This window comes from Pteronotus mesoamericanus, unplaced genomic scaffold (genome assembly GCF_021234165.1).
Source record: "Pteronotus mesoamericanus isolate MK-2021 breed Mesoamerican mustached bat unplaced genomic scaffold, CSHL_Meso_final scaffold_54, whole genome shotgun sequence".
NCBI classification, from domain to species: Eukaryota; Metazoa; Chordata; class Mammalia; order Chiroptera; family Mormoopidae; genus Pteronotus; species Pteronotus mesoamericanus.
This window is the reverse complement of record NW_026555321.1, coordinates 27834688-27906776: the sequence shown is the minus strand read 5'-3', so window position 1 is coordinate 27906776 and position 72089 is coordinate 27834688. Positions and strand designations below refer to the sequence as shown.

The 72089-nt window shown below is 42.8% G+C and overlaps 2 protein-coding genes and 1 pseudogene across 5 annotated transcripts in view; all 3 read right to left on the bottom strand.

Moving 5' to 3' along the window:
* Positions 1-18010: 18010 nt before the first annotated feature.
* GRK7 (G protein-coupled receptor kinase 7) lies at positions 18011-51248 on the bottom strand. The gene is given in 8 exon segments (XM_054595269.1): positions 18011-18389; positions 28421-28553; positions 28556-28694; positions 48877-48980; positions 48983-49307; positions 50646-50774; positions 50776-51014; positions 51017-51248. Coding segments are annotated over 8 exon segments (1680 nt in total).
* Positions 38685-39062, bottom strand: LOC129088454 (secretoglobin family 1C member 2-like; annotated as a pseudogene).
* Positions 51249-67179: 15931 nt separating the features above from the next.
* The window catches only part of RNF7 (ring finger protein 7), a 7308-nt gene continuing 2398 nt past the window's right edge, over positions 67180-72089 (bottom strand). For 2 of the 4 annotated variants that reach the window (XM_054595095.1, XM_054595097.1), the window contains exons 2-3: positions 70409-70456; positions 67180-68744 (exon numbers count right to left, since the gene is read on the bottom strand). In XM_054595095.1, the coding sequence (XP_054451070.1) occupies positions 68626-68744; positions 70409-70456 (167 nt within the window). In that variant the 3' untranslated portion in view covers positions 67180-68625. Of the gene's footprint in view, positions 68745-68913; positions 69012-70408; positions 70457-72089 lie in introns of all 4 variants that reach the window. The other 2 variants (XM_054595094.1, XM_054595096.1) reach the window with 2 other exon arrangements.

The following is a 72089-nucleotide window of genomic DNA, read 5'->3' as shown; positions in this document are numbered from 1 at the left end:
CATAAAAGTCATGATAGGTAAGATATAACTATAGTGTTTAGGGATGCCTATTGGGAGGCACACTATAAAGAAAAGTAGAATACTGATTCCCATAAAATTTAGAGTAGTGGTTACCTCTGGTTGAAGACAAGGTGGAGGTCATGATCAGGAAGAAGCATGAGGGGGCTTCTGGGTGCTGGTGACAAACTATTTCTTGACCTGGGAGGTAGTTACATGGCTTTTTACTTTATAACAATTTCTTAAGCTTGCATTAAAAAAAAAAGATTTTATTTATTTATTTTTAAGAGGGGGGAAGGGAGGAAGGAAGAGAGGGAGAGAAACATTAGTGTGAGAGAGAAACATCCATCAGTTGCCTCTTGCATGTGCCCTATCCAGGGACCTGGCCTGAAACCTAGGCATGTACCCTCACCACCGGATCGAACCAGTGACTTTTTGTCTTGCAGTATGACACCCAACAAGTTGAGCCACACTGGTCAGGGCAAGCTCGCACTTTTATGTTCTATGCATTTTTTTTGGTATGTGTGTTGTTTTTCAGTTTAAAAATTGTCTCTGTGTGTGTTTTAGAAAGATTAAGAGTCAGTATTTTCTGGAGGAAAGTACTGTTGGCTAGTTCACACAAACATTTTATAACTGTGATGTGTCTCTCTGATCGAGGGCCATCTGAACCTGCATTTGTTAGGCCACTCTCGTGGAGGACAATTAAGACCAAATGACAGGGAAGAGAGAGAAGACCAACCCAACCACTGAGTCATAAAGGTGCTTACATACTTATCTATGCAGCCCTTTCAAATATTCAGGACAGCAGGAATCACAAAAGAGTCATCCCAGTTTAAGGGTGGGAGATAATCTATTAGAAATAAATTAGTTAGCGTCAGATAGCCTAGGGTCAAAACTTGTCTAAGCCCGAGAGATCTATATCACTGAGCAGAACAATCCCTCCTTCTGGGGCTGTGAGGAGTAATAAATGAGCTAATTTGTAAAGTGCTTGACACCTGTACATAATACATGGTAGAAATATTTTCTTCATTTTACTCAGGAAGACACTGAGCCTGGATCCCGTTGGGACTTGTCCCGAAGGTCTCCCGGCCAGCAGAGCAAGGGGAGGACGGGAGAGTCAAGCTGGGTGTTCCTCCGAGCCCATGCCACCCTGTCCCCACCTCCTGTTGTAATGGAAGTGTTGTTGAAGTTCAGGGGAGGGGGCGGGTGGGATTTGAGATGACCCTCCTCCAGGAAGATGAGAGGCACGCTAGGCAGAAGAGTGAGCACAGAGCAGCCTAGGAGGTGTGAAAATTCAAAGAATCACTAGAGTATGTTGGGTGAATGATTAAGCCGCTGGATTTCCCCAAGTGTCAGGCTCCACGTGCATGGAATGAAGGTGAAAATAGCCGCCCCGCTTATTTCAAGGCGTTATTCCAAGGATGGAAGGAGAATGTATTCGAAAGTTCTTTAGAAATTGTTTAGCGTTATACAAATGTAACACTGTGTGTGTACTCCTGGCTTACATCTGTGGGGAAAAGGGGAAATTATGACATTACCTTTTGTCTTGTAGAGACCACACCCAAGCTTGGGACACAGGAGAATAAAGGGAAATTCCTAGGAATGCTAACCTGGAAGATGCTTAGCACATCCAATCAAACCGAGAATAAGTATATATAAAATAGAATGTCAGGCTAAACTTTGGTAATTAGAGTTTATTATTAATAAGTACAGAACTATTAATACAAACTCTAGGGTGTCCAGGATCTGCTGGATGCAATTAAACTTTAAGGGGGCAAGGATGTGCCCATCTTCTGAAAAAACTCCATGAACAGAGGACTGACTTTCATTAGGAAAATCATTCACATCCTTCCGGCCTCTTGTGCTCCTCTGTAACTAATAGCTAACACTTTCTTTGTGCCAGATACTTTAATAAATTATGATTAAATTAATAATCATTGTAAAATTATTGTTGATCATCACGACAATCCTGTGAGATATGCTACTTCACTCACCACCATTTTATAGATGGGGAGGCCTTAGGTAGTCTGGCCAAGGTCACACAGCTACTAGAGGTGGGATTTGAACCCAGACAGATCTGATGCTACTATCTTTCAGCCTGGTTAATTTATCAACAACAGTGACTATTTACAAGAGACTCTGATTTTTTTTTTTTTTTATTCAGCCTAGAATCTCTATACTTCTTGAAGTCAAACTTTCATCACCTATTTTTGAATTCAATACAACAGAGAGAATGCAGATGAGGTTCAAATGATCTCTGAGGGGTGTTTCTGAATGTTATTTCGTTGTTTAAAGTTTTGAGAATTTCAGAAAGTACAGCAATGGCTGGCCCGGGGTTAAGAACTTGGAGAGAGGAAATGGCCAGGGGCTGAGACGGACCCCCGTGATGACAGCGAGGCGGAGAGAGGAGAGGGAAGGGGAGAGCCTTTCCTGACGGAAGAATCAAGGGGCTGACATCAACAGGCCCAATTCTCTCAAACGCGGGGTGCTGGCAACTGGCATTATACACATTGACCCAAAAAAGAAGGTTTAATTCATAACCATGAAGATCTACCAGAACAGCCCACCAGAACACACAGATAGGTAAAGACAATTTAGCAAGTTTGTCCAGGATAACTCTCTATTCTTCTTTCATAAGATTCCCCCTTTTTAAATAAGATTTTATTTATTTACTTTTAGAGAGAGGGGAAGGGAGGGAGAAAGAGAGGGAGAGAAACACCAATTGGTTGCCTCTCATATGCGCCCTAAACTTGCAACTCAAGGATATGCCCTGACGAGGAATTGAACCAGCGACGTCTCACTCTGTAGGACGACACCCAGTCAGGACAACATCTCTTCTTAAATTGCCTTCTGAGCTTCATCTAGAAGTGGGTGAATGGCAGCTACGCTGTGGCAAGTCAGCTGCGTGCTGGGCTCTGCCGTTGTCCTGGAGGGAGTCACGGTATCCAGGCTCTCTGCCTCCTAGCTCCCAGCCCCAGACACCACAGACCCCGTCAGCCACCGTTCCCTTCTACTAAGGACATTAAGACGCACGCTACCTCAACTCACACGGGTTGTGCTACTGGCAGGTTTTGGCACCAGAGATAGGGGATTAACTCAAAGTGAGGTTTTTCCTCCAGTGGGGAAAAAGATTGGCAAATGATGGCAAGAACTAAGAAAACGAGCTGAGCAAAAGCAAAGAACAGTGGTTGGATGATTCATGTGGTGGGGTGCTCCTTTCTGGGAAAAAAAATTATATTATTATAAGATTGTAATCAGCTGGTGGCTTCTTGTTCTTTAATGACCACGTTCTCTTTCAGGATTTTAAGTGTAGGTTAAGGCTGGCAAAGCGGGGAAAGTTGAAATGAAGGACTCTTATTATAAGTGAGTCCACTGCCTGTTTTACTATAAGTGCGTTCCCTTCCTCCGGACATGAAGCTATTGCCGGCCCTACAACTGAGTCACAGTTGCCTCTGCCCAGGCAATGTGACTTGTTATGTTTTATGACCTTGGAAGACACAAGGAGGAAAGAGCTTTTAAAATACTGCCTTGGTTTGTTCCAAAAAGACCTGGGCATGATTGGCAGGTTGCACGATTTCCAGGCCCACTAAATTTTTCCTCACTGCCATTGTGAGTGTTTTCATTGTTTTAAGCAAATAATAGCCTAGGTGCAGCCAGGACTTTTTTTCTTCAGACAGGAAGACCCCAGGAAGAGCTGTCGATTAGTTAGCGTTCACAATGTACAATTGGTGCATTTCTGTCATTTCCAGGGCTACTGAAGAGCCAAGTTTGGACATCCAACTGTAACTAGGTTAGGGAGAAATGTAGACCAGCAGGGACAAGATTCCAGTCACACATGTGCTCCTGAAAAATTGGGTGTGGACCAGACGGGCCTGGAAGGAACTACGGATTAAATATCCCTTCCACCATTAAAAATAAGAAATGTGCTGACAACCTATAGTTAAATCAGACATTGTTTTCCTGACTTAACCTGAGTGTGCTTTGTCTGGCTGCTTCCCTTCTTAGTGCTCCCTTAACTCAACATAAAATGGAGATATAATGGTACCAGCACCATGGGCTTGGGGAGGGATCTAATTCTTGAGAAGCATGGAGTGAGTGCTCAGCAGATATTAGCTAGTATTATTAGGACTGCATCATGATAGCCCTCTGATGTTCCAGAGAGTTTTTATTTTTTTATTTTCATGCATTGATTTTAGAGAGAGAGGAAGTGGGTGGAGGGGAGGGAGAGAGAGAAACACTGATTTGTTGTTTCTTTTATTTATGCATTCATTGGTTGCTTTTTGTACGTGTCCTGATAGGGGATCGAACCTACAACCTTGGCGTATTGGGATGACACTCTAACAGCTGAGCAGACCAGGGCCAGAAAGTTTTTAGTTAGCTGTGCAATCTTAGGGCTGAATTTTCTCAGTAAAATGAGGGAGTTGCCTCAGATAAGGTCTAAACTGACTTCAAAGTCTAGAATTACATTCTTTACATTTTCCTAATGGAGATACTGAGGTATACAAGCAGTACCTGTCTTTGATAAATAGCCACCCAGCAGCACCAATCTGAGAGGTAGCTGGCCACCAGTCCCTTGTGCTGCTGATTTTCCATTGTCCAATGAGCAGATTAAAACCCATGGCTCATGGGAGTGCAGCCTGGTCCAAACTTTCTGGAGGTCAGTCTGGCAATATTTATCAAAAACCTTAATAGTATGTGTACCCCCAAATTCCATTTCTGGTTTATCCTAGGGCAGTGATAAGTAATAATTAAGGATGCTGCAAAATAGCTATGTGGATATTCATTACAAGATTATTTATAATAAGAAAAAAACTGGAAGAATATTAATAATCAAACAGAGGGTCGGTTACATTATGGTGCATCTACAGAATAAAATGCAGTTATAAAAATGATCAGCAAGGAATTTTTTTGATATGGAAAGATGATTACAATATATTAAATAAAAAACAAATTATATATGTTTACATATTATAACCACAGAGTCGTTAAAACCAATATATATTTTCCATCAAAAAATACACTGAATCCACCAAATATATAACCAGCATACCAAATATTCCACCAAAATAGAAACAGTGTTTACCTCAAGATAGCGATTGGTATTTTCATTTTTGTATTTAGACTTTTACTAATTTTCACTAATGCACACGTTGCGGTTTTTTTCCCACACCCGAAGGTGTGTCGGGTGCCCCGCGCCACAGCAGGGAGCCCCCCGGCAGGGTGCCCCGCGCCCTAGCAGAGAGCTAGTCCTCCACTGTGGGGACTAACGCTGGGGACTCTCCAGTAGCTGTAGACCCAACAGCCCTCTTCTGTAAAGGGCCTGACATACCTCCTTCTGACTTTCTGTTTCTCCCTTTCCTTCCCCCTTTTATTCTTTAAATGTGTTTGACAGCAAATAACCAGAAACTCAACTATCAGTGAAAATTTAAACCTTAAAATGACCCATTATCTTCTTAAGAAGCCTGAGGGTAGGAGGGCCGCTCAGTAAGTCTGAGAGCTCAGTGATGTCATCAATAACCCAGGCCCTCCCATCTTGCCACTCTCCTCCTCATGTGTTAGCTCTTGTCTTCAAGCTCATATCCTCTGCTCTCAAGGACAAAGAAGGCATTCTTGTCCTCTTACAATATAACTTAAACATTAAAAACAGAAGGGGGCAAAAAGACTATTTCATGTGGTTCTCTCTTATTTAGGTAAAAAATAATTCATCTACAAAGCATTCCAATAGGCATCTGTTTACTTCTCATTGGCTAAGGTGATGTCACATGACCATACCTAGACCAATTATTGGCAAAGGGGATTCTGGGCATAGACCTGTCATGACTTATCCCCTTGGCAAGGGCACGTGGCTTCCATGAGCAATATTTGGCATCCGTGTGTAAGGAAGAAGGGGAGATGACTGTTGAGTAGGCTACCACATAACTTCTTTCTCCCTCTTTTCATGTCCTTCCTTCCCAAAAGGCCTGAAGAGTAGAAGGCCTGGGGCAGGGTCAAGGTCAGGGTCAAGGAATAGGAGTTGTGGTTTTCTCATTAGTGAAATTCATAATTATTCCTTCTCAGAATAACTGACCTCTGTGTTTCCTTAACTCTCCTAAGGCCAGGAAAAAATATGTGCTATCTTGTATTAGTTTCCTATAGTTGCTTACACAAATTACTTAATGACTTACTTGACACAAATTTATTCTCCTACAGCTATTAAAGAACAAAATTCAACTGAGTAACTTTGAAGATCTAACTGGCTTTATTAAATGATTCATGAATTGAAAAACATCTTATCTAGGAACTAGAAGAGCGCTCTGAGGAGTCGTGTGAAATGGAAGGTTTTTATAGGCAGGACGTGGGTTAGCAAGCGGATTTCAGGCAAAGACCCCTTTCCTTGGGGGAAGGCAATGGGTCTTGTCAGGCAGATCAATCGCCTCGCTAGTGCTGACCAAGAAATTTCAGACTGGCTTCAAATTCCATTCTTGGGAGATGTTGAGACTGCAGTTAGATTAGGTATTAAGTTTTAGCTGGGCTTAGGAAAAGTGACTCCATTTTGGGTCTGTTGTTTCTTTTTAACACAGCTCTGGAGGCCAGAAATCCAAAATCAGTTTCACTGTGCTAAAAGTCAACATGCTGGCTGGGCTGGTTTCTTCTCCAGGACCTGGGGAAAATCCATGTGCTTGCTTTATTCAGTTTCTAGTGACTTCCTCCTTTCCTTGGCTTGTGGCCTCTTCCTCTATCTTCAGTGGGTAACTCCACCAACGATATCTACTTTCCTGTATCTCACATCCTTCTCCTCTGACTGACTCCTCCTGAGTTCTTCTTAAAAGGAGGGTTGTGATTATTAGTACAGGATAACCTCCCTCTCAAGATCCTTAAATTAATCATCTGCAAAGTCCTTTTGCCATATGAGGTAACATGTATAGGAATCAGGGCGTGGCTATTTTGGGGGCCCATTAGTCAGCTCACTACACACCCGAATACCTGATCCCCCAATCTCAAAAGTTTTAGAAGGGGGGAATTACCGGCAGGAGGGAGTTCCAATGTCTTCTCAGTGACATCCAGCACTGCAGCAACTCATTATTGTGGCTTTGGGGGTCTATGGCCTAAGGCGGTGGCAGGTGCATGGGGTGGGGTTTGTGCCTGAAGGATGAAGCTCTCATCAGAAGGCAGTCTTTCTCGGGAGCCTGTGGGGGGCACTTTTAACTTACAGACGAATGACTCGCATTTGCTTTAAGTTATTGCGTATGAAAGAGGTGGCAGATCCATTAACATGATGTGGCTTTCGTCAAATCACATTTAAAAAAATTTAATTAATTGCGGTGACATTGGTTAATAAAATTATATCGGTTTCAGGGGTATGATTCTGTAATACATTGTCTGGATGTTGCATTGGGTCCACCACCCCACGTCAAGTCTCCTTCCATCACCATTTATCACCCCTTTACCCTTCCCTACCTACCCCACCCCCCTCCGATCACATTTTTAATGAACACCTGCTGTGGAGTGATGATTCAAGCTCTGGAACATTATGTAAAATTTCTGTTGACAGCTTACAGATCACTCGGCCCAGTTCCTCTTTCTGCATTCCTTTCCTTTTGTTCTGGTTCTGGAGCTTGCCCCTGGCTTTCAAGTTCTCTTCCCCTCATTTTTTAGATACTGACAGCCTCCCCTCTAGCTTTCCCCGCCCCTTCTCAGCCTTTCTGCCTGGTAAGTGTCTGCCAGGGGCAATGGCTTGTGACTCTCCTGTTGGTTTCTCCTCTACAGCCTCATTCCCCCCCTGCGAAAGGCACCAAAGCTTGGGGCAGACCCTGCCGGCCACAGTACATTTCAGGGATAAGTTAATGAAGTGCTGAGAAATGCTTAACCACCTACTCTCCAGAACAATAAACCCTGATTTGTAGGATTTGCCGATTTTTGTGATGTAGATACACCCACTGTGGCCTAATTCCAGCTGCCACCATGAAGTCATCCCCTGAACGTGGAGTAGGGAAGAGGTGAGCACACCGTGGGGCCAAGTACAGGCACGTCATTGTGACACAATTATTTCAACAGTCTCCCTCTTCCAAAACAGGGAAGAACTAATCAAACACATTCTCTCTGGAACTGTTTTCCACAGGAAACCTTCCACACACACATTCTCTCCGAGTTGGTCTTTGGCCCAGGGTATAATTGTAAGTAAGCTTTGACCTGGAACCGCATTTTCTCTTCATCTTCCCCACTGTTCCTTCTTCTGCCCGTGTGAGGTAGTGCTGGCTCGGGGTCACTCGTCCTGGCCAGAGGGTTGCTGTGCCGGCCTGGGAGGTGAAAGGGTTAAATATAGGCACCGGCTCCTTTCCTGTCTCAAGTGTTACAAGAAAATTCTCAATGCGGACTGACAGTTGTCGGGGGAGGGTTCAAAAGGCTGGGTAAAAATGCGAAGGGATTAAGAAGTACAAATTGAGAGTTGCAAAATAGCCACGAGATGTGAAGTACAGCACAGAGCATACAATAGTCAATAATATCAGAATAATGGGGTATGGGGCCAGATGAGTACTTGAAATATCGGGGGGGGGGGTGCTGCTCTGTAAAGTACATGATTTTCTAACCATTATGGTGTACATTGGAAACTAATACAGAATACCATCGAATGTAAACTGTAATTGAAAAAATATTTAAAAAGTCTCAGCTCAATGTAGCATCTGAGGCTCATTCGCTGAGTGATCTATGGCTATGAAAAAATGGGGGTGAGGGAAGGTGAGCGTAGAGAGAATGTCACTGAAATTCTCAGAGAATCCAGATTCCAGTGAATGGTTTTGGCTTTCCTCTTAAATTCCTGTCCCCAAATCAAATGGATGGGTTTGTTTCTCTTCCTTTCTGCATCCCTACACACAATGGGTATGACAAAATAACCCAAAACGGACTGTGGGAGGGAGCGGCAAGGTCACCAGACAGTCCACAAACTGCTCTCCAGACCTAAGTGACTTGGAATTGACCAAACACTGAGCTATGACAGGAAATGCGGCTGACAAAGTCATGCGAAGTAACAACAGACTTGAAAACGCCACGTGTCCGGGCAAAGCTCTGCACTGTAACATCAGCAGTGCTGTTTTATGGGCCTGAAGGCGACAGAGCAGAGGCAAGGGCTTGTGGGCACCCCCTCCTGGGAAGCAAGGGCAGACAAGGGCATCCGAATGCTTGTTTGATGGAGCTGCTATTTCACCATTGTCTGCCTCGTTACCAGTTATGACATGTGCCAGCACAGTCTTGGCCCCTTCACTACACTGGCATTTGTTAAAACAACACTCACCACGACCTAGTCTGGATGTGCCTTTGAGCCTGCCTGTAACTTTCCACTTTAAGGGAGATGTAATAAGGAGTTTACAAGTCCTATTTCACAGCTTTTCCAGAACAAGGATTTTAAAGCATAAACCTGGGAGAAATTCTTTTAAAGAGGACAGGAAGAGGGGAAACTGAATTTCGGTTCTTAAATACCCCCTGGGCATTGTGTTTATCGGTCCTTGGCATCAACTGAAAGGTGAGAAGAGAAGTAGGAAGAATTTTTGATCCATATTGGCTAATAGAGATACCTAGCCAAAGAGCTCGGCAAATATTCAGGATGGGCATGGTCTGCCAAGCTTGGGCTGTGGTCCCATCTCCTAAAAGGTCTAGCACACGGTAGCCCTGAATTAATATTTGTCGAATGAATGAATGAATGTAGATGATTGACTCGGAAGATGCAAAAAAATAAAGGAATATAGTTTCAAAAGAGTTTTCCTAAGTAGCTACACCAGAGCTGACTAGCCTGTGGGACTAGAATTAGCGTGAGTGGAATGAAGGCCTTAGGGTACAAAATGGAAGGAGGCACTCAGTTTGTTTTGTGCAAGTTTTGACCCTGAGGTTATGTCAACCTGAGACTGATTTCTGTTATAAGTATTGTGCCCTAGGTGCTTCACTCCAGTCCGGGCCTGCTAGTCCATTTAGGGCCTACAACATATATACATGGGTTAGTAAAAAAAAAAAAAAAAATATATATATATATATATATATATTTAGTTATGTTCTCCTTGGGCTTGGTCCACTCACTCTGTTCTGAGGTTCATAGAGACATTTCAGGTAATACGGAAGGACAGAGGCAGTTCCTACCCTGCAAAACCAGTAACTTCTTAGCCAAGGGTTGTCAAGTACACCCGGCAGGTGTGGCTCAGTTGGTCAGAGCGTTGTCCCATGACCTACTGGTTGCGGTTTGATTTCCAGTCAGGGCACATACCTAGGTTGCGGATCTGGTTCCGGGTCTGGGTGCGGACACGTGCAACCCGCAGTCCCGACAGGTGTGATCCCCGGTCTGGGCATATACCAGAGGCAACCAATCAATGCTTCTTTCTCGCATCGAAGTTTCTCTCACTTCCTCTCTCTCTCTAAAAGCAATGAAAGAAAAAAGTGCTCGGGTGAGGGTAAGAAAAAAGTGTTGTCAGGCAGGCCTGGGGTTACTCAGCACTTACTGTGTACTCGAGTAGGTCACTTAACCTCTGGAGCTTTCCTTTCATCATCAATATAACGCAGGTAATACTACCCACTTCGCAGGGTGATTGCGAGCATTGGGAGTAACATACAAAAAGTGCCAAGTACAGCACCCAGCACAAAGTAGCTCTCAATAACTGGAAGCTTTTATTGTGTTGTTATGATTATCAGTAGCAGTAGTGGTGATGCTGGCGATGCTGCCTGGCCAGCTCCTTGGGTGAGAGAGAGCACACGCGCGGACTTGCTAGAAGAGGATCGCAGCACCTGAACAGGAGGGCAGATCTGACAGGTTCAGGCAGCTCAGGTGAGCCTCTGACTACACATTCCGTAGGCATTGTGCTAGGAGTTTTTCTGCGTTTTCTTTAATCCTGACTACAGACTATTCTTAAGTTGATTACCTGCACTCATAGACAGCAGATGATTTTTTTTAAAGGATAAGTATGTCCTGTGCAACGTTTGGAACTTCCTTATACTAGAAAAAAATTAGTTTATTGTTTTCTGCAATTTAAATTTAAGTGGGCCCTGGCTGGGTAGCTCAACTGGTTAGAGCATCGTCCTGATACGCTGTGGCTGTAAGTTCCCTGGTCAGGGCACATACAAGAATCAACAAATGAATGCATCAATAAATGAAACAATAAATTGATGTTTCTCCCTCCCTCTCTCTCTCTCTCAAATCTATTATTTTTTTTAAAAAAACCCACAAATTTAGGTGGGCATGCTGCATTTGAGCCATGGCAAACCTTGGAGGAGAGTTGTTTGACCAGGTACTCTAAAAGGGTGCGCACCTGCCCTGCGCTGCTGGAATGCCAGCTCACACCAATGGCCTCGGGGGCTCCGTGCGCCCAGCACTGCTAGCAGGGGAACTTCTGAGGCTGTCCTGGGTTCTTCTGGCTCCCGCCTTTCTCCTCCCTGCCTCTCCTTCCCCGACAGTTTCTCCTGCTTCATGCAGAAATTGTGGGCGTGACAGGAATGTATGTGACAGATAGGGCAGTGAAGATGAGAGAGACAAGGTTTAATAATAAAACTTTATTTATAACTGAGAACAGTAAACTACTGCTTGTGGGCCACATGCAGGCCCACTGCCTATTTCTGTAAATAAAGCTTTATTGACACACAGCCATATTCAGTCCTTACACATTATCTATGGCTACGTTCCTGCTACAACAGCAGAATGAAGTAGTTGTCATCTAGAGAGTCTAAACTATTTACTATCTGGTCTTTTCCAGAAAAAGTTTGCAGATCTCCCTCTAGACAATGCATCATTTTCCCTACGGTTGGAATGCCATTCAAGGTCATCCAAGTCAGGGATTTTCAGATTCAATGACTTCATGAAAGATGACATTTTAACTAATTCATAAAAAATATTTTGAAGTGAATAGCACATGAAACACTTGCTGCATTGTTCTTTCTTTCAGTTCCCTGAGGTTTGGTAAAAACTTCATCACTTACCAGCCCCAGTTCACGGCCTGGTGTGGAACCACTAATCTAGCCCGGCCTTCCGCCCTAACTGCTGGCCCTCCCGGGCAGACTCTGCTGGCTCTCCGCAGGAGTCCTGGCCTTACTCCCGGACCTGGGATTTTGCCCTGCAGCCAGGAGGGGGTCCCTTGGAGGCGAGTTGTTCTAGAGGCAGCCTAGGCATGCCCCATGCACCCGGGTCCAATTACGATGGGTCCTGCCTTGCTTTAATTAATATACTTTCCCCCCGATTGTTAAAAGAAAGATGTGTTCTGTGCAGAAAACTTGTGGGAAAATGGAAAAAAACAAAATTCATTTCTACTCAGAGAGATATAAAGTTTAACTGAGATAAAGGGAGGACAAAGGGCCTTTCCAATCTAAAAGTCCTAAAGAGACAAAGCCCGGCATAGCTCCCCAAACCAAAAGGGAGCCTGGCACATGGCGGGCAGCAATATTTATTGAAAAAAATAACTAAATCTAAATAACTGCCATTATTTATCATAGATGACCCAGGAAAATTCAGTAAGTTTTAAAATTTTTTGATAATCAAAAAACTAGTATGGTAAGTCTTGCAGGCCAAAAAATTTTCTTCTATTGTTTTTTCCCTTGTAGCATTGTTTTTCGTCCTCTGGCTTATAGCTGCCAAGGCCAACCATTTAAGAAGCAAAGATTATGTATTTTAACTAGTTTTAATCATGTTTTACTGTTCAAACAATTTACATAAATTAATTCTTCATATTAAACTTCTCTAATGATACATATAATGATCTTTAGAAACTGATCTAGTAGACTCTCATGATTTCAAAACATGCAATTCCTAAGAAGCAAAGTTTAAATTATTGAATTAGTTCCCATTCATGCCTGGTCACCTAAAGGACAAACATCTTAAATTTGATATTCAAAAGAAACAATTGAGAATATTTTTTAACTCTTTGTGGTTTGCCACCTTAAAATCAATCATTCATCACTGTTTCCTCTGAAAACCACATCCTTTCTTCCTGCTTTGCAGGGCACTTATAAGTCCTTTTAAGCAATTTATCAAGTCCATCTCCTCCTTTAAGAAATAAATGTTTCAAATCATCCCTGACAAACTGGAAGGATAAAAATGACTTGTCCCTGATTTTTCTTTGTCTAAATATTTCACTCATAGAAGTCTTTGTTTCTTCTGATATTTTATTATGTTTATGAAACTTTTCTATAAAAACATATGAGGGGGGACCCAAAAAACCCAGAATTATCTTCTGGAGGATGGGCCCCTTGTAATTCAGCCTTCCCCAAATATGTGAGTGTTCTAGGAACCCATCTGTATCAGTGTACCAGCTGGCGGTATTGTGAGAGGCTGCATTCGACTTCAGTGAATTTTTTTTTGAAGACTCAGTACGTTTGCCCATTTCATGATGGGTGACTTATGAGTGCACCTGCTCACACCACACTGAGTATTCACAAGGTTTTGACCAAAACCAGAATGACCTCTGTGCCCCACCCGTCCTATTCACCCAGTCTTGCTCTGAGTGACTTTTTCTTGGTTTCCCCAGATGAAAAAAGTCCTCAAAGGGAAATGTTTTGCCAATGTGGAAAGGGTGAAATAAAAAATGGCGGAAGCGTTAAAAGGCATCAAAACCCATGAGTTCAAAAACTGTTTTGAGCAGTGGGAAAAAGAGGTCTCAATAGGCGTATTTGCATCAAATGGAGAGCATTTCAAAGGTGACTGAAGTTTCAACATGTAAGAATAAATACACTATTTTTTATAAATAAGTTCCTTTTCTTGGAGGTCCCTCCTCATAAGCTCATTTTAGCTTATTAATCCTTACCAGAAGATAGGTTTTTATTGGTTTGTGTGCGTATATATACGTGAGAGAGAGAGAAAGAGAAAGAGAAAGAGAAAGAGAGAAGCATCAATTGGTTGCTTCCCATAAATGCCTGACCTGAGATCTAACCTGCAACCTACATATGTGCCCTGAGTGGGAATCAAACCTGCAGCCTTTTGGGGCACAGGACAACACTCCAATCAACTGAGCCACCTGACCAGGGCCTCTTTATTACTTTTTTAAAATAAGCAAGCATCATCCCTTTTAAAAAACTCTTCCTTTGATGAGATACCTGGTTGCACCTTAGGTCTTTAGTTGAATCCCAACCCCAACCTGCGCGGACCCCTTTACATTTCCTTATTTCTCTCCACTTCCAGCATTTAATGCCCCGGGTCAGGCCTGTCCCTCACTGTGCCTGCCCTGGTCCAGATGAGCCTCATTCACCCAGACATGGCCCAGGTGGGCCCCCGCCTGGCATATGATGTGGATGGAGCCTGGGACGGGCCCCCGTGTCTCCACTTATTCTAATTCGATTTGTCTTTCATTGTGCATCAAAATTTTCCTTCTCAGCCATCTGCTTGGGACCCAGCTCTCTTTCTTTTCTCACTTTCTGGAACTTTTCATTACAGTGGAGGGTTCAGCTCTTAACAGTTTGTCCTCTGACCTAGAATTACTCAACTTGCTGCTACTTCCTGATCATAGTCTTCCATTTATTATGTCCCTGCTACATGCAAGGCAGGTACTGTGTGTTTCATATACATTACTCGTAGTCTTCACGTCAACCCTGCAAAGCTGTGGGAAATTAGACATACTACTAAACATCTAAGGGCCACAGTTTTCTCCTTTAAGATGCGAATAATAATGCCACTGGGAGGCTGCATTCTACCCTCCACCATGAAGCCTTTGTTTGTCTTCTTTCCCTTTGGTGTCCCCGACACTACCCAGTGTGGGGCTCAATGCATAATTAGAGCTCCACACAGCCTTACTGGGTAATAGTTGGAGTACAGTTATCATATTCGATTGTTTTCCTGAATTAGTTTTAAGAAATGAAACACAGATTTATTTTTAAAGTTTATCAAAAGCGATCGACAGTCACATTAAGGAAGCAGTGCGATAAGACTTCATTTTAATTTTATTAGTTTTTAAATAGTTCTGCATTTATTTTCATGTGTAATAGGAAAAAACATAACTAGCACATCAACATGTGACTGCATGGATCTATTGCTGAGCACAAGACCAAAGTTGGAAGTGAGTTTAAAAAAAAAAAAGAATGTTGATTTAAACAAAATGTTAAACAAATGAGAGGATAGGAGGCTCTTGGTCAGGACGAGATTGTGGGGGTGGTATGTGAGTGCCTGGCGTTCAGGGCTCATGGCCCTGAGCTCAGGCAAGGAGCCCCCCGGGGCCGTGCAGAGACACTCTCGCAGGACTGAGAGCCGAGCATCCCCACAGGAGCTGAGGCGAGTCCCGACGAGCACATCTGGTTGAACTTGTTTATATCCTACAAAATGCCTGAGAAGTTACAAAACAACAAAAGCAATTTTCCTTAAAAGGGAAGAAGAATCTTAAAGGTGCGGCCTAGAGGAGGCAGTGGTCACAGAGCAGCCTGGGCTGGAGGGCCCGCGTGGGACTTGGTGGGGGGATAACCAGAGGGGCTGAAGGGACACCCCTTGGCACCGTCCTGGAGGGCGTGTGCGTGTGTGGTGCGTGTGCCTGGTCGAGGGAGAACACAGAGCTCTTGCACCCTGTTTCCCAGCATACAACAAGCACTTAATCAGTGTCTGTTGACTCACTGGTACGCACCGAAGGAGCGCCAGAAGGCAGAGTGGAACAGTTGTGGACACCCTTGGGCGTCAGCACATTTCACCCTCTCCTTTGCCCCTGCTCTTCACATTCACAGCTGAACAAGACATTACTTTGAAACGTCTAATGTTTGTAAAGCTAGATCCTGAGAACTCTACTCTTGGAATGCTCTAGTTAATTGGATTTCTGGTAACTATTCATTAGCTTTTTGTTAAAAAAAAAAAACTTGTTAGAAACTTTATCAAATTTTATGAAATTTTAATCTATTTTCTGGCCTTTGGGAAAAGAATATGCTGGGCACATTTGGGTCGCGCTTTGGTGGCTCAGGACTCTGCAGTGTCTCCAGGGTGAGATTTGGAGAATCGACGAACTCGCTTAGGATGGAGGATGAGCAGGAGGGTGGGTGGCGTGTGACTAACCCAGGAGTGCACTGTAAAAGCATTTCTTCCTACTCATTTCAGATATGGTGAATGCTGGCTTGTAGTTGAGGATGACTGCGAGCTGGATTCCGGGTAACCTACATTATTTTGGCCAGTGGTCTTGCACCTCTGGGCTCCCTTACTCAAGGGGCAAACTTAAAATGACGTCAGCCAGGCCTCCCACCATCGGGATGAGTGAAATTTCCTTATGCATAGATATATCTTTCTTAAAAAAAAATCAACCTAGATTTATATTTGCACCCAAACTATTCCTTGCATCCTTAGATTCTGATTCTGGCTGTGCTCTTGAGAAGCACTAATTCTACAGTAAAGTGCTAGCTGGGTAGCCGGTTGAAATGAGGGCCACCATTTGTTCAAATTGGTTTCTAAGCCTATATTTCTCCTTCAGGTTTTGAAATACTCAAGAGACCTATCTCCCAAGATATGTATGAGGAATTGAAGTGTGTAAGGACAAGAAAATCTACAAGGTGAAATACAGATTATCTTCAGTTTCATTTATACTGCAATTGACGAAATTACATGGTTTTGGGGTATTGAAAAATTGCTGTCAAAATGTATGAATGAAGTTTTGAGCAACCAAAACAAAGACCCATGTGTAATGACATTTAAATCTACGTGGCCATGACTCCTAAGCTTTGTTGCACACTGGAATCACTTGGGGAAGTTTTGAAACACTAGATATTCAGGCTGTGCCCCAGATAAATTAAAATTTGGGGGTGGGAGCCAGACATTAGTACTTTTTTTTCAAGCATTAGTATTTTTAAAAGATCCCTGGGTGATTCATTACAAAGTTCAGCAAAGTTGAGGAACCAATAGCATATGGAATTATATGTGTAAGCAATTTGTAGGTATTACTTGAAGGACTCAATTTACAGCATAACTCACAGACATCATATATATTTTCATTTAAAATGCTTCACCATGAAAATGGTAAAATATTTCAAAAGTATTAAAAAAAGACTTTCAGTAAGTTAAAAATTATTTTGTAACCTGAAATATTTCCAAACTGTTATAATCCATTCCTTTTTTTTAATGAGGAGAATATCAGAAACATTTATTTTCAGCACCAAATTCCTTTTTATAAGTACAGAAGCAGAAGAAATACTGAAAGATAAAGGGAAGGAAGGATATAAACAAAGGAAAACTAAAATGATTATTTACTAAGAATTGCAAATGCTCATTTTCTGTGCACACCACAAAGTTCCTTTCTCTGTTGCTAGGACTTTGTGTAATTTACAGGGACATGATAGTAGAGAGCTCCTGCTTTTAGTTTATCAAAATAAACCTGAATGTTCTTTTTCCCAGCCCTCAGTGAAATCTGAGACTTTACTCATCTTTATGAAAAAAGAAAGGGAGGGAGGGAGGGAGGAAGGAAGAAAGGGAGGAAGGGAGGGAAAAGGAAGAAAAGAGAGAGAGAGAGAGAGCAAGAAAGTGTGAGCCTGCCTGTCCTTCGAACTGCTTTGTGGTTAGAACGCCCCTCCTGCTCCATCAGTCCTTTCTACAACCGATTTTTACGTGTTAGGAATGGAGACAGTAATGTACAGGGAGCCACTTTAAACTGGAGCGGGAGCCGCCATCTCAGAGAACAGCCTCGCGCGTCTTGTGTCTCAAATCTCGGAATGTGAAACTGGGCAAAATAATCTTTGGACTGGGCCTAGGGCAACATTATGTCCCAAAAAATTGTTTGTGAAGATAACAAGAAAGCAGTTATTATGACTACTGGACTGAAAATTAAAAACATTATTTAGAGTCCACATGACGATGTTATGTCATCGGCCCCTCTAGAAGTGCCTTTCTTCCACAGATGCAATTGCTTCTCTCTGTCTCACAAATACCCATTGCTTTTGTCTCCTTATTGGAACACTATTTGGTTTTCTGCCAGGATCAATGTGTCCCAAAAAGCTATTCTCTTATGGATCTCAATAAATTCTTGTTGCCTCTCACTTTGAAAGGCCTTTTTCTTTTTCTTTCTTTCTTTCTTTTCTTTTTTTTTAATTTTTAGGTTAACAGGAACACTCGAGGACTAGGTCAGCTGAGACTCCTGCTGCCTGTCTGGTAGAGAGAACAACTTATAATAACAAACATACCAGATTTGGATGAGTTACCCTCCCCACAACCTGCAGGCCTGTTGTTGGGGTCATTTAATCCTTCAAACAGTCCTGTTTCTATAATCTCTTCCTGCCACGCTATGCGCACAGCACCTGTTGCAAATCTTTGGAAGAACTTCTAATCTTCATCATCAAATTCAACTCCCCGAACCTCAGAGAAATCTTCAATGTCATCAATATCTTTGGCGTAAACCACCGGAGGGTCTGGCACATATGGTGGTTCACCTGGGCCTGCTTCCAGGCAAGGAAAGTGGATGGTTTTGAAGAGAGGGTGTTTCCTGAGATAATCAGACTTTTCTCTGTGAGAAAGGAGACGGTCAGCCACCCACACGGCAACAAACCAAAACCGGGGACATTCTAACAGTGCAGAGGGTGTAGCATTCTTTTCCCATACACATTTCATTTTAATTACAAAAACAATATAATGACATAAAGAATAATTGAGAAAAATAATAACTTTAAAAATAACTCACCGTTCCATCATATATAGACAGTAGCATTTTCATTATTTGCAGACAGTTTTCCCATGTAGATGTGATTTTTCAGGAGTCCAGCAGTTGGCATGACTGTTATTCTTCGTTATTCTACAAAGCACCAACAAAAATCAGTGTGGCCAGAACCTGCTTGCCTGTAGCTTCCAGTCCATGCCTCTTGCTCTGTCCTTCAGGGTCACGTAGAACAAGTTAATATATCTCTTTCCACATGATCAGCACTTACATTTAAAAAGACCATCCTCACATCTCCTTACTCTCCACATGATTTCTAGGAGCCCACCTACTTCCCCAGCTGCCAAAATAATCTTTAAAGACTTAAAAATATCCATTAGTAAGTTTTAGTAGCAAGAATGAGCATATGTTTGGTCCTGAAGACTATAGTTACTTGTGATCAAATCTCCCTTCCTTATGCTAGAAATGATTCCAGTATTTGCCTCAGAATAAGGAAAAAAAATGTACTTGCCCAAGTGTGAAACCTCTTGTATTGATTACCTATTGCTATGTATCAAATTGCCCCAACATTTAGTGGCTTAAAACAACAAACATTAACTCTCTCACAGTTTCTGGGGGTCAAGGTTGTAGACATGGCTTCACTGGGCGCCTGTGGCTTAAGGTCTCTTGTCGGGATGCAGTAAAGCTGTTGGTCAGAGCTATGGTTTCATCTGAAGGTTCACCTGGGGTTGAGGGGAGGAATCTCCTGAACTCACTCATGTAATTATTGGCAAGACTTCATCCCTCACCATGTGAACATCTCCATAGGGGGCTGTCTTATAACGTTATTGCTGTTTTTCCCTACTGCTAATGATCAGAGGAAGAGAGAGAGAGAGAGAGAGAAATAGAGAGAGTCCAAGACAGAAGGCAGTCTTTTTATTACCTAATCTTGGAAATAACATCTCAGCACTTCTGCTGTATTCTATTGTTAGAAACAAGTCAGAAAGTCCAGCCCACCCACCCTAAAGGGAAGGGAGGACCACATTAGTGGTGGTCTACCACACTCTTCTCTTGTTTCCTCTTCTGTTCATGTTTTAAAAAAATAAAAAGGGGGCTCTTTAGTGGCATCAGATTCAAATGATTTTTTTTCTTTTCCTTTTATATGAAAAAATATGTTGGTCTAAGTAATGTCTTCCTTTTGGAAGAAGTAAATTTATGCCATAAATCAACTTTTATAAAAATTAATCACATTCATGGTCTTCCCTGTCACATTTTCCATTCCAGCTATCAAAAAGCTTTTAGGAAAAGGGTTAAGGAATTCCCTCAAATATCCCCTTAGAGACTCCCCACCATGGCACGTGATCACTGAAGCAGACTCTGCCCAGTAAGATGACACAATAATGACATTAGTAATAATAGTGACAATAACTAACATTTACTCAGACCCTATTCTCAGCTAATACAACGTTAAGCCCTTTGCTCACATTGTCACATTTTACCACAACAACCCCTGTCTGTTTTCAAATTGTATTTTTAACCTCTTTGAACCTCTTCAGCTGCGCATCTGAGAAAGCAAGAAAATATAGGTGAATTCAAAGGAAAAATTATAATAAAATGTTATTATGAAAAAGAGAAACTCAGTTGGATACATCTGATACCCAGGCACTCCCTGGGTTGTTGTGTGATTCGGGCCAAGCCCCATCCAGAAAAGCCATCCAGGCCTCCTGGGACTTTTCCCATCGTAACCCAATGGAAAAGACAGGGATGGAGAGCTGCATCCCAGGATACTCCACGGTTTCTTTTTTTCCAAAGGCCACCAAATCTCCTCCATCAACTGAAAGAAAGGAAAGTGCAGGCTTGCTATCTATGAGAACCTAGTTCCCAATGTCAATCTGTGGAGTAAAAGCCTTGAGGGGGAGGGTTACTGAGATAAATTGAAACTTCAAAGATATATATTTTTTAAAGGTTTATTGAGGTATAATTTGCACAGCAATATTCACTATTTTAAGATATCATATAGGTTGAGGAGTGGGTTTCATATAGATTTTAAATGGCAGAACAAGGATAAAACCAGAATTCCATCCAAGTAGATCAGGAATGAACCCGAGACCTATGTATCTGAAAGAGGGCAAAAGAGTTGGAATGGGACAAGGAGCCATGAGGAAGGCACTTGTACCTCCTTGATGGCCCCTGGCAGGCATGATCGCACTGTCCCAGAGGTCGAGAGTGCACCTTAAACTCACTCTGAGCAGCTTTAACTTGGATAGACCCGGATGGCCTGGGCTTGTCCCTCAGGATGGTTGAATGCAGCCCTTTGGCAACTAGTCACACAAGACAAGGGAATGATGGACCACTTTGAGGATTTTTTTATGTTCCTCAGCACCCCAACCAGATGCCTCTGGCAGGCAGGGCCCATGCCTTACACTGTGGAGGAGAGACTATTCTGTCACCTGACCGCTGCCTGACCACTGCGGCCGGCTGCATCCTGGCCAGAACAGACACTGCTTCCTGAGAAATCCCCTCGGAGACAGTCCGATGGACAGCTCCCCCCACCCCGGCCCCCAGACACGCGGGTTCCTTCAACAGACCTTCGCCCAGCCTCAGGCAAGCATGTAAGGCATTTCCCCCTGATCTAGGATGGGTCTCCCTGGTACTGCATCCATCCTGCCTTGTACTACGTATTCCCTTATTGCCTGCCACACGGTGCAGAGGATGTCCGTGCCATCTTGCCACCGCCCAAGATATGCCTCGTATGCAAATTCCCTTAATAAACTCTTGATGTAATAATGAAATTGTTGGCCTCTTTCTTGGTCTCTCAACCTGGGAAATTTACATTAACAATACCTTTTTCCAATTTATATCTATGGCTGCTCATGCTAACAACATAAGATGAGGCTTTCTAAGCTCTGTTCCTTTAACTCCGTCCAGGCCACCACAAAGCTGATCACTTTGCTCTTTTGCACGAGTGACTCTCACCTCTATGTGCAGTTAGAAGTGGCATGAAGATGATTTTACTCCTGAATCCTGCCCTGGCTGCTTTGTGCAGGGGTCTTTTGGCCCACCTCTCTGAACAAAGAGGAGAGGCTATTGATGGAGGCAGCATCTTTTGGAATAGCCCAACTGGCAGCTGCAGGAAGACTTCTCTTGCTTGTAGGAATAGACTATATTTCTGAGCATTAACAGAGGCCCTTGTGTTACTGAACCCCACATGGAGATTACAATGCAATTCAATGAAGATGAGATACCCACTGCCCATACAAGAGGACCACACTGCGCAGTTTGGTCTGCCAAGAACGGTGGGTATTAGCCTGAAATTGTGTGTTGGAGAAGCACTTCAGTCACACACATGCATGGGTAGTTGCTCTTGTTTGGCTGCATTGACTGGTCAGAATAAAACCTGCAGAATACTTCAGTGGTTCTTCACCTTTGATTTTATTGGAAAATACCATAGTTGACCCTATCTGGAGCCCCTAGGAGATGCTCAGAAAAACTTTCGGCTTCTCTGCAAAATTAACTCCCAGACCCATAAAGGCAATGGAGGAGATCCTGTTGAGTGGTGTCTAAAGATGGAGAGGGGTTTTCAGTTTGTTTTATTTTATTTTTACTTTTTAATTGAATTTATTGGGGTGACATTGGTAATAAAATTATATAGGTTTCAGGTGTATAATTCTGTAACACATAATCTGTATATTGTATTGTGTGATCACCACCCCAAGCCAAGTGGCCTTCCACCTCCATTCCACGCCCTCCCGCCCCCAAGCCCTTTTTTGTTTCCGCCAACCTCCCTTTCCCTCTGGTAATCACCACACTGTTGTCTGTGCCTATGATTTTGTTTGTTTGGTTGTTTAATCCCTTCGCCTTTTTCTTGAGGCCCTGCAACCCCCTCCCCTCTGACAGCTGTCCGTTCTCTAGCCATGAGTCTGTTTCTATTTTGTTTGTTAATTTTGTTCATTAGATCCCACTTCAATTTATTTTATTTTTAAAATTTTATTTATTTATTTATTTATTTATTTTCCCACCCGTATTCACCCCTCCCACTTAGTTCATGTCCATGGGTCCTACATATAAGTTCTTTGGTTTCTCCATTTCCTATGCTATTTTTAGTCTCCCCCTGTCTATTTTTGTACCTACTATTTATGCTTCTTATTCCCTCTGCATTCTCCCCGATTCTTCCCCCTCCCCCTCCTCTCTGATCTCCACTTCTGTGATTCTGTTCCTGTTCTAGTTTTTTGCTTAGTTTGTTTTTATTTTTGTTTTTTAGGTTCAGATGTTGATAGTTTAGTTTGTTTTCATTTTACTGTTCACAGCTCCTAATCTTTTTCTTCTTCTTACATAAGTCCCTTTAACATTTTGTATAATAAGGGCTTGGTGATGATGAACTCCTTTAACTTGACCTTACCTGGGAAGCACTTTATCTGCCCTTCCATTCTAAATGATAGCTTTGCTGGATAGTGCAATCTTGGACGTAGGTCCTTGTCTTTCATAACTTTGAATACTTCTTTCCAGCCCCTTCTTGCCTGCAAGGTTTCTTCTGAGAAATCAGCAGACAGTCTTATGGGAACTCCTTTGTAGGTAACTGTCCCCTTTGCTCTTGCTGCTTCTGAGAGTCTCTCCTTACTTTTAATCTTGGGTAAGTTAATTATGATGTGCCTTGGTGTGTGCTTCCTTGAGTCCAACTTCTTTGGGACTCTCTGAGCTTCCCGGATCTCCTGGAAATCGATTTCCTTAGCCAGATTGGGGAAGTTCTCCTTCATTATTTTTTCAAATAAGATTTCAAGGTCTTGCTCTTCCTCTTCTCCTTCTGGCACCCTTATGATTCGGAGGTTGAAACGTTTAAAGTTGTCCCACAGGTTCCTAAGCCTCTCCTCATTGTTTTTTGAATTCTTGTTTTTTCATTCTGTTCTGGTTGAATGCTTATCTCTTCCTTCTGCTCCCACTCATTGATTTGAGTCCCGGTTTCCTTCCCTTTACTGTTGGTACCCTGTATATTTTCCTTTATTTCACTTTGCCTAGCCTTCAGTTTATCCTCCATTTTGGGACCATACTCAACCAATTCAGTGAGCATCCAGATTACCAGTGTTTTTGAACTGTGCATCTGATAGGTGGGCTATCTGTTCATCGCTTAGTTGTATTTTTGGAGCTTTGATCTGTTCTTTCATTTGAGCCATATTTCTTTGTCTCAGTGCACCTATTATATTGGGAGGGGCGGAGCCTTAGGAATTGGACAGAGCGGGGCAACCCAGGTTGCTGTGTTGTGACGCTGTGTGTGGGGGAGCGGCCTGAGAGGGAGCAATGCCACTTGCTTGCATCCTGGCCGGCTTTCAGTCACTCCTCCAGCCACCCACAAGCAAACTGGGCCTTTCTGGTGCTGATTCCCAGGTGGGTGGGTTTGTGTATGTTCTAGAACCCTGTGGGTCTGTCCAATGAGCTCTCCTGTGAGGCTGGGAGTTTCTCCTGCTGTGGTATCCCCCACAGTTTTTTTTATAGCCAGAGGTTTTGAGACTTTTTCTTCCCGCACTGGAACCCTGGATTGCACAGTCCATCTCCCTTCCCAGCTATTCCTCAGTTTATCATCCTGCAAACGTGGGACCACCCCGTCTGCCAGCTGCAGCATTGCAGCACACCCTCTCCATGCCAGCTGCCCCTCCCTGCCTCTCCTACCAGTCGGGATGAATGTTTCTCCTTTAGCTTCTTGTTTGTCAGACTCCCATACAGTTCAATTTTCTGGCAGTCTGGTTATTTTTTGTTTTTAAATTTGTTGTTGTCCTTCTTTTGGTTGTGTGAGGAGGCAGAGTGTATCTACCTACATCTCCATCTTGGCCGGAAGTTCATGTCAATTTATTTTAAATGCTCATGGGTGCACCGAGGAGGGGTACTTGACCTCTCTCTTGTATAACTTGTTGTCTAGACATTGTCTCTACTTTGAAGGACACTTACAAAATTAAGCAGGTGTTATTTGAATGAATTTTTAAAAGCTATGAAGATTTAAAATGAAAACATTGGAAGGTTTTCTCTTTCACTGAACAGCTGGTTTTTATATGCCTCTTTTCTAATGTTGTAAGCAGTCATGTTCAAAACAGTCACAACAACATATGCTTTACGAAAAGTGTTTTCTTGAGGGAACAGCTTCAGGCAATCATCCAGTGCTGTAAGGGAACATTTTCTTGAAGGAATTTGTCAACATTTCATTTTATAGATCCAAAGTGTGCTTATAAAGTATTGAGACAGATATTCAATCAAACCCACCAAGTGGGTGGTGCTCCCCCCAGGGGGTCACCTGGGGATGGATTGTCTCTGCATGGTATCAGGTGGGTACCTGCCTTAGCAGGGGGATCACTTTGTAAGTTATATAAATGTCTAATCACTATGTTGTACACCCACAACTAATGTAATACTATACATCACCCATAATTGAAAAATAAATTTTAAAAAATGAAAATAAAATAAAAGGGACTGTTCACTTCCCCCACTGCCTGGGCCACAGTTGGTAGCTTCTGTTGCTTCCCACACTCAAGGTCCAGGATGGTAGAGAGGGTCAGGGGTTACTACATCCAGTTCTCTCCTTCCCGGCCACTCGGAAGACCAGGGCCCTTGCCCTTAGGTAAGGCCCAAGGAATGTTCTGGCCGTCAGAAGTGATGTGCGAAGCAGGCCACCTCCCAGCTGAGGCAGGACAAAGCTCCTTGGGTTCTCCTCTCTTGCCACAGCAACTGGAGGCCACCAGTTCCCATGATGCTATAAGAGAGAAGCAGCCCGGATCTCTGGATCACTGCTCAGAAGGGAGATACCCTGGGGAGCTCCTGGACCCACAATGGACTTTGAATGAGAAATAATCCTTTAGGTTTCAGGCGTGGAGACTTTAGGATTTGCTCATTACAATGTGGTCTACTCTGACTGTGCTAACACAACAATGTTGGGATCTGTATGGGGAAATCAATTTCACATTTTACGTCACGTAAATGTAGAGTTCTATCTAATCTCAAAGTACTCACTTATTAGTTGGGTTATCTGTCATGCTTCAAAAGTAATTAAACATGAATTTGTTTTGCTTTCTAAAAACAGGTCAAAAACAAAAAGGTTTCCTCCATACTAAACATTTTGAGCTAAGGTTGCATTGTTCTAGGGTCTCCACTGGCAACTACTTGAAAGATTTAGAGTAATTTGGCTGCCTAAGTTCTGGTGTAATATTAAAAATCAGTCACATAACTTTACAGTTTTAACATTCACATTTGTATATATTTTTAGATTTTGAAGATTCAGTCCCAGAAATTTAAGACATTCAAGATCATAGTTTGGTCAAAATATTCATCCGATATCTCCCTTAGAACAAATCAATAATATAGGTATCCCTTGCTTTTTGAAAGTTTGAGTTATACCACTTCATTTTTATGAAAGGTCCACAATTCGCTAGTGCCTGCTTTCCGCGAACCAAAAGAAATCTGAAGAGGAATTTTGCTTGTATGAAAATTGCAAAAAGACAAAATAAGGTTCAGTGTTTGTTTTGCAGCAGCCATTATAAAGGCAGGTGCACCCTGAGCAGAGAGAGTGGCCCCACCAAGCTCCTTCCCCAGGAACTGCACTCAGCATCTCAGCCGCAAGCTGCCAGAGCTTTGAGCTGTATCTGTGAGCATCTCTGCTTGGTCTTCGTTTATTCTGCGCATCTGTTGGCAAGATGTGTCCTATCAGAAAAGCCTGAGAGCTCATAAGGGTGTTATGCTAGCATAACACTGGACATAAGCATATTTGGTACAATTTGATTGGTTATTTTGGGGGGTTTGGGAATGCTAAAACATTCTTCCATATAAATTAATGGTATTTCCTTCTTTGCTTTATTCCATTTGGCTCTACTTTCAGACAGTGGGGGAAACATATAATTGCTATGATATATTGAATGATTCCTAACATACCTTATATCTAACTTTCTGTACATTATATCTAAACCTCAAAATATCCCACTGTATTAACCAGGGTTCTCCAGAGAAACAGAGCCAATGGGATGTTGAAGGGGCCCAGAATACACCACAGTGGCATTAAAATTATTTTGAGCAGAGGGCATTTGAGAGTCAACAGACACATATCTGCAGAAAAGCAGAGCCTCCCCCAAAGAACTCAACTCCTAAACCCTCTCCCCAGGAATTTCAGGAGCTTTGGAACCAGGGGAGATCAATTCTTACCACCAGCAACAGAAGTCATCACCATACCTAAATAGACATTGTCACAAAGCTATGGCTTCTCCCGTCTCTTCTCCTGAGGGCCCACATAGTGTCCCTAAAAGGCATTTGTTCTCCTGTAGTGCCCTTCCGCCCTCCGCCAGTGCTAACAAGTCATTGGCCTGTCAGGGCCCTGCCCCCACCCCCCTTTCCTCTGTTAAGCCTCCAATTCTAACCACCTCCTAGGCACAGTTTTCTGTGAACTCTTGTAAATGTACACGGATTAAAATATGTCTTTTGCCAGTTTAATTTACAGGCCTCCATTCTTGAATCTGAGAGAGCAGAGAAAATCCTTTTTTTTTTTTTTTAACGCCCTAACAGTAGTGTGTATATATGAGAGAGAGGTTTATTTTAAGGAATTGGCTGATGCAATTGTGGAGGATTGTCAAGTCCAAATTCCTTAAGGTAGGCTCACAGGCTGGAGACCCAGGGAAGGGTTACAGTTCAAGTGAAAAGGTGGTTTCCTGGGAGAATTCTCTCTTCTCCAAGGGAAGTCAGTCTTTTCTTTCTTTTTTTTTTAAATTTAGGACATCACCTGATTAGATGAGGCCCACCCACATTATGAAGAATAATCTGCTTTATTGAAAGCCTACTGATTTATATGTTAATCTCATCATTAAAAAATACCTGCACAGAAACATCTAGAATAATGATTGATCAAATATCAGACTATTGTGGCCTAGTCAAGTTGATACTGAGATTAACCATTATTACCACCCCCACTCCCACTTTATATATGAGGATATTGATACTCAAAGAAAGCAATTTGATTGCCTGAGGTAAAATGACCAGCACATAACAGAACTGTAGCACAGCTAGGATGGAATTCTCCCTTGGTTTTCTCCTTACGTAAGGCAGTCGCCCTCTGCCAAGGGACTTTTCATAGGTCAGCTTTTATTTATTTATTTATTTATTTATTTATTTATTCCAAAATATCTTGGCCTTATTATTCCATTTGTAAGCAATAAAACCTGATGTTCCTCGAAGTTAATTTAGACTATATTAAGTTAGCTGGAAACTAAATTACTTGTTAATTGGGTGATGATATTTTAGAGAGATGTTTAATAGGGGAAGAATTTTCCAGAGCTTTGGCTATCAGTACTGGTGTTTTTTATTTTATTTTGAGCTTTTTTTGGGAGGGGGGAATTTTATTTATTTATTTGTAGAGAGAGGGGGAAGGGGAGAGACAGACAGGAAGAGAAACATTGATGTTAGAGAGAAACATCAATCAGTTGCCTCTCATACACACCCCGATCCGCTGAGCTTCAATTTCTTAACAGATAATTTATTCATGAAGTTCAAAATTTAAAAGATAATAGGATTCGATAGTGAAAATCCTCATTTGCATTCCTGTCACCAGCCCCCTTTATTAGAGACAATCGATTCTGTACTTTTCTTGTATACACTGCTCAAGTTAGTCTATGCAACTATTTAAATTATATACTTTTTCTTCTTTTTTATGTTTGCTGCTTTGTACCTCACCTTTTCACTTTCAAATATATCTTGGAGAGTGTTTCATATCAAGTGTTCATAGTACTTGAAATTATCAGAAATACTTAACCATATAATATGCAAATAATGATAGTACAATAATAATACTAATTGATCCCAAGGCTTTGTCATTAATCTAAAATATTCTTCAAATCCCTGTGAGCAATGCTGGCATTATTAATCATCTCAACTTTATGGGAGTTTACCTGCTTCCTAAGCTTTGTTCTGGTTTCTTAGCCAAGAAGAGTCTGCAAATATCTTTTGCTCCCTCTGTGAAGTTATCATGTTGGAATTTGACCTCTTCTTTCAGAGTTCTATGCTTTAAATCCTCTTTACTGATTTTTCCTTATAATCTTTGAATGATATTCTTCCAGGAACCATTTCATAAATAATGCATCCCATTGGAAATCAGTCTGCAGGATAGGAGTGGCTCACTTTTTCCATTAGGATTTCGGGAGCCATATAACCATTGGTTCCATCCTGTAACACCCCCTGCACCCTCAAAAAAAATCAAAACAAAAAAAAAAACCCCACTAATGTGAGTGTAACAGACGTTGCTGATTGTCTACCCAAAACCCATTCTCTTTCTCCATCCTTGTTAAGCGAACCCTAGTTTACTTGGGGTGGCAATGTATCTAACCCGTTCTATTCCCTGCTTCCCCAGCCATCAGGGCAGGCCATGAAGTCCATCGGCCAATAAGATATAAGGACGACTTGGCTGGAGTGCATGGTAACAGGGATAGATGTGGCTGCTCCTGAAGTGAGAAAACCACCTGGCCTCTCTTAGTCTCATCACCTCATCTTTAAGGTGAAAAGTTCAAGTGGATTCTCTAAAATTCCCTAAGTTCTGCCTCTGTTTTAAATCACAGACAATAGGAAATTAGATGCATCATTTTTTTAGGGTTGACCACTATATTGTTAATTTTGAATGTTCACAAAATATTATCGGGTCTGTGATGTTTCTTATTCTGTTTGCTATGTGGTACTATTAATATCACACATCTTGATCTGTCTTTGCATTAATAGATTAAGTCATTTTAATCTAGAAAATCCCACACATGAAACTTTATTTAACATGCATGACCATATATTGTAGGCACACTTCTGACAATATATACCAAATGGCCACTGGGTTCAATAATATATTTATATATACAGTAGTCATATTTATTTATTTTGGTAAAATACACACAATACAAAATTTACCATCTTAGTCATTTTTAAAGGTACAGTTCAAGAGAATTAAGTACATTCACTCTATTTTACAATGAATCACCAGAAGTCTTCATCTTGCACAGCTGAAACTCTAGTACCTGCTACACAATAATTCCCTAGCCCCTGGCAACCTCCATGCTTCTGTCTCTATGAATCTGACTACTCCGGGGACCTTATATCCTTATATAACTAGAATCATGCAGTATTTGTCTTTTTTTGTGACTGTGTGTGATGTTAATACAATCACTCATTCAACAAAATTTTAATGAACACCTACAACATACCTTGTAATGATTAAGTATATATTTACATAATAATATGTTTTTCCCCAAACTAAGTTGCTTTTGGTTAAAGTATAATGTATAACTTCTAAAGTAATTAAAAATGCAAATAAAGAGCCCGGGCCAGGTAGCTAACTTGGTTAGAGCATCGTTCTGATACATCAAGGTTGCAAGTTGGATCTCTGGTTGGGGCACATAAGTGCAAAAACAAGTTGATGTTTCTTTCTCTCTCTCTCAAATCAATAAATACAATTTTAAAAAATGCAAACAAAGAACATGTTAAAATGACAATAAGTTTATACTAGTGCATGAAAATGATAATATAAATTGTTGACAGAGTTGTGACAAAAAAGTTGTACTCTGTAAATTGACCCAGACTTTTAGGAGAGCAGTAGAGTTAGAGCAATAGAAAGTCAGATGTATCAACAGTTCCTATCCTTCAACCAGGTTACTTAACTTTGGAGTACGTACCCCAAAGAAATGACTCAGAAGAAAAAAAAAGTGATCTATTTCAAGATAGTCTTAGCTCCATTATTCATAATGATCACAAGTTGAAAACACCCACAATGCCCATCGATAAAGACAATAAGCCAAAGTCTAGTGTTGATATCAAAAAATTTATATATGTAATGGATTTCACATACTGATTATTAATATGCTTTTTAGTACATGAAAAATGTTGTAAAGTGTTTTAGCTATTCTTTTTGTGATGTTTTTCTTATTACTTAAGTATATTTTATAGGCCTTGGGAATATTAAATTTCTAATAATTTTTACCTGGATAACAAGGAAAAGGTTAAATGACCTGAGCACTAATGAGGAGTAATTGGCTTGTGCAAGAAAATGCTGGAAGTGACCGGAGTCCGACAGGCTCTGAGCCAGCATGGCACTGCTGTTTTCACAGAAGCAGTCTATGTCATATGTAATTTGGGTGACCATACATTCCAGTCCGCCTGGGACAGTCCCAGTTTACATCTGTTGTCCTGGCGTCTTGTCTAGTTTTGCATTTGCCCAGACAAAAGGGTATTATTGTCGGCTACTCTGGGGCCCAGACTATACTTAACTCTTCTTTGTATCCCAACCAGGTATTTACTGCCTCACTGGGTGCATGCCCAACAAAATGTTTGTCAAATAAACAACAGCAAAGGTGGTAACTAGATGTCTTCCGTTCACTGTTGAGCCATGCCCTGCAGTGAGTTCTAGGGATACCAAGAAATATAAGGCTTGGCTCCTTCCCTTGAGAGCTTACAGTCTGGGCAAAAAGTTAATTCCATCAAGTAGAGTAAATGCCATAGTGGGAAAGAATGTAAAGCAAACAGTGAGGACATGTGTGTGTGTGTGTGAGCGTGAGTAGATACTTCACTGAAGAGCAACACTTGAGCTGAATCATGAGGGAAGAATATGTCACCAATGGGCATATGCAAGAGATGAAGTCAGGAAAAATATGAGCATATGAGCTGTTCAGGGAACTTTAAGAAAGTTGGCATTTCTGGAATGTAAGATCTGTGGGATGCAATGGTAGGAGGAGGTGCTGGAGGGGAGATGTTGACAAGTCTGAGAAACCTTGTAAACCAAGGTAGCAAAAGGCCATTCCCCGTCTCCCTTTTTCCTTATATCCTTCTATTATAGGGGCCAGAAGGCTAAGTACTCCACCTCCCAGATTCCTTTGCATCTAGGGTGGTCGTGTGATACGAGCAGGGTGAAGGTGCTGAGGGTTGGGAAAAGGGAAGGGAGCTTATGTGGAAATACATAAAAGATAAGACGGGTTAATGGATCAACAGAAATATGGATAACAGATGTAAACTGGGACTGTCCCAGGCAAACTGGAATATATGGTCACCCAAATTACATATTACATACGTTGCTTCTATACGCCTGCTCACTCCCACTGCCCCAGAATATCCTAGACCTTGTATCATTTTAAGTATTTCACTATGAACCTCTAAGAGATAACATCACTTTAAAAAAACCAAAGACCAAGCACTACAATACCATTATCTTACTTAAAAATAACAATAATTCATTAATATTATCAAATATCTGGACATGTTAACACTTTCCCAATTGTCTTATAAATTTGTCCTATAAACTCTTTAAATTTGGATTCAAATATGTTCCATATGACGTGATTGATTGACAGGTCTCTTAGATCTCTATGAATATATAAGTCCTTCCCTTGTCTGTTACTACTCCCTGCCAGTTTTTAATGGAAAAAAACTGTCTAAACTGTAGAGTTTGCCACAGTCAGGTTTTGCTGACTGCATCTCTGTGGTATCATTTAACTTGCTCCTTTGTTCTTTGTGTTTCCTGTACATTAATATCTAGATCTAGAGGCTGAATTTTTCTATGGAGCTATTTATTTCTGCAGATGCATGTTTTTATTAACATGTACTTAACATAAATTAATGTGCACAGATCTTATTCAGTTAAATAAATTTTGATAATTGAATATGCCCACATAAATGCCACCAAAACAAGATACAGCACATATTCTTTCTTTTTTTTTAAAGATTTATTTATTTTTAGAGAGAGGAGAAGAGCAGTAGAAAGAGAGAGAGAGAACCATAGAGGTGAGAGAAACATCAATTGGCTGTCCCTGATAGGCCCCCAACTGGGGACCTGGCCCGCAGCCCTGACTGCGAATTGAACCTGCAACCTTTTGGTCCGCAAGTCGGCATTCAGCCCACCGAGCCACACCAACCAGGGCAAGATACAACACATTTTCATCCAAGAAAGTCCACTGTGCCCCTTTCTAGTCCGTTCTCCTCCGTACTTCCCATGCAAACATTTTCGGATTTCTGTCACCGTAGATTAGCTTTGTCTGTTCTTGGATTTCATATAAATGGAATTGAATGTTATATATGTTTTTGTGTCTGACTTCTTCTTTTAGATAATGTTTTTGAGATTTATGCATGTTGTTCTGCAAACATATTAGTGTTTTTTTTTTTAATTTTCAAATATCCTTGTTGTTTTTCTCTGAATGTTCCTTATTTAGAGCATATATTCTTGTTTCATGGACTCAATATCTCCTCTCAAGTCTTAAAGGATTTTAAGTAAGTATTAAAAAATGATCTCTCCTACTTTCTACATTGTTTCTGTTTTCTACAAGTTTCTTTCTTCCGGGTTGTTGTGTTTGTTTGTTTGTTTGTTTGTTTTTTGTATTCTCTTTCATTTTAGAGAGTTGCTGAAATGACAAATGATCTGTGACTATTTGTTCACCTATAAGAGTACAACACTAAAAAGCTAACAAGAAGCCAGCTGCTTGATGGACGGGCTTCGCTATAGGGTGATCCTGCCAGGCTGCTTCAATGGGGACCTCACCTGGGAGTCTCCGCTGACCTTTTTTGTTAGACTGTTAAGTTTCCTTATGGAGATTCTCTAATACCCTACCTGAGAGGTGCAGCCTGCTTACCCTCATTCTGGGAGCCGAGGTGGGGAAGGGTCTAAGGGTCTCCTGTATGTAGTATTTCACTGTTCTCAACACTCAGTTGGGCTATATGTTTCTATCCAGCCTTTCGCTGGTTCAATCTCTTCTGCTTTGGGAATGACACAAAGAAAGACCACAAACAATATCCAACTGCAGTTCAGAGAGTGGTGATTGGTAAGTTTTACTATAAACAACATTTATTATGAACTTGCTCTGTGTGTGGCATGCGTCCAATGAGCAAATTTCAGAGGTGAGTGACTTTCAGGATTAAAATCACTAATCAGGACAACATATAAACATCAGTTGCTCAGTAGAAGCTGTAAGTTGAAAGTGGAGAACATGCCTTGTCCTGAAAAAAGGATTGTGAGACAGAGGCTGGAAGAAAAATTAGAAATAATAACAGACAATACTTACTGAGTGCTTACTACATGCTAAGTGTTTTCTCAAGTGCTTTTCATGAATTTCTTGTTTAAGCTGCATGATAATCTTATGAGGTAGAGACTATTTTATCCCCATTTTGCAGGTTAGAAACCAGAACCACGGAGAGGTTAAATCTTGCTCAAGGTCACCCAGCCGAGACTCATGCCCAGGTCTTCACTTTGACCCACTGCATTGCACTGCTTCTATGAAAGTAGGTGAGGTGGCTTTTTCTTACCCTCTAAGTCCCTTTCAGGATTCATTTTCTCCCTTTAAGTGCCCTCCTTCCCTCTCCCCATTTGCCACATACTAAGTGAGTGCCTTGGTCCACTCTTGCTTTAACTGCTTCCCTTCCCCTTTTCCCAACAAATTCTCCATTCTTTGCCAGTATATCTGCTCATCAGAAGCTGGCTGGGCTGCTCCACACTGAAGGCAGCTGGTGGGGGCGCCGGTGGGCGGTACTCTGGGAACATATTGCTTGCTCCCTCCCCACCGAAATGAATGAAGAATCAGCCTCCATCTTTACAGCACTGTAGCCTGTTGGTGTAGTGCACAAAGCACGAGACAGCAGAGTAGCCTGAGATACATTCCAAATAATTTTCAGGGCTAAATTTACCCCTTGGCCCTAAAGACAGAAAATGTCGTGGTGGAATTTTGAAGGGCACCACCTCCTTGAAGAGTGGAGATATTTCACAGAGGAGAAGAATGGAATTAAAGGCGCACGCCAGAGTCTAAGCACCCAAATTCCATCGCAGCCTCCAGCTGAAAAAATTAATTGCCTGCCTTTTATGCCATTTATCTTCTGCATGTGAACTCCCTCCTCAGAGCCGGGTGGGAGGAGAGAATGGGCCACGCAGCACGGGGCAGGGTCCATCCAGGCTGACCTCTCTGGCTCGGTTTAACTCCTGCAGTTACAAAGGGCCCCCACACATCGATCTCTGTGCCATCAAAACAGTTGCTTTCAGTTCTTGTGACCAGATTGCCATTGCCAGGGCTGTAGGGATCACCCAAGAGTCAGCAGCAACAGAACTCTTAATGGAGGTTTTTGTGTGGGGTTTGTCCTATTTTTTTCCCCTTTTTTGCTTCATTTTGTTTTGCTTTTGGTTTTATAGTGCCCTTTGGCAGCCTCACACAGTCGGCACCTGGTTCTGCAAAACAAAGTGTATCCAGCATTGCAGGGCCTCAAGCCTCAGACCTCCCAGGGTTTAGGGAGCTTAATGGCTGTCCTCTTCCCTACCGCCCCCCCCCCCCCCCCCCCCCCCCCCCCCCCCCCGGGTGCAGCAAGAAGTCCCATTGCATATGGACTGCTTAGTTCCAGCAGAGCCACCTGTCACCTACAGGTGTCCAGACCCTGAGGAAGATGGACGCCCTCAGGTGAGATCAGGATCTGAGCCAGTCCATTGGCACCTGCGCAGATGCCCTCCACATTGCTCTTGCTGTGGGGTGCTGGTTTCCACTGACCTTGTAGCTGCTCTCACTCTCATCCCTGAGCCACAGGGGCTGCAGGGCAGGGCCCAGGCCGGGTGGATTCTGCCCTCGGGGCAGTCCCAACATAGACTGTGACCTCAGAGATGATGAGAACAGGGAGGGGCCTTTCAGTGGGTCTGAGCGGGGGCACAGTTCATATCTTAATAGTTTTACACATCCATAAAAAAAGCATGTGTGTGCACCTGCACAGATGTGAAGGTTCTTTAAGGTCAAGGTCAGGAGTAAACTTCCAACTTCCACTGAATCTGAGAAGTTGGCAACCTTAAAGTCCATCATTAGAAGAAATACCGGTGTCATGCCCCTAGTGTGGCCAGGCCAGGCTGGGTTTGATGGCCAGGTGGGGAGAAGGACAGACATGGGAGCTCTCCGCGTTTCCAGGTGGCGGTGTCCTTGGTGTCAGCCCAGAAAACTGGCCAGTGGAGCAAGAAACCGCCCGCGGATGTCTCTCCCCCCCCAGCTCATCACGAACCAGATCCACTCGACAGCACAATCCAAACAGAAGAGGGAATCAGAATGTACATCTTTTGTTTGCCGTGGCAGGAGAACTGTTGAGCAGAGGAAAAAAACAAGCTGAGCTTAGCTCTATCAGCTGTTTCCTGGGGCTCACTCCTTCCTTCCTCCGAGGGGGGCCTGGCCGCTTTGTTCTCGTTCCCAGCTGCTCCTCTGCGCCTTTAAGCGGTGGCCTTTGCAGACCTCAGAGGAATGCGGCCCAGACCCCAGGGGACTTAGCTCCGAGGCCCCGCCCACGTGCTCCGGCCCCAGGCTGCAGCCTCCAAGTGCTGGCCTGCTCACCAGGCCCCCGTTTTCTCCTCGCTCGCCTGCCGGCTGCCTGTGGGTCCTTACTGCCTGCGGGTCCTTAACTGCCTGCTACTTCCTGGCTGGGGGGCAGGAGCCTCAACAGAGGTGGCTTCCTGCTCTTTCTTACACCCCTGGGAGAACCCCGTTTCAGAGGGCTCCCACAGGGAACCCAAAAGAGGGGTCCCTGCAATAATGCTTTGTGAGCTATATAGCCTGGTGTCAGTCTGCTGTGGTTCGGATCCCAGCTTTACCAGTTATTAGCTGATCACCTGGGGCCAGTTACTCAATCTGAGTCTTACAGCTCTTACCTCATGGGACTGTGACAAGATGAAAGTGATAAGACACACAGCAGTGCCTTCCAAAAACCTGATACATAACAGGCCCTCAGTAGGTTAGCAATGATGGTCATCAAGCCTGGGTTTTAGTTGTCTCAGGCAGGGCAGCTGTGCAAGAAGAAAAACCCAGAAGCCTCTAAGACGCCACTGGATTGCAAGACAGGCCTGGCACATATTCAGAGATCAATACAGTAGTTGTGATTCTTCCACTGCAGTGTGTTCTTTGGTGGTTTCATGTTCTGTGAATCTATCCAGCAGCGGGCTGAGGCATATTTTCCATGGCGCCTCCAAGATGCTCAAAATAAAACCACAAGTCAAGTTCCACGTGGCTGTGAGGGAGCAAGACAACTGTGTGTGCCCGCTGGGCTCCGCCTAGAGGTGAGCTGCGCCCTCACCCACTGCCGGCTGCCCGCCCGGGTGCAGCCTGGGGCTCCCGCTGGCTCCCCGTGCCTCTCAGAGAGCAAAGCGCAGCTACAAAGGTCACCTGAGCAGCTACAGTGACTGTCAGGGGAGGCAGAAACAACGCAACAGTGGGGGTTGTGACAGAGGGGGTGGCACTTGGCTTCTTATAGAATAATCAGAACAGTCATTTCTTGATTGTCTACCAAGTGTTGACCCTGTGCTCAGCATTTCTCTACCTTGTTTCTTAATCTTCTCATCAAGCCTGAGAGGCAGGCCGTATTAACCAGGCTCAGAGAAGAGGCATGACTTGTCTGGGGTCACATGCAGGGCTATGGCCAGCCAATGTGACATTTAGAAGAAGGCACTTTGCGTGTCATGGTGTGTGGAGCGTGGGTCGGCCGTCAGCCCTCACTGTCCTCGTGGTCAGGTGACCCCCCCGCCCCCGCCCAGTAAGGGGTCAGCCTGTGCTTCTGTGCACGGCAGCCATAGTAAGTGACAGACTCGTTGCCACGCTCACACTCCTTCCATCTCGTGATCCCGTGGACTGCATTTCATCAGCTGCACTTGACCTGAATGGATGCTCCAAGCTTCCAATGCATGTCTATACCAGGTTAGATGATGCAGCGACCTTGTGGTCCCTGGATCACATGATGTTGCATGACAGCCCCCTCCAGGAGCACCCGGCAGGCCTCCCGCCCTCTCCTCACCTCCACAGGTTACTGGACAATGTGCTGACCCACCCACTTCCCAGACCCTCTGCTTCACCTCCCTCCTGTCCTTCCAAGGCTGATTTGTCACTTCCAAACCTGAAAGCCTTCAGTGGCTCCCAACACCCTTGGCATGGGGTTCAAATGCCCTCGTCTGACTCCTCCAGCCTCCTAGGGTCTGGCATCTCTAGTTGTGCCCTTTGTCACCCCTCACAGCCTGCGACCCCACACTGTAGACAGCTTCAGAGCCACTCTGTTCTGTGACTGAACTCACACTTATTTTATGACTTTACCTTGGCCGGCGTTTTCAACTGCAGCACCGTGGACACGGGTTCAGATCGTTCTTAGGGGAGTGGCACTGTGCTGGGCGTTGTAAGGCACTGGCAGCATCCCTGGCTTCTACCCACTAGTTGCCAGTAGCAACTCTCCAGTCGTGACAATCAAAACTGTCTCCAGACATTGCCAAATGTCCCCTGGTTGCCCAGTTGCCCTCAGTTGAGGACCACTGACCTATGCTGCTCCCTTTGTCTGCCCAGCTCCTGTGTGCCTTGTCTCCTGGAAGCCCTTGCTGACCCCATGTCCCCACGTCGGGCTGGGCGCCCTCCTACCCATCCAACGTGGACAGCCCCGATCACACTGCGTTGTCACTGCCCTTTTACTTGTGGGTCTCTTTCCCACCCTGGAGCTTTATGACGATGGGCATTTGTTTGCTTGATTCCCTGTTGTGCACGGGGTCCAGCCAAGTCTGTACCTGCAACAAAACCCCACCTGGTAAATCACCCAGGACACCCCTCTTTTCCTTACCCCCATATCCAACGCATCACGGAGGCCTGTTCATTCTGAAGTCCCTTCTCAATTAATATCCATTGCGCTCTGGCTCCACGCCCCCCTACTCCCCCCACCCCGTGGGCTGAGCTGCCGTCATCTCTCACCTGGGTGACGAACGATCACAATCCACCTGAATCCCCTCTGATCTGTTCTCATTTCTGATGGAGTGATTTTTTTCAAAACAGAATTTGGAGCACGTTGCCCCTTTGGTCAAATCCTTCCAAAGGCTTTCCAGTACTCCTCAGCAAAAACCCAGTCCTTTACATGGCCCATAATGCCGGCTTTGGTGTGGGCCCTGCTGCCTCTCTAGCTTCATTTGAACCGCCTTTCCTCTTACTTTGTGCTTTTCATTTCCCTCAGAGCAACAGGTGCTTTGCACTGGCTCTTCCCATTGCCTGACATGCTCTGTCCCGATCCCCTCTTCAGGCTCCTGGCCGCTACTCTCCAGCTGCTGGGACCGGGGCCAGCTGGTGCAGTTGAACAGGGCCCTGTGCTCAGAAGGAGCCCTGTGCTGTGGTTTAATGATGTTCGGCTGCAGGAAGCTTTATTGATTGAACAATGCAAGGATGAAATTCACACAGGAAGAAGTGATAGTGGGGTGGCGTGGCCATGGCTGCTTCTGTAGCTGGTCTTGTGGCCTCTTGGAGCTATGCCTGGCGTCCGCTGGGCACCACCCTGACTGCCCCGCACTTGCACCAGCAGCTTGACCAGCTCCACCTGGTGCACGGGCTATAGGACAGCTCTGCAGGACTCGAGATCCGTCAGAGCCACCTTGGTATCTGCATTAACCTCATGCTTGCCCGGGGGCCCCTCACACAGCTCCTCTGGGGACCCCTCCCACGGGGTTTGTAGGAAGGCCGTGAAGAGCTCCCCGTTGTCCTGCCCCGTGGCCAGGCTGCAGGAGCAGGGCAAGGGGAGGGCCGCCAGCAGGTCGGTGTTGCTCCCCTGCATGGTGGACAGCAGAGGTTTTGAAGGCTGTCTTGACAAATTTCTGAATTTGTACTTTATAAGTTAAATCCAGCGAGACAATGGAGTGTGCACCCAGGTCTTGCAGCCTTGGCTCACAAGTGTCGCCTATCTCCTATCTCCTGTCACCTTCCTGCCTCCCAGCAATATGTTCTTGGCTGTCTGCCCCTGGTCTCTGCTCAGCAACTGCTGCTACCTTCTGCCCCCAGTGGGGGCCTGGGTGGGGCCCTGGGTGTCCGTGAGGGTGTCTACTCATGCCTCATGCATCTCCAAGCCTGAGAGAGTGTGACATTAAATAGCAATTAAAACCCCCCACCATGACTGGATGAAAGATTGGACATGGGAGAGAGGAGAAAGCTTTTTCCTGATATCAGAGTAAAGGGCCCCATGTTTTCATTTTGCCATAATCCCTGACAATTATGTAACCGTCCCTGGCTGGGACCATCGACTGTTGATGGCTCACAGCTGTGCCCCACCCTGGGCATTGCCCTCTGCAGCAGGCAGCTACCTCGTCCAAGTTTCCCCCATTCTGGCAGCTGGCCAAGGTCACTGATTGGCTTTTGGAGGGATACAAAAGCCTGGACCCCACCTAGATTCGGGACAAGTCTGAGAGCCACCCCAATCCCAGAGCTTGCTGAAGGGTTGCCTTATCATGGGTCAGCTTCTCTCTTCGCTCAATCATGCCTTCCTCGTGCATGTATCTCATAAATCTCGCACGTGTAAGTCTGTCTCAACATCCATGTCCAGGGAACCTAGCCGAAGCCACCATGCCGACTACTTGCAGAGTGAATTCCTGTCTGCCTTCCAATATCAAGTAAGTTGCATTTCCCTGTGGTTAACTCTGACTCACATGTTAAATCAAATCCTCCTTGGAAAACCCCATGTATCACACCTTCAAAGCAATTATCATAATTTAATTGTACATTCATTCAAATAATTATTATATTCTATCTCCCCTACTAAACTCTAAGGTCCATGTAGGGAGAAAATCATGTTCATTTTTAGCTTATCATTTTATCCTTCATGTTTAACACAGTCCTGGGAAATGCTCAATAAATATATGTTGAATGACTGATTGAGTGAATAAATGAATGAGTGAATGACTATCTTTTCAATGAAGGAATGTTAAAAAAATAATTCTAAGACTGCTGTGAAGATTTTTGAATGCCCTTAATAGTAGTAAATACTTTCAGAATGGACTTGAAGATTTTACAGTGGTCAAAAGCTACTAGAAACTAAATTTAGTTAATGACGGAGGTTATAATTTATAATTTTGGTGGAGACCAATGCGTGACCATGAAATACCAGAATGCCTCTCCTGTGTGGCTCTTAAACTGTTACTCAGAAGTAAATTTCAAAAAGAAAAAAAAATTAGAACAGGGTCAGAAGTCTTGTGATGTATGTAGGTGTTAACTTTTGATGAAACATATTCAGCGATCTTTTAAAAATTACTTATTCAATGTGTCTCTAACACTGTATTCAGTATAATAGAGGCTTCAAAACAAATATAATAATGCCCAACCTCTGTTACTCACTATCCTTCTGAATGTAAGGAGTTGGTCAGAGGCTTCAAGGCAGGACAAGGTAACCCAACATGTGCAAGTTTGGGGGTTGTTAGTTTAACTTTATTCCCATTCCTGTTCTAAGTTCTCAGGACTCACGTTCCATAAAACCTGAAGGTCACTGTTCTTCACATAGAAGCTGAATCTGAATTCATGAATCAGGGCCAGCATGAGCTCCACTGCCCAATTTTCCTGTTATATTCTCCTAGAGTCTCTAAGAAGTGACATGAATTTGTTTTGTTGGGTGCATGTAAGTGCCAGCTGAGAACAGGCAGGAGCCCTTATCACATTTATTGCAAGTGAATTTAGACAGTGGCCGGGATCATGTCTAATGATATTGTGCCTATGTGTGGGGGGTTAGCTCTGAGACCTAGTTGCGTTGCTCCTTGTGCAGGTGGAGGTGCTTGTCATCTGAAGTCTTAACTGGGTCAAGGGTTCAACGGGGCTTGTGGTCGGTGTCCATATCAGGCCAGACTGAGGAAAATACACTAATGCACTTATTTGTCTGAGTTTTCCTGAGTAGAACGCCTTTTACAGCATTAAAAACCATAGGCCATGTCTGCCCTGTGTGGAAACTGAACAAGGTGAGGTCAAAGAGCTAAGTGCTCTTGAATCTGACATAACTGGTTCTTATCACATCCTGGCGATGTGACTTCAGGTGGATAGATTAACATCTCCGAGTCTCAATTTCCTCATCTGTAAAGTGGAGCTAAAACTAGTCTCTACCTCATAGACACTTTAATAAAGGATCTAGATCCCGTTACCCCTTGACTAAGAGGTCAGAAAACTTCTGAACCTTTTAAACCATTGAGGTAACAGCAGTTAGTAGAGGCATTCACTGTTTTTGCATAACTGACATTTATTTCCCATTCTCGTCCCTCCTGATTTTCCTTTGGAGGTTGTATTCTGCTGCTGTAAGTTCATAAGATTTAGATGGGATGGACCTTCTCCCTGGCTCCTGGAAACAGCAGTGCCCTCACTCTGGCCAGTGGACTTGGTTGTGGTGGAGCCACGTGACATGAGTTATCCACTGAGAGTCTACCCTGAGAATTGTGAAGGAACTTTCTGAAGAAGTGTTTTCTTTCCAAAGGTGTTGCTCATTTGGCAGGGTGTGTGTGGAGCTGCTGGGGCCTCCCTGTGAGGAGGGCCTGCCTGAGAGTGAGGTCAACACCGGGGAGGCCAGAGCTGGGAAACAAAGGGAACAATTTCCAGGAACACCACTCAGACACCTGGGTAGCCAGCCAAGCCTCTGGGCTTCTTAGTTATGTAAACCATTGATTTTAATTTCTTAAGTGTCTTTTTTGGTTCCATAATGACTGAGAGTCCAGGAAATCACACTAATCTCCATATATCACTCTTTTGAGTTTACAAGACTTTTCCTCCAAATAATCCAAAAATTATCTCATAGACTCATAGAGATTTACGATGCCCCAGGACCTGCCTGAGATGGCAGGCATGGCGAATCAATGATACAGCTGGGACCTAGGCCAGTGCTCTTAAGCATCCAGGCCTCTTTCCCATTGTTACCGCAGTCTTTCCAGACTCAGGCAGAGTCACCCTGTGCCTTTCCTCCCCTGAAATGCCTCCTTCAGTCACCACATTCCAGGGGTAGGTCCGGTAGCTCCTTGTCCCCTCCACCAAGAGCAGCCACGTTTTAGGAGGGGTGAGTACAGACATGGATGTTGATAGAACCTAGTGAGAGGCCAGGAGGCTGGGAATGTTCAGACCTGAGATTATTAATGGCCCAGGGAGCTACCTCAAGCCTCGTGACCTCATGTGTGGATCATGATAGTGTCTCCTCGTGGGTCCCTTTTTCTCCCCAGCCCCAGACTCTGTCTCCTTCAGTTTGTCTTACACAGCATCAGAGTCACCTTCCTGAAGAGTCATCCTGCTCATGCCACTTTCTTCCTGAAAAACCTTTAATGGCTTCCTACTGCCTATAGAACAATGTCTGAAAGGCCTCAGTTAGTGTCCCCACAGCAGCCTGAAAAGCCCTGTGCCCCTCCAGGGAGGCCCAGCTTCCATCTAGGGAAGATCTACCTACTTGGAAGAATAACACCCAGAGTTTCAAATTCCGTTAGTCTCAAGTTCTGGTGTAATTGATGGTAGGCCTTCTGAGCCTTGTTGGAAAGGAAAATATTGTCCCTTTAATGCTGTTCAGCACCTTGCTATCTTCTCCATTAATTTTGATGCAGTCATACAAAAAAAGTTTCTGCCTGGCTATCTTCCTTTATTAATGATTTGTATGAGTTTTCTATTGCTGTGTAACGGATGACCGCAGACTTTGTAATTTAAAATAACGCCCATTTATTAGCTCACAGTTCTATAGGTCAGCAGTTTGGGCACAGCACGATGGGGTTTTTGGTCAGGGTCTCACAAGGCCGAAGTCAAGATGTCTGGTGGGCTGCATTCTCATCTGGAGCTCAGGATCCTCTTCCAAGTTCACATGGTTATGGCAAAATTCAGTTCATTGTGGTTGTAGGACTCAGGTCCCTGTTTCTCTTGTTGGCTGTCAGCCAGAGGCTGCTCTCAGCTCCTCGCCACATGGTCCTCTCCGTCTTCAAGGCCAGCAATGGTGTGTTGAAGCCCTCTCCTGCTTTATCTTTCTGATTTCTTCTGTCTCTGACCTCCATGCTCATATTTAAAGAACTTGTATGAATAGGTCAGGCCACCTGAATAATTCCTCTTTTGAATCACTTAAAGTCAACTGATTAGTAGCCTTAATCACATCTTCAAAACCCATTTTGCCTTATACTGTAATATAATCATGGTAGTGATATCTTATATTAATTCACAGCTCCTGCCCACACTCAAGAGGAGGAAATTATACAAGGTCAAGGGTCGCTGACAGTCATTTTACAATTCTGCCTACCACACCACTGTAACAGTTATTCTTTTTTTTTTTTTTAAGGTTTATTTTGTTCTCATTTGAGAGAGAGGAGAAGAAGAAAGGGAAAGAAACATCTATGCGAGAAATACCGATCGGCATACCCCCCAGCTGGGGATTGAGCCCGCAACCTGGGCATGTGCCCTGACCAGGAATCAAACCAGTGGTTTTTCAGTTACAGGACAACACTCCAACAGCTGAGCCACGCCAGTCAGGGTGTAATAGTTACTCTTTAGTTTTAATCCCTGTGTGAATAAATAGCTGAATGCGATTTCCTAGACCTTATCAATGTTTTTCCCCCTGGCGGCTAGTGTAACAGATGCCATCAGCTCACCCAACATCTAGTCTCACTCCCCTTCTCCCTCAGCATCCTCTGCAACAGAGGCTGAAAAACAAAAATCTCTATTTTTCAGGCTCTCTTGCAGCTGGAAGTGAACACATGGCATTGGTCTGGCCAATGGGATGTAAGCAGAAGTCTGTTCACATTGCTTTTTTCTCCCCCTTCCTTCCATCCTGGAACATGGACTAGATATTTGGAGTTGTAAAAGCCATCTTGTGACAAGGAGGAAAGGGCCAGGAGATTTTTACAGAGACCGTGGCCCCAGATTGTTGAGAATCTGGTATCTGGTTCTGTGTAGCAGAAAGCAATTCTGTCTTACACAAGGCTAAACGAGTAGCTGAGTGAGGAGAATCTAGCCAAGACAGGAAAGCCACCATGACTGAATGTTTCCGGAAGGACTGCACAGAACCAATGCAGATACCAACCTTTATAATCAGGGTGATTTTTCCTTTGCACCTTCTTCATACTATTACAATAATTCTTTATATAGTATCTTGACATTAAAACAATGTTAGTGGATGCAGGAACCCTGTAGATATGTCATTTTTCATTTACTCTGTGAAATAGTGTGAACATCATAGCCTGAAAATTCACTTGGGGGCCCCACTATATATATGTTTGAGAGTTGCAGTCAATAGGAAACTGAAGGGTTTCCCTTAAAATGCAGAGGGGTAGACAATGAAGGAGGGAGGGTTTCCTTTATTCCGTCTTTCTTTTGACAGCTTCCAATCTTGCTCTCTCTTTTACCCCACCCCTCTTCATGGCCTCCTAGGCTTTGGGGCCAGGCCTGAGGACTGGGGCATAAAACTTCTTATATAGGACAAGTAGTCTAAACCCTGAAGTTTGGTCTCATGGGACAGAGAAGGACTCAAGAAAGGCAAAGGGCCAGTGGTCTTGAGGCAGTAAGCTTCTCATTCATTACAGTGGACAATGTCAATGTCAGTTTTTTCTTGCATAGACAGATATGGGTTCATGACATTCCTATTTCCGTAACAAGGTCCCAAGGCAAACAGTCTGCCTCCTCCTTAACCCATCCCTCGTCCCTGCCCACTTAGGAGATAGCGTTACTGAAGGCCTCTGTTCTACTCCCCTTCTTCCTTGGTTTCTCATCCATCACGCACCCTCTTTCCTTCCCATAGAACCAGCACATTCTCCTCTGATTCTTTTTTAAAAAAATTTTTTAATATATATATTTTATTGATTATGCTATTACAGTTGTCTCATTTTTTTCTCCCCTTTATTCCCCTCCACCCTGCACCCCCCTCCCACCAGCATTTCCCCCACCACTTAGTTCATGTCTATGGGTCGTACATATAAGTTCTTTGACGTCTCCATTTCCTTTATTATTCTTAACCTCTCCCTGAATATTTTTTATCTACTATTTAAGCTTCTTATTCCCTGTACCTTTCCCCCCATTCTTCCCCCTCCCCCTCTCTCTGATCTCCATTTCTGTGATTCTGTTCCTGTTCTAGTTTTCTGCTTAGTTTGTTTTTGTTTTTAGGTTCAGTTGGTGATAGTTATGAGTTTGTTGTCATTTTACTGTTCATAGTTTTGATCTTCTTTTTCTTAGACAAGCCCCTTTAACATTTCATATAATAAGGGCTTGGTGATGATGAACTCCTTTAACTTGACCTTATCCGGGAAGCACTTTATCTGCCCTTCCATTCTAAATGATAGCTTTGCTGGATGGAGTAATCTGGGCTGTATGGCCTTGTCTTTCATGACTTTGAATACTTCTTTCCAGCCCCTTCTCGCCTGCAAGGGTTCTTTTGAGAAATCAGCTGATAGTCTTATGGAAACTCCTTTGTAGGTAACTCTCTCCTTTTGCTGCTTTTAAGATTCTGTCTTCCTCTTTAATCTTGGGTAACTTAATTATGATGTGCCTTGGTGTGTGCTTCCTTGGGTCCAACTTCTTTGGGACTCTCTGAGCTTCCCGGATCTCCTGGAAATCGATTTCCTTGGCCAGATTGGGGAAGTTCTCCTTCATTATTTTTTCAAATAAGATTTCAAGGTCTTGCTCTTCCTCTTCTCCTTCTGGCACCCTTATGATTCGGAGGTTGAAACGTTTAAAGTTGTCCCACAGGTTCCTAAGCCTCTCCTCATTGTTTTTTGAATTCTTGTTTTTTCATTCTGTTCTGGTTGAATGCTTATCTCTTCCTTCTGCTCCCACTCATTGATTTGAGTCCCGGTTTCCTTCCCTTCACTGTTGGTTCCCTGTATATTTTCCTTTATTTCATTTTGCCTAGCCTTCAGTTTATCCTCCATTTTGGGACCATACTCAACCAATTCAGTGAGCATCCAGATTACCAGTGTTTTTGAACTGTGCATCTGATAGGTGGGCTATCTGTTCATCGCTTAGTTGTATTTTTGGAGCTTTGATCTGTTCTTTCATTTGAGCCATATTTCTTTGTCTCAGTGCACCTATTATATTGGGAGGGGCGGAGCCTTAGGAACAGGACAGAGCGGGGCAACCCAGGTTGCTGTGTTGTGACGCTGTGTGTGGGGGAGCGGCCTGAGAGGGAGCAATGCCACTTGCTTGCATCCTGGCCGGCTTTCAGTCACTCCTCCAGCCACCCACAAGCAAACTGGGCCCTTCTGGTGCTGATTCCCAGGTGGGTGGGTTTGTGTACATTCTAGGGCCCAAAGGGTCTCTCCAACGGACTCTCCTGTGAGGCTAGGAGTTTCTCCTGCTGCCACAACCCCCATAGGTTTTTACCTCCAGAGGTTTTGAAGCTTTCTTTTCCTGTTCTGGAACCCTGCATTGCGAGGTCTGTTTTGCTCCACAGCTGTTCCTCTTGGTTTATCCCCATGCGAATGTAGGGCGCCTGGGTCTGCCAGACGCCACCTCGCCAGACTGGTCCTCCAGCTGCCGCCTTGCTGAGGGTCCTCTCTGCCCCGGCTGCGCATCTCTACCCCTCCTACTTGTCTGGATGAATGTTTCTTCTTTAACTCCTGGGTTGTCAGACTTCCACACAGTTCTATTTTCTGGCAGTTCTGGTTATTGTTTTTAAATTGGTTGTTGTCCTTCTTTTAGTTGTGCGAGGAGACAAAGTGTCTCCCTCCTGATTCTTGCCTCAACATCTAAAGCCGCTCCACTCCACCTTAAGGTCCCATCCTCCTTCCTGTGTCCCCCTCTAACAACCTGGCTTCCTCCTTCCTTAGTCTTACTCTCTTCTTCCAGGTCAGTCCAACCTCCATAGTCCTAGTCTAGACCTCAAGAATTGCTCTGTGGTTTCCTAAGTGCCAAACCCCACAGACTGTGTGATCTCTACTCTGTTCAACAATGTTGACCACTCTCCTTCCGGAAATCCTCTTCTCCTTTGGGTACTGTGGCGGAAACTGCCAGCGGTGCCTGCTGCTTCCCAAGCCACGATGACTCTGCGTCCCTGTGTGGAGCCCTGCCCTTTCTCCACAGCCCGAGACCTGCAGATCTCAATGTCCAGGGAACACCTCCCCCTGCCTGTCACACCTATGTCGTGCCTGCTTCCTATGCAATATCGTCACAACTGAACTTGCCAGCTTCCCCACATTTCACTCCTCCTTCTGGTCATTGGAGCTAGAGAACCCCACTGTCATTCACCTCGAGGGCCCGCCAGGCCTCTTTCCGACAGCTCCAGTGTACTCCCACTTCTGTAGTCCTACTGGCTGAAGCAGGCCCCCATCAGCCTTCCTGGGCCATGACATTAGACTCCTAACTTCCTTTTCTGCCTCTTATCCACCTTTCCAATTGGTTATTTATTTATTTATTTTTAATGTTTATTGATTTTAGAGAGAGAGGAAGGGGAAAGAGAGAGAGAGGGGGAGAGAGAGAGAAATAGTGGTTGGTTGTCTCCAATAAGCTCCCTGGCCAGGAATTAAACCCACAGCCTAGGTATATGCCCTGACCTGGAATCGAACCCCCAGCCTTTTGGTGTATGGAACTACACTCCAGCCAACGGAGCCACACCTGCAAGGGCTCAACTTGGTCTTTTAAACATGCAAATTGACTCATGTCATTTCCCTTCTTAAAACCTTTCAATGGCTCTTTGTTCCCCACAAGGAAGCATTCCAACGCCCTCGCAAGACCAGGACCGGAGCCCTGCATTATCTTCTCAAAATTCCTCATTTTACAGCCACAAACAATCATCTGCAGTTTCCCAAACTTGCCATGATGTTTCCTACTTCCTTGCCTTACTATTCTCTCTGCCTTGTGAACTGGAAACTGTGCAAAAACAAGGTTTTAAGTGAATATTTAAGAATGTACCTCAGGACCTGTCTTCCTGGGGAACCCTGCACCTCCATGCACAGAAACTCAGTGGTGAAGGCCTGTCAGAATTCCAGAGATTTTGTATTGTTAACGTAGTAAAATTGATTAATTATATGTAATTCTCTTTTTAAGCAAAAAATTCTCTGGAAGCCACTGTGAACCAAACTGATTAAAATAAACATCAGCTGCTTTTGTTCTCTTCTCCATATTTTCATTTCAAATTTCGCCTTCATGCAATGTAAAACATCCCCCACTTCACGCTCAACAGATAAGGACATATTTAATTTAACATGCTAAGAGTTTAGGGCTTTCTTCTTTCTCTTTGTCTTATGCTGTTAAAGTTTACCTGCAAGGATCCTGGGATTTTAGGGTCCAGCCCCCTCATTTTCCAGAAAGGAAATCAAGGCTCTATTGACTCAGGAACACGGCACTAGGAGGTGGTCATCAGTGGAACAAGCCCAGGCCCTGACTGTGGATTCAGCAGGGACCACCTCCAACTCATTAAAAAGGCTCCCCTCGGCCTCCAATGAGAAGAGAGCTAAGTAGCCTCCAAATAACCGGTTAAGCTAATCCTCTTACACCACTCCACTTAAGGCAAGATGACTATATAAGGGCTATATAAGGGCTATATGACTATATAAGAAAGAGGAAATGAAAAGAATTAAGTTCAAGGCTCTGTTTGCCCAGGGACTAGAACAGCTCTCTCCTCTCCTCTCCTCTCTGACTCCGTGCCCCAGCCCAGGGGCAGATGGAAAACCACTCACAGTCTGGGTGACAGGCTTGACCTCCTGGAGCTGCACAGCCAGGCCCAGGTCGGACAGCCTGCAGTTGCCAAAGTCATCCAGGAGCACGTTCTCAGCCTTCAGGAGACGATGCCAAGAGAGCGCAGGGGCAGCAGCCCACAGGTCACCGGGGCCGAGTGGAAGACCACCCTGCTCATGGCCAGGCCTCGCGTGCCCGTGCTGTGGATGTGGAACTTGAGGTCTCCGCCATTCATCAGGCTCACGACCTGGCAGAGATGAGACTTGCTCTCAAAGGCATAGGCCAGAGAGACAATGAAAGGACTGCTGATCCTCTCCAAGATTTCCTTTGCTGAGAGAGCCATTTTCTCGCCATTTTACTTTTTCAGCCTCTTCTTGTCCAGTTTCTTACAGGCACATGTTTTACCAGCGGTTTTCACCTGGACAACACACACCTTAAAGGAAAGAAAGAAAGGGAGAGGAGGCGGTCGAAGTAGAAAGTACTGGAGGGAGGAGGTGGGGAGCAGGGGACAGAAGGTGGAAGGGAGGAAATCAGCTGAAGTGAAAAGACGACTGGCCTCTTGGAAAAGGGAAGCATTTTTCAAGATAGATTCGGGATCACAATAAGGTACCACTTCACCCCCACTTGGGTTAGACTGAAGAAAGGAAAATAACAAGTGTTGGCGGGGATATGAAGACATTGGAACCCTTGTGCACTGCTGGTGGGAATGTAAAATGTGAAAGAGTTTGGTGGTTCTTCAAAAAGTTAAACATATGACTCAGCAATTCCACTCCTAGACAAATGTGAGAGAAAAGTGAAAAAAGGTATCCAAATAAATACTTGTACAAGGATGGTCATAGTGGTACTATTCACAATAGCCAGAAGGTAGAAACAACCCAAGTGTCCATCAACAGGTGGATGGATAAATGAAATGCAGTATACCCACGCACTAGCATGCTATTCAGCCTTAAAGGAATGGTGCATGCTACAACATGAACGAACCTCCAACAATTATGCTCAGTGAAAGAAGCCAGACACAATAGCTCACATATTGTATGACTCTGTTTATATGAAACATCAAAATAGGCAAATCCATGGAGAGAGAACGCAGACCAGCGGTTGCCAGGGAGGGGGAGGAGGGAGAGTGGCAAGTGACTGTTAACGGGTACAGGGGTGATGGAATTATCTTGTAACTAGACAGAGGTGAAGGTTACACAACATTGTAATGTACTAAATGCTACTGAACGGTACACTTTACAATGGTTACTGTTTAATTTTATGTGATTTTTACCTTCAAAATGGTTAATGATTCATTTTAATGTTATGTGAATTTTACCTCAAGAATTTTTTCTACTTAAAAAAAGGAAGAGCTGAGCACAGCAGTGGTACAAAATGAATTCTCAGCTTTCCTTAGATGAGGGTTTTCTCAGGTATCTGCAGTTTTTCTCAAATTACCTCTGTTACCACCTCGAAGGGGAAAGGGCGCTTGCCCATCATACGTCACTACCCTTCTCCAAAATGTCCAGGGCATTTCAGTGGATTCCTCGTGTGGACCCCAAGATAAAGATACTTGACCAATTTAACATTTTGTTTGTTTTTCCTATGCTGTCCTTGTTTTATTTCACATGGTGGTCAAAAAGAGGAGGTGAGAGCAGCTAGGAATTCTCCACAGGTGGCACTGAAATTATTGGTAAGGAAGTTCTCTAGAAATTAAAAAAATAAATAAAGGCAAAACAAAACCCTTTAATGCTGTATCCTCCATCTTCCAACCTGGCTGTTCTGAGACACTTACCTCCCCAAAACCACCTTTTCCCAGCACCCGGAACTCAGTGAAGTACTTGTCCGACACCAGCTGCATCTCAAAGACTTTCCACTGCAGAAACTTGTCATAGAGCAGGTTGGCCAGGAAATCCCGGAAAGAGCTGGTCCTGCAGGAAGGCCATGGCCGCAGCCTCGGCCAGTGTCAGGGCCGCTCGCTCATCCTCGGTGGTGGCTGCTTGGCACCTGGTGGCCAGAGCTGGGCTGAGGAAGGGGTGTGGGTGCCCCAGGAAAGGGCAAGCCCTGCCAGTGCCCACCTGCAATGTGCTGCCCTTGGTGGCGCCCTCTTCAGCCAGCTCCCAGTTCTGCACCTGCTCAAGGAAGGCTACGGCCTCTTGGGATGGGGCACCGTGTCTAGGAAGTCCCAGAAGAGGCGGCAGCCGATAGGCTGCTGCTTGCACAAGCTGTCGAAGTCTGGAGGCAGCACGTGGCCAGGCTGGGCACAGCTCTGCAGCCTGGTCAGCGTTAGGCTCTGGGGGCGCCGCGGCAGCTCCCTGCTGTTGCCCTCTGAGGTCTTCCGGGCCTGCAGGTAGGCTGTGGTGACGATCAGGTGGCCCAGGCCCCCCATGTCCACCATGGCTGAGCCCAGGAAAAGGAAAGGAAGGATGGCGGCTGTGGGGGCACTCGTTCAGGTCTGGAGTGCCAGCTGGCTGGTTTCTGTCCCAAGGTTCAGTAACTCCCAGGTGATCTACAGGAGGGTCTCTGGCCTGCGGGTGGGACTGGTAGGGGCTGCAGAAAGAAGTTTCTCCTGTAAGAAGCTTGGCTGGCTGTGTATAGCTGGTCAGGGAAGGGAACATCAGAGGCCACCTCCTGTCCCCAGAGGCGGCGGCAGCCTGAAACACCTGCAGGGGCTCCTGGTCATCACCTGGTCTTTCTCCACACACACAACCTGCTCCCTGAACACCCAGCTACCAATTTCCAAAGGAAGGGTGTCAGAATGAGGTGCTGTGTGATGTGTTGCTGACAGCAGAGTTTTCAACTGTTCTCCTTTTACATGTTTCCCAGCGGGCTCGAGCTCTGTAAACCCCCAGCAAGGACAGGTCAGGAAGAGGAGCTATGGGGAGCTGGAGAGGTTTTCCTCCTGGTTCCTAGCAGCCTGAGGCAGAGCAGGTAGCAGAGGAGGATGCTCTGGACTCAGAGTCCTGAGGCCTGTCCAAGAAGTCCTTGGGGCCCAAGTCGTGGCCATCAGAGTGGGCTGTGGCTCTCCCACAGCCCCGCCCCACATGCTGAGTGGTCTGCAGAGATTGTCCAGTCATGGCTTTCTTTGTTCTTAAGAGTCTGTGACCTAAAGTACTGGGTTAAAAAGGAGGCGTCACCTTGACCCCAAACATCTCATGAAGTGACACAGCAGGAAAAGCATACCACTCCACACATGCGGTCGAGACTCTTCCCAGGGCACAATCTGAACGTGAAGAAACCTTGTACTGAGACCCAGAGCAGCGAAGTTTCAGGGGGACCCCTTGACATCTTTGCCCACGCTCCCTCACGGAGCCGGGAAGCTTCTCTCCACCGAGATCACTCAGAGCCGCCCCAGACCGCGACCTCACAGAGAACAGAAATTGGTTTAAACAGAGAACAGGGTAAGAACCTCTGCTCCAAAAATAACACTTGTGTCCTACAGGGAAAGTATACTCAGGCCTTTTCTTCACAAAGAAAGGCTAAGGCTGCTTGAAAACAAAGTCATTCAGTATTATGCCAGAATGTTTAAAAGAAGAGAGAGAGCGTGAGAGAGAGAGAGAGAGAGGAGAGAGAGAGAGAGAGAGCTGGTCAGTCTTTTTCCAAACAAACAACCTCTAGCACATGCTCTGTCAAAACATTGTGGTGACTGCCTCAGTCTGTGTGGCAGAGCCTGTGGACCGTCCCCCAGAGCAGATACACACTTGGCCTCAGCTACCAAGAATTATGTAATGAACTCGTGGGTGCCCTTTGGCTTTGCACCGCTGTGCTAGAAACCGTCGCCCCAATGGTAGAGATGAGTGCTCTGCACAGTGACCACTGCTCGGAACCAGGCCAGATGCTTTGAGACTCAAACAAGAAATGCTGGTCCTTTTTTTGTTCTTGACATGTCATCCCAAGTCCATATTTCCAAGTAGTAAAAAATCAGTCTCTCTTGAGAAGGAAATGCTTTTTCCCAGAGTTCATTTTAATCCTCACCCAAGGATATGTTTATTGATTTTAGAGAGGAATGGGGAGAGAGAGTGAGTGACATCAGTGTGTGAGAGCAACATCAATCGGTTGCCTCCCATACACGACCCAACTGGGGATAGAACCCGCAACATTTTGGGATGACGCTCCAACCAGCCGAGCTACCTAGCCAGGGCCCTGGGTTCTTATGAATACAGTGGCAGTCCAACAGGGCAGAACTTTGAGAAAATGGTAGAATTGTCATCACATAGGTATTTAACCTTGTCACTAAAACAAAGTATGTTTTTACTGACAAATATTTGTGCTACAAACTGCTTGATTCCCATCACACGAGTATTTTCTTTCATCCTAGTCTTGTTCAATAGATACATGGAAAACCACAAATAGAATTCAAGATTTTTCTAGTAGCCACATGAAAAAGGTAAATAGAAACCAGTGAAATTAACTTTAATAATATATTTTATTTTGCCCAATATGTGTAAAGTATTATCATTTCAACATGTAATTGATGAAAAAACATGGTTGCTAAAGTTGCCAAAGGGCTATTCTACAGCCTTTTTTCGTGTCCTGAGCTTCCAGAACCTGCTTGGCATTTTGCCCTTATCACACATCTCAATTCAAACTGGCCACACTCCAGATGCTCAGTAGCCACGTGTGGCCGGTGAACCTTATTAAACAGCACAGACTTAGCCCTTCTTTTCATAATTGTATCATTCATAAATAAGAGAAAATTTTTCTTGTTTTTATTTGTTTTCTAATTACTAATAGCATAGAACATCTGAGTAAAAAAACAAACAAACAAACAAGAAACCACTCTCGTAGTCATTAAAAATTACCTGACTGATGAAAACACAATTTAGATAATATAAAAATTAGACCTTACAAAATGACTATTTGTTGCCTTCTGGCAATTGTAAACAGAGTATCATCAATTTTTAAGTTTTACCTATCTAAAAAAAAGAGATCTATTTGAAATGGAACATTTTATGGGATTGCTAACAGTTAGGGTTCGGGTCCCAACTTAAAGAAACAGTGGTTAAAAAACATCTAATCTAATCTAATTAAAAAACAGTACTGAATTCTTATCTTAGAAACAGAGCCTAGTGCTGGGCACGTTCAGGGTTCCCTGCACCAATGGGGAAAAAAGTACCAGAAAGCTTGCCTTGGAGGTGTGGCCCAATGGTTGCAAGAATGAACTCCAGCACTGCTTGGAAAGGCTGAATCCTGTCTCTAGCAAGGCCTGGCTCTGTGCTCTTCAGCAAGTTACTTAACTTCCCTGAGGTTCAGTCTCGTTACCTGAAAACAGAAATAATAACTGTTGATTCTCGACTAAGTTCTGAAGGGAAATCAATGTCAAGTAGTGCCTGGCACAAAGAAATGATATAAAAGTATCAGCTTTTAAATAATGACCATCCATCATCAAAACCTGATTCAAAAGTATGCTTTTCTGATATGCAGATTGGAAGCAGGAGAGGCCTAAGCAACGTGGAAGAAGTTGGGTTCCTCTGTCCATTGTCCACCTGGCTCAGAGCAGCCAACTCGGAGCGTCACGTGAGCTTGGGAAGCCGTGGGGCCTCGTGGGGCTGGGAGGCAGGCAGATCGGATTAATCAACACACAGGATTTCTGACAACAAACTGTTGCAACTACATGATTTACTATATTCTGCCACAAAAAAAAGAGTAAACTCTGTCATGTGAAAAGAGCAGATATTTTATTTTAAAAGAAAAGAATCAACCTTTATGATAGGAGAAAACAATGAAAATATTTTCATATCTTTTATGACTAATTTTATAACCTAGTTATAAAATGCTCTTTACCCAGGTCTTCCATGACATTTTGCATCAGGCAGTTTAAAGCATTATCTGTGCTATGTAAGTCCTTAAAGTTTAAAACGCTCTGATGTCATTCAGCATTTGAAACAAAAAGAACACGAGGATCTTCAGCATTTGGCAGGCAGAGAGAAGAGGAGGATCCCGCACTGGCGTCTGAGAACGAACAGCCAGAGAAGCAGGGAAAGGCCAGGAACTGGGCGCCGCAAAGGCCAAGGAGAGAGTGGCCAACTACATTGAGTCCTGCTGAGGTTGCGAAGATGAGGACAAAGCAATGACAACTGACCGGGCAAAATGGAAATCACAGAGTCCTGGAGTAGAATAGTTTGGGCGGTGTCCCAGGTTGCAGGCCTGGCTGGCGTGAGTTGAGGAGGGAAGATGAAAAAGCGCTGATTGCAACAGAATAACTCTGGCTGTGAAGAGAAGGAGAGATGAGCCACAGGGAGCGGGGGGAGAGGGGAAAAACTTACTGGTGGCCTGTGGAAAGCTGATAGAAGGATCAGTGTAGAGGGCAAGGTCACAGTATGAGAATTCACGCGTAAGATTCCCGGGAAGACCGCAGGAGTTCAAAGCACGGGTAAAAGGTTTTAGGACGAAGGGGCAGCTCTCCAGTCACAACAAGAGGTTGGGGCTGGGTGCCAGGGCTTCTGTTCGGTCACTCCATTTAGCGTAATAACCGCGATACCATGTAGTTAAGGGCCGTCGTAGAGGAAGGCACCAAAATCCAATGGGAACACTGAGAAAGGAGCAATGACTTTTCTAGCATTCTCTCTCTCTCTCTTTTTTTTATCTTTAAAATCATTTAATGAAAAGAACCTTCTTGATTATTAGGAATGGCGCTATTTTCCAGAAATTTATGGATTTCCTGTTTCTGATTGAAAATGAGAGAGACTTGGTATAGAGATGACAGCCAGCATATTTTTAATTATTAAAAGCCTGTTTTCATGGTCTCTCTGTCCCTAGTCTTTCCTTAGCTCAAACCTAACTTCCACAGAGACAGAATGATCTTTTTAAAAGCAAATCTAGTAATATTAATCTGCCAAGCATTTTCTTATTAGCTTCAAACATTATCCAGCAGTCATAGACTTAAATATAGTGTAAGTAACTGCAGGGTTGACCTGTCCTAGCTCTTACTGTACATGAAGAAAATTGATACCAGAAAAAAATAAATAAATGCCAGGGTTGGACTAGGAACTTGGGGTCCCACTCTTCAGTCAGGACTTTTTTCACTGGGGACTGTCCTTGTGGCCCAGAGAAGCTATGGGGTCAGAAGAGTCCAGTCTGGATGGGAAGGAGCTGGGATTGGGTTTCAAAATTATTCTTGTGTTTTATTTCCTATCAAAATGACAAAATTTTAATTATAAGGTTACAATGGTGTCATATTTAAAACACTACACATCTAGTTCAGCTCTGTTTTGACTGATAATGAAACAATTACCATGGACCTAAAGGAATAACCCTTTATCAACAGAAATCCTGACCTTCCTTAAAAGCTATACCAAGAATAGACAGTGAAAAATTTTGCTCTGAGGCTACATAACATAGAAGTTGCAAATGCTTTACTAGAGATAAAAGAATCTGTAGGCCTGTTTAAAGTTTCTTGTTTTTATCGTAAATTAAAGTCATAAATATTGAAGCTTAAGATTCATAATCTGGTATAACGTAAACACCTTCCTCTCCAAGCAAGACTCTAATTGTTTTAATAATGACTACACACCCATAACAGAGGATATTCTTCTTAAACAAGGAGCCACAATAGCTGAGACAGAAAATTAGGTAATTGGCATAATTGAGGAAAATAGAAAATACTTCCTGACTAGAGGTTCAATTTGGAAATGAATTATGGCAGATATACAAAAGAAAATGAATTGCATGTGTTCACACAATGAGAATTTTAAGATCTATTAAACAGCTCTCTGGAAAGTAAGAGCTTTTATTAAAGAAGACTAAAAGATTATTAGAGAAGACCAAGCAATACAATGCTAACAACAACAACACAAAATAAGCTCCACAAAGCATATATTTTAATATGTGGGAAAATTTGGGGAATTAGTTGTGAAAGTGCTTATCGTTACAATAAAGAATTAAATAAGGAGATACCCTGGCCAGTGTGGCTCAGTTGGTTGGAGCATCATCCCATAGCCAAAAGGTTGTGGGTTTCATTTCCAGTCACAGCAGATACCAAGGTTGTAAGCTCGATCCCTGGTCCAGGCACATACAATCCCCAGTTTGCGTGCGTGTGGGAGGCAACCAACTGATGTTTCTCTCTCACATCGATGTTTCTCTCTCTCCCTTCCTCTCTTTCTAAAAAGCAATGAAAAAAATAAAAAGACAGAAATGAATTAAGGGGATAAAAGTCAGTTATTTTTAGTAGAACAAAAAAGGCTATTCTGGAATGGAGAAATATTAAGTGCTTGCTATAAATTTTGGTAAGTCTACTTTAAAAATTTTTCCTCTTTTCATGTTCAGTGAAGAATAAAAATTGAGAGTTAGAAGAATAAGGAATTATAAGGAAAAGTGAACAAGTTCAGTGTTAAATCACAGCTTAAATGTCCACTGGTGGGGTGAAGGGAGTTGTGTTAAAAAATATTTTAAAGTATACAAATACCATCAAGTTTAATAAGCAGTAGTAACATCAGGATCCTTTGGTAATAGCAAATGAGACGAAAGCCTCATTTGTGTACAGAGCAGGGAACATAATAGCAGGCTAGACTCTGACATGTGTTATGCGAAAGAAGACCAGGTTCAGTTGGTGAGATTTAAACACCTCATACCTGATACTACATTGCAAGTAATGAACTTGACGTATAAAAGGGAATTAGCACACCGAGAATTGAGTGCTAAAATCCACACAGTTCTTTTGGCATGGCTTTCATCTGTCTTTTCAGTTTATTCATTCATCGCACGTGGGGCAGGGGCAGGGGGAGAGAGAGCATATTATGTCAGGTACTGTTCTAGGCACTGGGTGTGCAAAAATAAAACAGGCAAAAGTCCTTGTCTTTAGTGAGATGACATTTTAGCCTTTTAGTGGATGATACTGTCATAAACAAAATAAATAAAACATATATTAAATTGTGGTATAATAAACCTCCCCAAAACTACATAACCTAAAATAACGATTTACAATTTCCCCTAATTCTATGCTTGGCTGTGCAGCCCTTTGCTGCTCTGACTCATGGGGCTGCCTCCCGGGCAGGTGGGCGGAGAGCTGAGCTCAGCTGGGAGACCTGGGGTGCCGCTGCCGGACACTTTAACAGGGCTGCAGACTGAAGGGGCCTAGGGTGAAACTAGAAAACTCAGTTTGGAGCCTGGGTCAGTGGAGGTGATAAGAGGGTCTGTTCATGAGTTGAATGTTGGGTGTGGCAGAAAGAAAAAGACAAGACTGACTGCAAGTTTTGGGGGCCAGAGTTGCTGGAAGGATGAATTTCCCATCTCTCAGTTGAAAGTCTTCTAGAAGAGCAGGCTGCAGGTATCAGCAATAACTCAGTCTTGTGTCTGTTCAACTTGAACCGCCTGTGAGACGTCCGAATGCAGCTCTTAAGTAGCCTGCTGTATCTGTGGGGCTGGGGCCCAGGGGAGAGGCCCGGGCTGGAGCTACTCACTGGGAGTCACCCGGCCTACAAATGGCATTTAAAGCCGGGGAACAGGGTGTGACACTCTTGGGGTAAGAGCCGAGAAGACCTCTAAGAACTGAACCCTCCTGGCTGGGGAGGTGAGAAGGGCAGAGGAGAAGAAGGGAAGCTGGCGGAGGACGGCGTCCTGGCAGCCAGGCGAGGAAGGGGGGCGAGGAGGAGAGTGATCGGCTGTGGGGGGCGCTACTGGCGGGTCAAGAGAGCTGACTGGTGTTCATAGTTCTATTTCCTGGTTTTGTGTGTGTGTGTGTAGCTGAAAAGGAGCATTAAATAGGGTGAAAAATGATGATTTCATTGATAAAAGTAGGTATTTATAAATAAGATGGTATACTGTGCACCAAGGGGAAAAAACACCAAAATCTAGCAGTATCGTCAGGTGAGTGGCAGGCACACTGGCTTTTATTCTTCAGGAGGACAAAAGACTTCTGTTTGAGAGCTTCATGTTTCTTTTAATGCTGAATTTTTCCGAGGTCTAGTTTTTAGTTGCAAAATTGATGGTGAAATATTTCCGTTGGTTATCATGATCAAGGGTATTGGAAACCCCTATTGTGCTGGGCTGCATTCCAGGGGGACACGAGCGGAGAGACGAAGTTAATGTGTTCTCAGTTCACAAAGTGGTTAGACGTACTATTTTAATAAAATACTGAAACTCAATTTTTTTTTTTTTTTTTTTTTTTTAGCAATTCAGAGATTACTCGGAAATTTGATAAAGGCAGTTTCAATGGAGTGGTATAATGAAACCCTGGTCAGTTCAACAGAGAATGAAAGGAGAGAAACTGAAGGCAGCCAGTATAAGCAGCTCTTCTGAGGAGTTTTGCTCAAGGGTATGGCCACCAGAGTGAGTGGCCAAGGTCGGGGTGGCGAGCACACGGCCCCTGGAGGAGAGGAGGCCAGGGGAGTGAGAGGCCTGGATATTAGAAGCATCATCCATGTGAACATGTACATTTTTTAAAATTGTATTTATTGACGTGCGCGCGTGTGCGCGCGCGCGCGTGTGTGTGTGTGTGTGTGTGAAAGAGAGAGTGAGAGAGAAACATCAATTTGTTTTTCCATTCACTTACGTTGGCCGACCCTTGTATGTGCCCTGACCAGAGATCAAACCCTCAACCTTGGCGAATCATGATGATGCTCCAACCAACTCAGCTACCGGCCAGGCCCCATGTGAATTTTGAAATCAGCAAGAATTGTCCAAAGAGTAGTGAGAGAGTGCAGAGCTAGCAGCTTCACAGGACGAATGGTTGTGACTGTGGGGCCACAGTTAGACTCCAGGGAGCGGTGGTCTCAGGGCATGAGGGTAGAAGCTGGGCCTTTTTAGAGGGAAACAGGAATGAAGAGAGATGGAGACGCCCTGCCCAGTGCCAGGTCCGCTGGTCTGAGGGGAGGAGAGGGGCTGAAGAAAACGCAGTATTCGCAGGGGAGAACCAGGTGTTAGTAGGGGCGAGGAAGAGAAGGGAATTTACAGAGAAGGGGAGGATGGAGGACATTCTGTTGGTGTAAACATCAGAGGAAGGGTTTCAGAAGTTGGGGTGGAGTGGGAAATGGAGGAATAAAAGAAGATGTAAAGAACTAGTTGGGATTAGATTGAAGAGAAAGTAAGGCGGCCTGGGAAGTCTGCCCTTCCTGTGTGGTCTGACCTAACTAGACGCGAAGGCAGGGTTAGGTTGATGGTCTCCAGCAGATGGTGGTCAGACTGTGAGTGCTGGGGCCGGGGGCGGGCACACAGGAGGCTGGAGCTCCCACTAGATCACTGAACTGAGCTGAGCTGGGAGGACCTGGGGCATTTTCATCATTTGATAATGGGTTTGAGGGCTGTGGGTGGGGACTCCTTTTCCTTTTATCGTGGATCCAACAGCAGGGCTGCGGAGTTGGGAGGACTTCAGCACCCCTAAGTTTCATTAAGGTGTCTGCATGGACTCACAAGACCTCAGCTCTGGGCCATCTGCCGGACAGAAACCCAGCACTATAGCCTTAGTGCCGTGAAGGGTCTTTAAAAGCATATGGACCCAAGCTGTATCTTTCATACTTAAGATTTAAACTCGCTGTTGGAAAAGTTATAAATTGGTGTGTCAGAGTTCAGAGTTCAGTGAGAAATTTCAGGCTGCACTAAAATTTCACCTTATGATTGGAGGGCAGCTCCTAGATTTCATACATTTAAAATCCTGAAAAATGTTCTAGGAGAGAGTTGAAATGGATAAAAATTTTCTCTTCAAACAAGTCACCTCTTCCATTACTTATTTCTTCTACATTTTGATAAATTTCTTGAAAATGTAGCACTTCTAATGAACTCTAAAGGAGCTTTCTCAGATTACCTCCACAGGGGACCAGAACAAGATGAGAAACACAATTATTTTGATTTGAGTGGTTTCTTGCAGAGTTGAACTATAAGACAAATGGAACAACCGTTAATAAACCATTGATGCATTTTCTTGCATTTTCCACTTAGTAGCAAGTGTAAAATGATGTTGGCTGTGGTCTTAAATAATAATATCTATGTCCCTTTTTTTAAAAAATGCAGATTTTTACATAAAATAAACTGTACAGATCTTGAGTGTACAGTGGGACGAGTTTTTTAATCTTTTTAGTTTTTATTTTTTTAGATTTTATTTATTTACTTTTAGAGGGAAAAGGAGGGGGAAAGACAGGGAGAGAAACACCAATGTGTGGCTGCCCCTCATACGCCCCCCACTGGGGACCTGGCCCACAACCCAGGCCTGTGCTCTGACTGGGAATCAAACCGATGACTCTTTGGTTTGCAGGCTGGCGCTCAATCCACTGAGCCACACCAGCCAGGGCTGAGTTTTGACAAATGTGTACACTCCTGTCACTGTCAATGACATCAACGTACAGAACGTCTCTGTCCTGGCCAAAAGCTCTCTGTGCCTCTGCCGGGGCGCAGGGACAATTCCCTGTCAACACTCCTACCGACATGCAACCGTTCTTCTGATTTTCACCCTTTTGTTTTGCCTGTTCTTGAGTTTCACATAAACCAAATCATATTGTTAAGTCCTCTTTCATTCCTGATTCTCTTGCTTAACATAATGTTTTGAAAATCATCCATGTTGTAGCAGTTATCGGTAGTTTTTTTTTTTTGTTTGTTTGTTGTTTTAGCTGCTAAGTAGCATTACATTCTATGAATATACCACCATTCCTCTGTTGATGGACATTTAGGGTGTTTCCAGTTTGGGGCTATTATAAATAGGAAAAAAAGCAGCTTTAAATATTCATCTATGTCCTTTTGTAGACATGTGTTTTCATTTCTCTTAGACAAATACCTAGGAATAGAATTGCTGGCTCATAGGGCAGATGTATCCTTAACTTTTTACAATACTGCCTTACGGCGTGCCAGAGCGGCTGTTCCATTTTTCATGTCCCCCAGCAATCTATGAGGAGTCAGGTCCTCCTCATCGTCACCGAGACTTGGCGTTATCAGTCTTTTTAACTTGAGCTAGTCTAGGGGACATGCACAGGTACTTTTGTCACTTGAACTTGAAGTTCTGATGAGGAGTATTAGGCACCCTTTCATATGCTGGTTGTTTGTGTGCCTTCTTTTGTGAAGCATCTTCAATTCTGCTGCCCAATATCCAGCTCTTTAATTAAGCTTTTGCTGAGAATAGCCACATTGGGCACTACTCTGTTGACTAATTATGTTCTTTAATATAATTAAAGCTGAATGTTGTACAGATGTTGAAACACCAATGGCCAAAATAAGATAGGTAAAGTTATTAGATTTAAATCTTTCCAGTTGAAATTTCTCAGGACAAATATAGGAGCAATCATTTCATTACTAAAAGGCTCCACGTGCTATGTTAATTCAGCTTCAAAATACAAAGAACAAGTCCTCTATTATCTCTGTATAAAATTAGCATTGGGGAAAAATATCTAAAAGTAGATTTACAGACTATATAACATGATATTTTTATGTTATATTGTTTAGATATAATTTCAATCAAGGACCAAACAAATGTGTCATAATGGACTTGTGCTAAAGGTCCGTTAAAATCTTTTGCTTTACAAGTCAGCATATTAAGAAATAAAAACACAAAGATGTCATTTCAGGGATAAGAAACCCTTTTTGATGCTAAGCATTTATGAAAAGAAAGCACATGTAGCAGCAACTTCTCAACTATTAACAACTGGTCATTGTTATTTGATGTAACTGTGGCTCCCACGATGCCTAAATTCTGACAGAATAAACCTTAGAAAGGGACGATCTATAATAACACTGTCCGACAGAACTTCCTTTTGTAATGGAACTGTCCTGTTCTGTGATAGCCGATATGGAAGCCGCTATCCGTATGTGACTACTGAGCTTTGAAATGTTCCTGGTATGACTAAGGGACTGAAATTTAAATTTTATTTTAATTAATTAGTGCTAGTGACTACACTATTGGATAGTATAACTCCATACCCTTCAAGAAAGAAATGATTTTAAATGTTATTTTCCTTGAGAGGGTCTTTTTGTCCGTGGGCTGGCCTCCTTCTCCCTTTGTCTTATGTAGAAGGCTACAACCAGGCAGATACAGGGTAGGCCGAATGGAGACAGAACTGAAGGCCAGGAAGGTAGGCAAGGAATGGAAACAATGTGAACAGCTATTTCAAGGAGACATACCTCCTCGCCCCAGAAATGCTGTGGAGCACAGACATTCCAAATATTGTTAAGTAAAATGAAAGTGTGTTGTCATAATGCACACAAGAAATGGCCCATGTAGTCATGTTATATATGCTGCGAGGGAGTGTGGTCTGTCTTTCCACTGCCCAGAGCGCTGTATCTTTTAGGAAATTCATAACATTATATTTTGCAATTCTGTTGTGACTCTAACATTCCCTAACAGAGCCGAGCCTGCAGTCTCTGAAGATCAAAAATGTATTAGTATTCAAATTTTTCTATCATGAAGGCAGCACCTCATAGTAGGCAAGCGTTAACTGATAAATTTTATTATAAATGTTACAAATATATAATTTCTATAACACTAGAAAAAGCAGAGCAGAAGTTAGCACAGCAAAGGTTAATTAACAATGAAAGCCTAAAAATCACCCCTAAAGAGTTAGATGGCGATTATATTGCACCAACCACACAAAGCTTGTTTGATTGAGGCTATGTATTTTTTGAATTTATAAAGTCACATCCTGGGTGGTCTGGTAATTCTGATTATCCCATTACACTAAAATTTAGGTACAAATAATTTAGTTGCATGTTTTAAAATAAGCTCCAATAACTTTAAATAGTAGGTAGTTATTTAGAGGCTCGGATAAAATACAAATGCGACCGAACACTTCGTCTGCGCTGAAATACTTCCTGTAGTTTTTAACTGCGATTTTCACTTAGGCAGCTTTTCTGCCTCTCCTGCGCACCCTGTTTATACACATACTTTTTGGGGACCACTGTGGGAGAGCCCATTGTCACTGATGGGACTATGTTTTTCAGATGTGAGATGTGTTGGGGTGGTTAAAAAAAAGGGGGTGGTTAAAAACCATTCTCCTAAAAACCCATGTTGACAGTTCTTCACTGCTTGTGGGCGCACACAAACATCAGAATTCTTACAAGAAGCATCACTGCAAACAATATACTTTTCTTGAAGGTCATTCTCTAATTAAGGCAGAGATTAGCTGGGCCGGTAATGCTCTATAATAATGGCTAACATTTATCAAGTGCTTACTATGTTTCAGGCACTATTCTAGGCAGTTAACATGTATTAATTCATGAAATCTTCATAGCAACTCTATGAGGTAGATAGTAGTTATTCCCACTTTAGTTGAGGAAATAGGCACAGAGAAGTTTAGGATTCGGTGCAAGATCATACTGGTAAGTGATGGAGTAAGGATTCCAAGCCAGGCTGGGTGACTCCCAAAGTATAGTCTATCTACTGTGTTATACCAGCCACCCTCCCCGAGGGATGGCTTGCTTGCAGCCAATGTAAGAAGAGCAGGTTCTATTCTTATCACTCACTTGGTTTTACCGAGCACACAGACGAGAGGAAGCAGCAGATTGCTTGTAAAGCTTACTCCTGCTCTGAAAGGCCATGAAGATAACAATTGAAGGCTGTAAAACATTTTTTAATTTTCTAAACCATATGGATATCACCAAAAATTAAGTGCTCAAAAATACACCCCTACATTCATAGCTGTAAGTTCCAATGAAATGTTTTGACTAAGATTAAGACGGAATACCTAAAGTTAAAATGAGAGCTCAGCACCTACAAATTTTTTTCTTGATATAAAAATCTGGAAATCATGTTGAACAAATGATTAGGAAAAAAATGTAACGGTGAAATCATTAAAGCCTCATTACCGTCCTTCACAGAAGCTCACAGTGCCACAAGCAATCTGTTTACAATGAACTTTTCCTGACAAAATTCCTACGAAGAACTTATTAAGAACAGTGCTTTAGCCCATAATTAAAAACACATTATTTTTAAAGTGCCACTTCTAGTGAAGGAGCTTCCAAAAATGAATAAAATAACAACAGTGGCACTTACTTACCATGTACTAGAAACCGTTCTCCATTTTACATGTGTATTAATCATCCATTTAGTCTTCAATCCTCAAGATGACCTCGTAAGGTAGGTGCTGTTATTTATATTGAACATGAGGAAACTCAGGTCTGGGGAGGTGAAAGAACTTGCTCAAGGTCACACAAGTAAGTGGTGGTGCTAGGATTCAAGTCCAGGTATCCTGACTCTTCAGTCTCAGACACTGAGTATCAAAATGCAGAGAAGATACTATTCCTGTAAAACATACTTCATTAAACAAAACCTAAGAGATATGCAATGATGTAAAGATGGCAGAAGAGGATCTTCCCTGCAAGTATTTATGTTAGTATGTCATTCAAATGTTCAATATAAAACAGCTTAAAGTTTAAAATTACTTGTACTTTAATTCCAATTTTGCTTATATCCGAATTAGTAATATTTACCCTTTAAATATTTTTTTAAACAAGGGCTTACTAAAGTAAACATGAAAATTTTCTGATTTTCTTTTCAGAGCACTTCCTGAAGTCAGCCCTTGGCAATAACTTTAAAAAGCAACAAAACATTTTTAAAATAGTTACCTTATTAGATGTCTACTAAACTTCTAAAACAAAACTTAACATTTTTTTTTTCCTGATCCTAATGGCTTCTACATTGGCTTCAGTTAAATAAAACAATTTCTAGCTTATTCTTCAGACCTAGGAGACTGCCGAGGGAATATTCACGAAGCACGTATGTCCTGGGTATTAAATACTGACTTCAAGTGTTGTTCAGCTCTGGAGGAGTGCATAGATCAGCGGGATTTGGTTCTCTGAACTATTCTTTTTAGGGTAATAGCTATTCAAAAATCTGCACCCTTTACACCTTTTATAGGACTTATTTTGTGTCTGTCAGTTTAGGATATTTCTCAGAGACTGTGGCACAAAGTACACGTTAAGCATCCATACAGGCACTGAACTCAGCGCTCCCGAAGCCAATATGCTAAAGGGGATGTTCTGCAAATGTGCTTCTTTGGCGGCACAAAGACTGATGGCAACACTGGCAATTTGGTGGATGGGGGCCAGAGAAGTTCAATGTTTTTCAACATACAGGACAATCTCTCTTGATGAAACATGGTTCAGCGTCCTGTGTCACTTGTTTTAAAAAAGATCTTATTTTTTAGAGGGGAAGGGAGAAACATTGGCGCGTGCAAGAAACATCACTGCGGCCTGCCGCCTGTCACCCAGCCATGTGCCCTGATTGGGAATCCAACCAGTGACCTTGGGGTCTGTGGGATGATGCCCAGCCCACTGAGCCACACCAGACAGGGCCCTGTATGACTTTTGAATGTCCTTTCATGTAGAAGAAAAATCAGTTTATGATGATCTAAACCTTAGGTCCTAATTTCTTTTTATATAGTATAAACACAGAGAATTTTTTGTTATCCTCACCCAAGGACATGCTTATTGATTTTAGAGGGAGGGGAAGAGAGGGAAACAAAGATGTGAGAAACATTGATTGGTTGCCTCTCAGATGCTGCCCAACTTGGCACCAAACCTGCAACCTAGACATGTGCCCTGACCAGAATTGAACCCACAACCTGGAAGACGCTCCAACCGAGCCACACTAGGCAGGGCACAAAGTACTTTTTTACATAGCTTTAAAATTCCTTAGTTTCCAAACATGCAACTAACATGTAAATCAAGATTGTACATTGTTTTGTTCAGAACTTTACTATGTGTGACCCACCATTTTAGGGGAAAAAATTTTAATATCAATGGAAATGTTTGTGTTTCTGAGTCACAACAGTCTACGTGTAGTGATCACACATCCACATATGCAGTCTTCTGAGGTAATTAATTATACCCAAGTATTTATATGCTGAAATGCAAATAATTATAATTACTTTCCTCTCATTTTTATTCTGTATTACAATTAAATATTACATACATTTTAATTATGTGTGGAGGCAGCGATTTCATTTCAGAATAGTAAAGGGGACATTTTTTAAAAAAAGGAAATAATCAATTTCATAGGTTTCATTTACTCAGATGCCAGCTGTAATACACGGTAACTTGCAAAGATGGAGAATTAAATAGCTCATGATCACAAATGTGCTCCCGATACACTAGTAAAATAAAATTCAACACTATTTATCCAAATGGAAAGAAAAACCTGCTCAATGCTCAACTTTTGTGTTGGAACTCCTAATTAAATGTCGCAGCTTGTTCTTCTGAACGTTCGCATGGCTATGCAGGTGCGCTATCACTCCAGGGTGGTGAGGGTCGGTGCTGCTTCGTCCCTGTCAGATGCTGCTGTGTAACAGCAACAGAGCTGTTAGGTGGCTGACCAGCAGTTTCGCTGTGGAAAACCAACTTATTACCACCATCCTCCACATTTAATTTACATACTGTCACAATGACTAAGATAACATTTTTAATATTTCATTAGATAACATTTGAAAGTGAAATATTTGGTTCACTTTTTATAGGTACAACCTTTTAAAAAGGTCAAAAAGCTGTTAAAATAGTTCATTGCCCATGACAAGCACATTCAAATAGTCAAACATATTAATATTCATATTCGTATATAATTTTTTCAGTGGACAGTTGTGAAAAAATACATAAAGGGAAAATTTATAATGAAACCTGATTAATGGCCAATGTAAATGCATACAGAATTTTAATTTTTATTAATTATTTTTTAACATTCTCTTATGTACCCACATTCTTTAAAGATTCAGAATGGCCACCTCTGAATCTGCAGAAGTTAATGGTTAAGTTGCAAAGATTGTAATTTAAAAAATTTTTAGCAGTAGCCTCTTTTATGGAAAAATTCAAAATGATTTTGTAGTCCATAAATTGTTACAAGATAGCCTCCACTAAATGTGAATGAGTTGGATAAAATTTAAGTATTTTTTCACACTTACATGTTTCCAGGTAATAAACTTAAAATTTTCTTATTACCAAATGAAAGAGCATATAAATATTTTTTCAAATGAAACAGGAGTCACTTGACAAATCAGTTTATTAACATCAGATTTAAAGTTGTACATAAAATGCAATAATGACAATTCAAATGAAGTAAACAGAATAAACCATTTATTAAAACACTGTGTAATAAAATAAACTTTTTTTGATCCAATGCTGTAGTGGTAAACATTTTCCCCTCATTAACAGTCCACCTAAAACACTGTTAAATTACATCATAATCTGGGTAAAACTTGAAAATACCTCTGTCCTTTACCACTGAACAAGTGAACAGTCAGGTGTGCAGATCTAGATTTTTTTGATGAGTTAAGGATAGAGGATGATAACCTAAAAGACAATCAAAATCCCCTATATCCAAAGATTAAATTTTATTTACGCTGCTCACTGGTCCAAACTTAGAACTGTCCTATCAAATAAATATTTCAAGAACCATTCCCTTCGCTAAAATAAATACCAGGAACAAATTAAGAATAAAAGTTGGGTTTTAAACTGCACTTTATTTGTTACTGTAACATTGTTTTTTCTTTTAACTGATCAACCATAAGCATGCAAAAAGGTCTCTTCTGAATGGAACTGTTTCCACAGCCCCCTGGATATCAGTAAGTAAATTATAAAGATCATTCAATTTGGAGTCTTCTCCTTTATAACACTTCTAAGCAGTGTGACACATACCACAGAGATAGGAAAGAGCATCTTTAATAAATTATCTTCTTAATTGTAGAGAGTTTCTGAAAATAAAATCGACAAAAAGCTAACCCATGCCTTTGATGAGTCCTCAAAGACCAAAGATCCATCTCCTTCTGTTTGGGGACTCAGTCTCCTAGAGTGTCCTTGCCTTTGTAGGGCACTTGATAACGGGGTCCCCCAGGGCTCTGGACAGCTGCATGCACTAAGAAGGCCTTCCACCACTCTCATTTGCCGATTCGTTGGACTACCCAGTCTTGCTGGCAGAGAGGGCAGCGATTGTTCTGTTTCACCCACAAGGACATGCAGCAGTTGTGGAAGGAATGATTACATTCTCCCCAGACCACTAAAAGGAAAAAAAATTATCTGACATTACACATTTCACTTTAAATCACTGAGCTCAAATATGTATCTTATTTTATATTATGAATAATAATCATGGTTCATAATCTCAAATAAAGATGGCAAATTGGTCAAAAATAATTTTTTCTACCTATAAAGAAATAAAAACTTACACATGTAAAGTTTGGGCTTAGGGGACTTTCCATCACTGTTCTAGAATCTGGATGAAGTGGTGGCCCCCAGTTCCTACACAGCTCCATATGCTGTCTTCCTGAAATTAGGAGATTAAAGGACTTGAGCCTTCCTTAGATGCCAGACCTTCCTAGTCATGCATGCACTGACCTTGGAGACATTTGGGGCTATATTTCACTAACAAATGTCCTCCTGATTTTTATTTACCAATGTGAGTTTTAAGTGCTTTCAGTTCATGGTAGGCTATTAAAAATAGATGACATGCTTCTAAATATTATCAGCTGTACATCTACTGAGCTGTTTCCTAGAAGTGGTGATGAGCTGTGTTAAGTCATCAACAGGCTGTGCCATTCCTCATGTGACAAACAGAAATTTTCAAAGTGGATGTCTGGAAAGAAAGGTCTTTCTGTAATCAAAGAAAGCTGGCCTACACCTCACAATTTCCAAGTTAGTATTTTTTAAACAAACAACATGAAAGAAAAATTTTAAACCAAGGGAAATTACCCACAATCTGGACTACAATCTCAAATGTGAGCTTCATCTGTCCCTTGCTTGACCAACTGAGCTATATGATAACAGAACAATGAAAGACATAGGAATAAAAGAGAAAAGGAAAAAAAAAACTTCTCATGTAAACAGGCTATAGAGGGTAGAAAGCAAGAGGGAATTATTCTAGTGTTTCATAAGGAAGAAAATTTGATCAAAACAGCACAAATCATTAATAAGAGGCCGCATGTAAACCACACCAACACAAAGTACAAAGTTGACCTTTCTTTTATTGTTTATACTATTACAGTTGTCCCCGCTTTTTCTCCCTTTGCTCACCTCTACTCAGTTCCTACACAAAGTTAACCTTTCATTCTAGAAAAATGTTTAAACACTTTTATATAGTAATCTAGATGTGATGACTTCGAGAACTAGGACATACAAACCTTTGAACTGCTTAAAACATTTAGCCTAAGACAAATTCTGTTGTCTTAGACTGTAAAGAAAACGTAATACATTTCTATATACACACTGCATCCCCAAAAGAGACTTATGAGTTTTTCCTACAATAATTGAAAAGTTAAACATATCATAAGGGTATTAAAAACCGAAATGCTTTATTAGAATGAAACCCTACCAAAACTGACCTATAACATATTCAAAGTTTACATAATATTTTGGCAAATACCTCTTATATAATTTTCTTAATAGAAGAGAATTATTCATTTTTTTGGATTATCAAAATGTTCACTATGCCCATGTCTGAAATACTAATATAGCCAATTCTTCTTAATTACAGGCAATACAAACACTTGCAGATTAATTCCATTAAGGCCTTTTAAGAACCAGCACATTTTACATTAATAATAGATCACTGCTTTACAGTTTATTTTTGTATATTGGTAAAGTCAATCTTAACAGCAAATTCAAACATCCCCACTGAGAGAAAACCTTCAGTTGAAAAAGCAAGAGAACTAAATTACAACATACCAACACAATCCTCTTGTTTGTTTTCAGCTTGACATCTAAGACAGGCATCTAAAAGTAAACAAATAGCAATTCTCATTCTGATGCTCAGAATGTAATTTTAAAACCCAGACACTTCAAAGTCAAAAAAAAGCCCAAAGGGTTAGAAATGGAGACAAAAGACTCATACTATTAATTTCTCATCTGAACATAACTGTTTAAAGATGAGTGAAGTACAAGACACTCTACTTACTTATGACCAGAAGCAATTTTACAAGGGTTACTGACCCTCTATTTTTACAAATCTGATGAAAAGATGTCCTGACAGTGGATACAACCAACCACTAGAGAAAAATATGCCATACTCCACTATATCAGAAGTTGTTATAACACTGGGCATGTTCACGATCTCAACCTGAGGGGTTGTTTATTTTCAAGACACGCTTTTAAATAAGCTGTGCACACAGGGATATAAAGTATAGCACAGGGAATAGTCAATATTATAATAACTATGCATGATGCCAGGTGGGTACTGAAAATGTAGGAGGGAACACTTTTTATAAAGTATGTGATTATCTAACTGCTATGTGTGTACACCTGAAACGAATACAAAATAATACTGAACGTAAACTGTAACTGAAGAAATAAAATTTAAAAATTAAATAAGCCATGCATATATATTGGTATTTGCTTATACATGCATACATAAACTCTAGGAGGATATCCAAGATACGAACGATAAAGTTTACTTGGGAGGGGATTGAATGGGCAGGAGTTTTCATTGTATACTGTCTTAAATTTTTTAATTATGTGATTGTATAATCTATATAAAAATTAAAATAATTAAAAATACTTTATAAAAACTAGGGGGTTTTTTTTCTTTCTAAGAAAATGCTCCCTTTACAAAGTAAGTCTGAGCCCAAAACATTTACCTAACAATGGCAAAGTCTTTTAATAAATTACTTGGGAGTAAATACTAGGAATGGGAATCTCAAGTAAACTAAGTTGCTTGATGAAGGAGATAATAGAGATTATTTCAGGGACTAATGAAATAGATTCATACATTCGCTGGAAGAGGAGTCAAAGGTGGTGGGTAAGAGGAAATTCACACCAACAGAAAAAGAGTTTTTAACATAAACTGGAGAAAAATAATTCTGTAAAAGTAGACACATGGTGAAGCTGAAGCCTGCTTCTCTCTTACACTGGATCATGCGCAGGGATTTGCTTCTCTTTATATGTTTTTTACCTAGAAAAACACACCACTCTGGCCTCTTCCATGTGGACTGAAAACCACTGCCTCTTAAGACTTTCTTCAATTCCACCATTACTGAGCCTCTCCTCTGTGGAAGGAGCCATGCACCAGGGACACGGAGTCCACAGCAAATGGGGGTACAGACAAGGAAACAACTAAGTATCCTAAGGATCACCACGTAAGAGTGAAGATAAGGCGCTGGTTCTGTGCAATCACAGAACTACGTGTTTGTGGGCCCAGCTACCTCTTTCACAAATTAGGAAAAGAAGGTCCCAAAAGGCTGTGTCAACTGTCCAAGTTAACATAGAATCAGGAAGGGTTCTGGCTCTTTCTAATGTGGCAGCGCCAGCGAAACCAACCCTCTCTTCCTCAGCAGCACTTGCTCCTTTCAGAAAGGAAGGAGGGGAGTAGAAACCAAGAGCATTAACCACATCACAACAGGCTGACAGGCAA